A 71,142-nucleotide genomic window follows, 5' to 3' on the forward strand; every position below is an offset into this window, starting at 1 on the left:
GGGGTCCCCTTCTCCCCCGTCCGGGTCCCCGAGTCGGGAGTGTGTGGGGGTCCCCTTCTCCCCTGTCTGGGGTCCCCGAGTCGGGGCGTGGAGAGGCCCCTTGAGGAGACCCGATGGGGAGCGGCAGAGCCGTGGGACCCTGGGCTACTTCCTCTTCTCCATGTCCTGGCAGTCCTCCTGTATTGATTTGTGTGAAGAGCCGACTTTCCAGACCCTCTTCTTGCCTTCGCATTCTGTACTTTTCTGTACGTTTAGTTGCAGGTCCGACGCGAGATGCTAAAATGACCTGAAGAGCTGTGTGTTTGATGATGACTGTTCACATACAACCTTCCAAGAGTCACTTGAAAAATGAGCTTCTGTTCTTCTACAGCAGTGAGTTGAGCCTGTGTGTTGTTTTACTACGCAGAGGCGTATGTTAAAGAGCTTCCCTAGAGCTGGGCACTTCTTCTGATCTATACCTATAAGCCTAGTTACTTTGGAGGCTGAGATCTGAGGACTTGAGTTATGAAGCCAGGCAGGTAGAAAAGTTAGTAAAAACTTTTTATCTGCAATTAACCAGCCAAAAAAAAAAAAAGCCGGAAGTGGAGCTGTTGCAATAGAGAGCCAGCCTTGAGCAAAAAAGCTCCTGAACTGTGCCAGAACAGCACCCAGTCCCTGAGTTCAAGCCCCGGGGCTTTAGCTGTCACTACCTTCTGTTCCTTTTCAACTTCCCTGCTTAATAGATGAGGTTGATCCTTGCCTGGTGTAGCTTGTTGCCTGATGGAGGGCAGGGTGTCTACTTACCTTTCTTTGAAGGGGAGAGTCTTGCTATGTTGCCCAGATTGGCCTCCAACTGCTATCCTCCTGCCTTAACCTGAGATTACAGGTGTGCAGCCCTATACTTAACTACTTACCTAATCTTGAGGAGTCAGTTTTCCTTACACAAGCAATTACTTTATACTACTTAAAGTCAGCATACTTATTTGTGAGTAATCTGCCTGGTGACAAGGATTTAACTTTTTCTGTAGTCATTCCAGTATTCAATGAGTGTTTATAAAATGCTTTGCTCCAGACCCTGCTTTAGGTGCTAGAGTTTCCTTTAGTCCTCAGTGTGGGTCTGGTGGCTCACACTCAGTAATCCTAGAGGCCTAGGTTGAGAGTCAACCTGGGCAAAATATTAAAGAAGCCTGGTGTGGGCTGGGAAGGTGGCTCAGTGGTAGAGCGCATGCCTTGCATGCCAGAGGCCCTGGGTTCGATTCCTCAGCACCACATAAGCAAAAAGAAAAAAGCCGGAGGTGGCACTGTGGCTCAAGTGGTAGAGCACTAGCCTTGAGCTGAAGAGCTGAGGGACAGCGCCTAGGCCCAGAGTTCAGGTCCCATGACCGGACCCCCACCCCCCCCCCCCCAAAAAAAAAGAAGCCAGGTGTGGTTCACATGTGTAATCCCAGCTTCTCAAGAGGGAGGAGTAGGTAGGAGGATGGCAGTCCAAGGCATACCTTGGACAAAAAGCTCAAGACCCTCTCTGAAAAAAACAACAGAAATATCTGAACGGTGGCACAAGGGGTAGAGTAAGTACAGGGTCATGAATTTAAACCTCAGTACCACAAAACTATGAACAAACAACAACAAACTGTTGACACAGTTTTAACACTTATTACTGTTTTGTTTTGAGGCAAGTTGTGCTTTGTTGTCCAGGCTGGCCTTGAACTTGAGATTCTTCCTACCCATCCCCCACCCAAGTTCTGAGATTAGGGCATATTTGCCCTAATACAAAGGTAATCTGTGTTTTCCTCTCTAAGACTAAGGAAAGGTCTATGGTATCTTATCAGAGATCTTGGCAGGAAATATTTGTTGACTGGTGACTTGAAGATGTGTCTGGGCAGTTTTGAAGCAGTAGCTGAGATACAGATTGTGACTGATTCTAATGAGTGCCTCTTGGAATTTACTTTCTCAATGGGAGATCCTCCCTGAAAGTTTATGCAATCTACTTTGTGTGTGTGTGTTTCTTTACTAGATATTTTCAAGAACAAAGTGTCCAGAAATCAAATGAACATCCAAAGAAGGGTTTAGATTCTTCACATTCTTTTAAAGAGCACTTGCCAAGATGTCAGTCCAGACTACTGCTGGTAGAAATGCTAGTACCCTCCTGAAAGTGCCTCCTTCCCAGAAATGCTCTTCCTTGAGTGCTCTCAGCGCCAGCAGCCGCCCGAAGCTGCTTCCCAAGCCTGACACCTCACAGTGCGAAAACCATGACCCATTACAGACACCTGCGAGTAAAATCAGAGACATAAACAGCACTTATGTTATTTCTGCCTGTAACAGATCTGGAGATCTGCCCCTTTCCCCCAACCCTGTGGGGAGACTGACCCTTCAGAGAAGAGCTACGAGGAACAAAGAGTCAACTTTACTTGGGAGTGAGTTGGGGGACACAATTGGACCTGCAGCAGACACCAGTCTTACGTTGCAACGTCGGGGTGCTAGAACAGATTGTGTGGAGAGGTGGAGGGGAACGCAGAAGGTAGCTGGCGAGGCAGGCCTGTCGCAGGAAACTGGGACAAACGCAAAGGTTCTAAGTAGTAATAGAAACCCTTCTGTCACCTCCTCTGCAAGTTTCACCAAAGACTCCAATGCCGCTGATGAGAAACGCAAAGAAATGTTTTCTACCCCTGGGGGAACAAATGAAAACGCTGCACTGAAGTCCTCAAGCAGAAGTGTACCTACCCATTCCCAGGGTCAAACCAGGGGACACTCGGCTGGGAAACCTCTCCAGAGCAAAGCAGGAAGCGTGCAACATGGGAGTACTGGAAATGTCGTTGCCAACCATTCGAACACACTTGGAAGCCTGGAGAAAAGACCCCCAGTGCCATGTATACCAGAGCACAAATCCACACCGAAGCGCGGCCTGCCTCCGCCGGAAAGCCCAGGTGCATCCATGGTGAAAAGCAGGGGGCCCAGTCTTCAAAGGTTGCAAAGTTCTCTTCTTGCAAATAAAAGGGACATGTCCCAAGAAAATACACTCCTTCCTGAAGGCACAACTTCAGTTGTGAACAACAGCTCCACTAAAACAGACCCCTTCAAAGTCGAGAACAGTCAGGTGACCGTGGCTGTCCGAGTGAGGCCTCTCAGCAAAAGGTACCGTTTTGCATTTGATTAATTAGCTAATTATTTTGTGCCAGTACTGGAGCTTGAGCTCAGAGCGTGTTGCTCTGGCGCAGCTTTTCTGCTTAAAACTGGCTTTTTTCCCCCCTACTTGTGCCATGCCTCCATTTCCAGCTAGTTATTTGGAAATAGTCTCCGATTTGTCTAGTTATTTGGAGAAAAGAGTCTCTTAGATTTGTCTGTCCAGTCTGGTTTAAACCTTGATCATCACATCTCAGCCTCTTGAGTGGCTAGGATGACAAGTGTGAGTCACTAGTGCCTGGCTTTTAAAGAACTTTGAAAACTTAAAATACAAAAAATTAAAAGTGAATTTGACGTGAATTTTTTTTTTAAGGAAGAAAATTTAGTGGAGGAAGGTCTAATGGGTTAACGATGACAGCCAGTAGCCCAAAGAGACTTAGCATTTAAACTTACTACATTCAGCTTGTTGAAACTCATTTCTATTTTAGGCCAGCTTTATGTAGATTTGCAGCCCCCAAATTTCCTCATTACACAAAGAGGTTTGCAGATTTGTACTGAAGCATAGAGGTCAATTCTGGTCAGTGGCGTGGAACAAAGTGTAGTTAAGAAAATGGAAAAGGGGAAACGATTTGTAAAAGTAAGCTAAATTTCTCTACAAAAAAAATGTAAATTCCATTTTCTCAGGATATTAGCACTGAATCTTATAGAATTTGTATTTTGGAAACCAACTTGAGTTAAGTTCTCTAATTTTCCATATTAAAGTCCACAGTTCTCTCACCTTAGAGGAATGATGAATTTAACTCATTCTATGGGAATAGATCGCACACGGTAACTTGGCTTTTTCCTTTGCCCTTCTTTTCAAAGAGAGCAGACGGAGAAGGCGTTCCAGGTAGTCTTCATGAACGGAGAAGAAGTCACTGTGGAACACCCTGACTTGAGACGAGTCTACACGTTTACTTACGATGTTTCCTTCTGGTCTTTTGATGACCAGCACCCTCACTATGCCAGCCAGACAGCTGTCTATGAGAGGCTAGCAGCACCTCTCCTGGAGCGAGCCTTCGAAGGCTTCAATGCCTGCCTCTTTGCATATGGTCAGACTGGCTCTGGAAAATCCTATACGTAAGTTGTGTCGCACACACGGCCACCCAGCGTGCTGGATAGAAAGAACATAGGTATGAAACCACTCAGATCGGGATGCAGGGCTCACCCATTCTTCTCACAGCTCTGCAAACTTGGGTGCCACTGAACCTCTGCACTTCAGTTTATCCCAGAAATAACTTGTATCTTTGGCTCCACTTTACTACAATTGGTATTCTTTGTATAAATAAAGCCCAGAGAGGGTGTCTTATAAATACTATTGGGATGATTAACAGTAAGGCGTCTTAAATGTTGGGTAGATCTAGTAACTTACATCTTTCCTTTGTTAGAATCTGTGAGCAGTTTACTGGGTAAAACCTTACCAAAAAAGCTTTGGAACTTGTGAGTGGGGAAAAGGGTGGCATGTGGGGGGAAACTAAGGAGTGACAGGGTTACAGTGTTCAAAAAGAAATGTACTCTTTACCTGACTTAAGTAAATCCCTTGATATAAATCCCTCTGATACTACCTTTATAACAACAACAACAACCACCAAAACCAAACTTAGGGACACTTAGATATCTGTCACTTCCTTATATGTACTTTGCCTTATAAAAGTACTTGATTTCCTTTTTCAAAAATCCACTAAAATATTTTAAAGCAAATTTTTAAAAAGTAAGCCATCTGTGGCATCGTAAGAGAACTATGTTTGATGATGGTGAACTGTGAGTTTCAAAACAACCAACAGAGAGGCCCTGGACTGTTTCCAATTCAGAGGAATGATAATGTGTGCTAGAAATAGCTCGGGATGTAGGGGTGTTACATAAGAATAAGGACAACAACTCAAAAGGAAAGTCCACTTCCTGCAGAAGGGTGTGCCACCAGCCAACAATGTGGCAACCAAGCACACAGACTCTCAGGCTGCTCCTTTTTACCCTTAACCCAGCAGGCCCCGCCCCTCTGGTCACATTGGCTGAGCTCAGGTTCACAATTTGTAAAGGCATGTGGCATAATTAACAGGATGTAACTAAAATTCAAGGAGCTTGAAACAGGATGTCTTAAAGTACTCTGGAAAAGGCTGTAACTAAATGTAATTAACAAGGGCCAAACCACCTAGCCAAAGCAGGACCTCTTCAGAAAAAGGATTCTCTCCAGATTAACAAAAAGAAAGCAAATTACTTAGACAGAAAACGCTTTTCTCACCTGTGTGAGGTGCTGCTTGCCTTGTGTGGTGCCGTGGCACGTTATGTATAAGTACAGAAGGGTCCGACTGTACACCATAAATGTGCTCCATTACCAAGTGCCAATTACAAATACTACAAGCGACACCAAGGCGAGTGGAACTGTGGTAGAGGGAAGCAGGCTGAATGTGCACAGGAACTAGCCTTCCTTGAGGTCTTTGCATACTATGCTAGAGGCTTTGCTGTGTTCTGTCACAGCCCTCTGAATAGAGGCTTCTTGTCCCACACTGCAGATGAGGTAGTTGAGATTTAGTGAGGTCAGGTGTCTTGTTCGGGTCACTGAATTAATAATAGGTTAGAGTCACGTCTTACTTAGGTCTGGGCCAATCTGATGCTTAACTATTAAAGGTGAACTTTTAAGTAGTTAGCTTATCCCATGGTCCCTATCTAACCCATTTCCCCAAAAAAAGGTCCCAAACTGCCGGGTGACTCACTCAGGAGGCTGAGACATCGAGGTTCAAAACCAGCCTGGGCAGGAACATCTGTGACTCTTATCTCCAATAAACCACCAGAAAATGGGAAGTGATCCTGTGGTTCAAGTGGTAGAGCGCTAGCCTTGAGCTGAAGAGCTGAGGGACAGCACCCAGGCCACACGACTGGCAAAAAAAAAAAAGAAAAACAACAACAACAAAAACCCCTGAAACGAACTCATTTTCCCCAAAATAATTTTTTAAAAATCCCTAATCTGTGTTACTTTCTTCTTATTTATAATGTATTTTCAGGATGATGGGATTTAGTGAAGAACTAGGAATAATTCCAAGATTTTGTGAAGATCTTTTTGCTCAAGTAGCCAAAAAACAAACCCAAGAGGTATGCTCAAATCCAAATCAGAGTTGTAACTGCTAAATTATCACCTGTTATAAGATCTAGAAGAAGCCAGGTCCTGGTGGCTCGCACCTGTAATCCTATCTACTCAGGAGGCTGAGATCTGAGGATCACAGTTTGAAGACAGTCCAGCAGAAAAACCCATGAAACTCTTGGGCCCTAATAAACTACTCAGGAAAAGCTGGAAATGGCACTGTGGCTCAGCAACGAAGATGCTCAGTAACAACGCCCAGATCCTGAGTTTAAGCCCCAGGACTGGCAAAACAAAAAAGAAAAATTGTGCCAATACCTGGGTTTGAACTCAGAGCCTCACAGCTTGCTCAGTTTGCCTCTTTTTTGATGGTTATTTTGGAGACAGAGTCTCCTAAACTTTTTTATCAGGCTGGCCTTGAACCTCGATCTTCTGATCTCAGTCTCCTAAGTAGCTAGGATTATGGGTGTGAGCCACCGCTGCCCAACAAGAGTTTATATAATTTGGATACTAGACTCATGTCAGATATGTGACTTATAAGCCATTCCAAGAATTTGAAAGTAAATATAACGTCTTGTTTCAATTTCTGCTAGATCAGCTATCACCTTGAAATGAGCTTCTTTGAAGTATATAATGAAAAAATTCACGACCTTCTGGTTTGTAAAGGTGATAATGGGCAGAGAAAGCAACCAGTAAGTTTTAAATAATTCATATTTGCTTTTCTTTTTTGTTTTTATAAAGGTTTATAATTATGTGAGTTCTGGATACCTTGGCTTAAGTTTTTACTAAAATGCTTTTATTGATAGCAAGTGCTTAAGATTGCCAGTCTTAATTGGTATTGAAAATAAACTGAACATTATCGATGGTGGAAAACTAATCACTCAAGTATTGTGTAAAAGTTAGGGATTAAAATGTTGTTAAATGTTAAAGTGTTGTTTTGGCTCATATAAATTAAACAGACTCATAGTCTATCAGCCAAAAGGTAGTGAAATTTTTTCAAACTTTGTATTTTTATTGGCGAATAATGTATTTCAGTGGATTGTTTATTTGATATGCTGTAGATAGTCTGAGAAATAGATTTTCAGTGTTTTAAAACCTTTCAGCTTTTTATAAGGGAAAGGTTTTAATTTTGCAAAGGAAATTTGCAGCACAATACATGACTGTATAAAGTGACTTCCTTTGCCCAAGCTCATGCAGTTTACCGTGACAAAAATCAAGAAACTCAAATAACATTGTCTTTTATGACTTTGATAATGTTTAAAAATTTCTGCTCACAAAACTTAAAATGCCAGTGTAAAAAGGAAGAAAAAATAAATGTCTGAAAGTTAGTCAATGTATTTTAGAGAACTTTAAAAGCACATAAACAAATAGGTACAGTAGGACTTAAGTTAAAAGTAAAAATTAGTAACACAGTGATGTGACATAGGTTGTTGTATATTGTGCGTATATCAATAATTTGAGTCGTAAAGCAGTTTCTTTGTAACATACAGATTTGCTTTTGTGGTTCTTTGTATTTATTTCTGGGTCAAGACACATAGTTAACTCAAAATGTAGAAAAAGTGATCATTTAAGATTGCATCAGCTGAAGTATGTGTCAAACTCATATTTGCCTCTTCCAGCTGCGGGTGAGGGAGCATCCTGTGTCTGGACCATATGTTGAGGGATTGACCATGTAAGTGTCTGGCTTAGCAGGAGCCTGGGGGAAAGACCACTGTGGACAGGGAGAGAGCGAGGGGAGGAGACCACTGTGGACAGGCAGAGCGAGGGGAGGAGACCACTGTGTATTGGGAGAGACCGGAGTGATGACCGCTTTAGCTCTTTCCAACCAGGGTGCAGTTAGCTGTTCATTTTTATATTTGTATTTTTTTCATAGCATCTGGTTTAGCATATTGATTAAACTGAGTGTGAAATAAAATATTTGCTTTTTCTCCTATTTTTACCTTTTCTTTCCCCATTAAGTTGAAACCTTCCTTCAAACCTGATTTTTATACCTATTCCTTTAAGCTGAAAAGCGAAGAAGGGAAGGTGTTGAGATGCTTTTTTTTTTTTGCTGGTATTGAGCTTGAACTCAGGTCTTCACATTCTTGGCCTCGCCTTTTAATCAAGCTGATGCTCTACCACTTGAGCCATACCTCCATCTTCAGGCTTTTTTGCTGGTTAACTGGACATAAGAGTCTCTTAGATTTGTCTGCCTGGCTGGCTTTGAACCTTAATCCTCAGATGTCAGCCTCCTGAGTAGCTAGCTTTACAGGCATGAGCCACTGGAGGCTTTTGTTTTATTTTCTTGTTGTTTGCTTTGGCTTTTTTTTTTGTTTGTTTGTTTTTGTGTGTATGTGTGTATGTGCCAGTCCTGGGACTTGAACTTCGAGCCTGAGTTTTTGTGCTCAAGGCTAACACTCTACCACTTGAGCCACAGCTCCACTTCTGGCTTCTTTGGTGGTAATTGGAGATGCGAGTCTCATGAACTTTCCTGCCTGGGCTGGATTTGAATTGTGATTCTCAGATCTCAGCCAGGACCTCTACATACCTTCGCTACACATGCATATACCTGTGTATAAGTCTTAGAATCAAACCTTCGGTGGTATGATTTATATTTGAGTATTATAATGTTAAGATACTAAAGTGCTTGATTTTCTTTTTTTTTCTTTTTTTGTCTGTTGTGGGATTTGAACTCTAGGCCTGGGCGCTGTCCCTCAGCTCTTCAGCTCAAGGCTAGCAGCTCTACCACTTGAGCCACAGCACCACTTCCAGTTTTCTGGTGGCTCACAGACTTTTCTGCTCAGGCTGGTTTGAACCGTAATCCTCAGATCTCACCCTCCCGAGTAGCTAGGATTACAGGCGTGAGCCACCAGTGTCTGGCAGGTGCATGATTTTCAAAAGTAATATTTTTTGATAAAGTACAAGTATTATCTCATTTCCTGCCCTTTAAGAATAGCGAAAATGAAGCATGGGAGTATGACTCAAGGGGTAGAATGCCTAGCAAACACAAAGTTGAGAGCAAGCCTCAGTACCATCACCAAAAGAAAAAAAGTAAAGTATAGAAATGTCTATGAATCAGCCCATTGGTATCTCCAGAGTATTTATATGTTGAAAGATAAGTGGTTTGTGAGAATAATGAAATTGATTTTATCTTCTTACTTCTTAAACATTAGGAACGTTGTCAGTTCTTATTCTGATATCCAGGTAAGACTGATTGCATTTTGTCTTTTTTAACTAGATAGAGGATACTCATGAATATTTCTATGACTGTCTCTTTTTTGCTGTTCACATGCATAAGGGGTTAATCCAGTTAATGCTTTGTGAACTGCTTTTGTAACACTTTAATCAACATAATATATGAAGTCGTACAACTTATATATGCTAATATGAGAAAAATGGCTCCTGAGTTGAAAATAAACACCGAATATCATGTTACCTTAAGAGTTTTAGGAGTAGCTTTTTAAGGGTGTTATTTCCTGATTCAGGTGACCAAATAATAACACACAAAAAACAGTCAATGGGAATGTAAATTATTAAGCTAATTACATACTGTATATGTTACAAATGTGTATAAGAAACAAACCTGCTTCCTTAACTTCTTTGCTTCTTAAAAATTTCTTTTTCTTGGGTCTGGGAAGGTAGCTCAGTGGTAGAGCGCTTGCTTTGCATGCCTGAGCCCTGGGTTCGATTCCTCAGCACCACATAAACAAAAAGAAAAAAGCCAGAGGTGGCGCTGTGGCTCAAGTGGTAGAGCGCTAGCCTTGAGCTGAAGAGCTGAGGGACAGCACTCAGGCCCAGAGTTCAGGCCCCACAACCGGACCCAAAAAAAAAATAATAAAAATTTCTTTTTCTTTTGAATTACCATCTCTGAATGTTAGGGACCTTCTTTTTCTCTCCTTAGAGCTGGCTGGAGCTGGGAAATAAGCAAAGAGCCACTGCTGCTACTGGCATGAATGACAAAAGTTCCCGCTCCCACTCTGTTTTTACCCTGGTGATGACCCAGACCAAGGTACTGTGGTTGTCAAGTACTTTCCTAGGGAAGATAGTGAAGCCATGTCTTCTATAGTTTAACTCTTTTTTTTTTTTTGGTAAATCTAAAGGTTAAAACACAGTCATAAAACTATATAGACATACATGAATTTCAGGAAATTATAAATTACTTTGAATAACTATATTTAGCAATATGTTGTCATTTTTAAAAACTAGTACAAATACAAATTAATCACTTGTACTAATTAACATATAACTGATAAGATCATATCAATATGATAATAGCAGTAATATATGGTAATTATACAATATTTGGGAAAACATTACATAGTAGAAGACTTTAAGATTCATCCATAGTTTCCACTATTCAGTGCTCTGTCTCATCACAAGCAAATTCAGAAAATCTCTAACAATTTTATGCCATTAAAATTCTAGGCAGAGATAATTTTTTAAACTGTGTAATATCCCATTAATTTACAGTTTCTAAATTTTTCTCTACTGTTAGACATTTGTATTGATTTTAAGTGTTCTCCTGTTATGCTAGACAACAATACTCTGGTGCACTAAGCCTTTCTCCACTTATAGTTATTGGCTTACTAGAACTGAGTAGGGTGGAGTTTTAATCTCTATCATTTCATCTGTTTCATTCTGTCACGATCCAGCCCCTGGTTGTTACATTCCTAGTAGATCCTGTGGATATCTGGGTACTATAAATGACTGCAATTTAAAAATGGATGCTTTTAAATTAACGACATTGTTTGTAATCTTGTCTATGTCTCCCTCTTAAAGACATTGACAGCAAGTCATAGAGGACTAAATTCTCCTAATATTATTTTTTCTGTAGACTGAATTCGTGGAGGGGGAAGAACATGATCACAGGATAACAAGCCGCATAAACCTAATAGATCTGGCCGGTAGTGAGCGCTGCTCCACCGCCCAGACCAGCGGGGACCGACTCAAGGTACCTCACACGCTCTTCTCTGTCTTTTTCTTTTGAGCCTTGGTCTTACTGTGTTTCCAAGGCTGGCTTCAAATTCTAGGGCATTTATCCAAGGGATTGTAAGTCAGGTATGGTAAAGACACTGGCACACCTATGTTCATTGCTGTACTATTCACTATAACCAAGTTACAGAAACAGCACAGATGCCCTACAACAGATGATCAAGGAAAAGTGATGTATACCCACAATAGAATTTCATTCATCTATCAGGAAGAAATAATATTGTATCATTTGCAAGATAGACCTGGAAAAAATTATGTAATGAATTCATTCAGGCTCAGAGAGACAAATGGCATGTTTTCTCTCATATGTGAAAGTTAGATCTAACTTATAATGAATAGGATGAAAACACAAACAAGGGCAAACATACATATACATACACAGTGAAACTGACTAAAGTACAGTATAAGAAAGGGTAGGGTCCAGTGGCTTAACTCCTTTGAACAGTTCACCATAGTTCAGCAAAGTGAATACTAGGAAGCCAAAACATGTCTGTGTGAGGGGTGGGGTTTAAGGAAAGAGTCTGGACAAATGGAGAGAGGAAGGGTGGGTGAATGCAGACAGGAGACTCAATGTGCAAATGTGAAAATGTAGCAGGGCAACTTAAGGAGTCCCTATGGTAGAGAAGGGGGAGAATAAAGGAAGGAATGACAGTGATCAAGATGCATTGTACTCATAAATTGACATGTTGAATGGTAATCCCTTTGTGCAACTACTGAAAATAATAATAATAATAATAATAAATCTGGGTTATAAGCAGTCCCTCTGCCTTAGCCTCCCAAGTAACAGACTGCAGGTTTGCCCCAGTTCCTGTCTTTCTTTTCTCATTTTGATGAGATTTAGTTATGAAGACATTACTCACAAGCAGAATTACATATATGTATAATATATATTACATACATATACATGCACATATGCAATACATCTATACCTGTATAATATACATTATGCATATATAATTATGTATATAATATACATTATGTATATTTATTACAGATATTTACATAGTTGATAGCTTATGATTACATCATTGAAAACTTAGAGCTGCATACTTTTTTGGTTATGATTACTTTTCAAGGAAAGTTAATTTTGAGTCGTAAAAAGTTGGTACTTTAGGGAAGAACATATTTAGTAATTATATATGGGGAGATACCTGTTTTGCTGAATCACTTTGTTAATGAGAAGAAAAAATATTTTGATTTTCAATCTTGCATACAGGAGGGCGTGAGCATTAACAAGTCCTTGCTAACCTTGGGAAAGGTTATATCTGCACTCTCAGAACAAGCAAACCGAAGGAGAGTTTTTGTTCCCTACCGTGAATCTGTTCTTACATGGCAAGTATCTTTTGAAATATAAAGAACCATATCAAATATAGGCATAGTGCACGTGGTAGAGCACTTGCCTAGCAAGCATGAGGTCCTGGGTTCAGTCCCCAGTAAGACACACACAAATGCACACACATATTATATAAAATACAGTGAATGCTGTGAGGAAAAACCGGTTTCATGCAACTTTGAATCAGAAAAGAAGTGCTTTAGTAATGTGGATTCTAGATAGAAAATTAACCCAGCTTTTGTTTGGTTTTGTTTTGGTGTTAGTACTGGTGCTTGAACTCAGGGCTTAGGTGCTGTCCCTTAGCTTTTTTTGCTCAAGGTTAGCATTCTACCACTTGAGCATCCGCTCCGTTTCCAAAACTACCAGGATTTGAATCTAGGTAGTAAGCTCTGTGACTTGGGGCAATCACTTCCTGGCACAGCCTGTTTCTTCACTAATGGGAATGGTCTCAACCCCTACCTTCTGCGGTGAGCATCTTAGTACATAATGCAGAGTCTATGAGTGCAGATCAAGTTGTGTCCAACTGTTATTAGTGCCTAACATGATGGTGTTACCAAACATTGCTGTGCATAAAGTGAAATTCAGTTGTTGTGTGTACCTACCCCATAATGCCTAGTACCTAATGCTTAGTGTTTTCATCAGTGAATATAGGTTTTATTTCTAATCCATTACAGAGGCACATTTAATATTCACTGAGAAGTGTTAATGTCGGGAGATGTTCCCCAATTTATAATGGTTTGGTTTATGATTTTTCTACTTTACCATGCAGAGATTGTGCTTTAGAACTTGATTTCTTTTTTTCTTTCTTTCTGGGACTGGTGATGTGCTCTAAAAGATTCTGATGCTGGGCAGCAGCATGGCACCAAAGCCATGTGATCCCCAGCCAACCAGCCAGCCATGTGAGCCCCAGCCAGTCACGTGACCAGAGTCCAGAAAAAAACTGTTCTGTTCTCTAGCAGTGTCACTGTGCTGCTAAGCTGTGGTGTTTGCTGTACTAGTTGCATTCAATACTTTTTTGTTTGTTTTTTTGAGTCATGGGGCATGAATCAGGGCTTGGGTACCGTCCTTTAAGCTACAGCTCTACTTCCGATTGATTATCTGTGGTTAGTTGGAGATAAGAATCACAGGGATTTTTCTGCCAGGGATGGCTTCGAACCATGATCCTCAGATCTCAGCCTCTTGAGTAGCTAGGATTATAGCTATGAGCCACCAATGCCTGGCTTTCAATATATTTTTTAACTTATTATTATTTATTTATTTTTATTTTTTGCTGGTCCTGGTCCTTGAACTTGGCCTAGGTGGTCCCTAAGCTCCTTTTGCTCAAGGCTAGCACTCTACCACTTGAGCAGCAGCACCATTTTGGCTTTTTCTGTGATTAATTGGAGATAGGAGTCTTACAGACTTTCCTGCCTGGGCTGGCTTGAACAACGATTCTTAGATCTCAGCCTCCTGAGTAGCTGGGATTATAGGCAGGAGCCTCTGGCACCCAGCTGACTTACATTAATTTTAACTTACATTGGGCTTCTCAGGGTGAAACCTCAGCTTGAGTCTGGGAGCGTCAGTGTCATGGTGACCAGGACTACGTCCCTATGTGACAATGACACATCTTTAGAATTGGTTCATTAGACTGTGATTACCACCTGGAAACTTGGAAGGAAAGGCAGTTCTTTTTTTTTTTTTTTGGTCGGTCGTGGGGCCTGAACTCTGGGCCTGGGCGCTGTCCCTCAGCTCTTCAGCTCAAGGCGAGCGCTCTAGCACTTGAGCTACAGCACCACTTCCGGTTTTCTGGTAGTTTATTGGAGATAAGAGTTTCACAGATTTTCTTGCCCGGGCTGGCTTTGAACGGCGATCCTCAGATCTCAGCCTCGTGAGTAGCTAGGATTACAGGCATGAGCCACCGGCGCCTGGCTAAAAGGGCAGTTCTTCATACCTTTGGAAAGTTAGGACTACTGACATTCATTCTTCACTAATAAAAATGTATTTTTAAATCTGATACTTTTTCCCCCCTAAAATAAAACTCTGCACACAGTACAATATAGATTTTTTTTGTTTACACACCTGTTATTTGAGGCTGTGTTCAGCCACACTGGAAATATGAAGACCGAGGCATAATCCCTTCCCTTTGTAGCTTGCCATCTAAGAAGGAAGAGCTGTCCTCCCAGTGTTTGATGGTTGGCTATGACTTATGCCTTTGCACAGATCATCTGGCATTAAACAATGTGGAAGGCAGGAGAAAATAATGTGTTGTGAGACCTAAAAATACCTATAGTGCCAAAATGATTTAAAATGGTATTATTGAACCAATAGGGTATAAAATATCTTGCTATATTTATTCACATGTGTACATTGAGTATCATGACTGCATTTGCCCACCCTTCCATTTGTCCATGCTCTTTCCCTTAAACCCCAATAGATATTGTAATATCAAATATGATATCCTATTATATAACATCAAATATAATATCTTATTATATACCCTATTTTTTTAAATTATGTAATATCCCATTAATTTACAGTTCCTAAGTTTTTTTCTACCGTTGGACATTTATACTGATTTTAAGTGTTCCACTGTTCCACTAGATAACAATACTCTAGTGTACTAAGCCTATATATGTATATATATATATATATATATATATATATATATATATATACACACACACAGATATATACATATATAAATAAAACCCTATTATATACCCTATTAGAGTTCAATTTGTGCTTTCTAGACAATAATGTAATCAGCTTGTTGTAGAAATAAAGTCTAATTGTAACTTTTCTGCCCTCAAAGGCTCCTTAAAGAAAGTCTGGGTGGAAATTCAAAAACTGCTATGATTGCTACGGTCAGCCCTGCATCCAGCAACCTGGAAGAAACCTTAAGCACACTCAGATATGCTAGCCAGGCACGCTTGATAGTCAATGTTGCTAAAGTCAATGAAGATGTGAATGCCAGGCTCATCAGAGGTATGCTTTTTTCTCAAAACCTAAATATTTTGCCACAGTTTAAACTTACATATTAATTTAGCCTTAAAAGGAGCAATCTTAAGGAAAGCAAATATTTTCCCCCCATATCTAATTATGATAGATTCTAGTCCTAAATAGTGATGGCGGCAGATAGGGAGATGGACAGCAAGACAGAAAGACAAGTCAATGGTGAGAGAAGAGTGTAAGGCCATAGAGAACAGCAGCAGTAAAGAGGAAACAGCACGCATACAAAACCTTTACAGCCAGCACAAATGGCTTACACCTATAATCCTAGCTATCTAGGAGGCCTTCTTGATTCAAAGCCAGCCAGGCAGGAAAGTTTGTGAGACTCTTTATCTCCAATTAACCAGCAAACAAACAAACAACCCCCCCAAAACAAAACAAAACAAAAAATAGAGCTGTGGTTCCAATAATAGCCAACTTTGAGCAAAAAAGCCAAATGAGAGCCTGAGGTTCTGAGTTTGAGTCCTAGCACACACACACACACACCACACACACACACCACACACACACACACACAGACACACCAGGCCCCTGGCAAACATATGACCACCTTTCTGAAAAGTAACCTAAAGCAAATGGGGCTGGAGGAATGGCTTGTGTAGTAAAGGGTCTCCTCACAAACACAAGGTCCCAAGTTCAAACCCCAGCACCACAGCTAGCAAACAACACAAAATAAGCAAGAGTTCTGAAATCCAGCTTCACAAGTCTTTGATCTTTGTTCCACATGTCTTTATGGATGATGTTAACCCAAGACAATTCTGATTTGTCCCAGTGTGACTAACATACAGATACCTCTGCCTTTCAGAAGTGTGTCACTTGATTGTCCCGTTAACAAAGGGAGAATTTATTAATATGGGAGTGCTTTTTCAGGTTAAGGTGGGGTAGAGCTTTGTAGATCATGTTCAGTAAAATATAGCTGATTTCTCTAAATAGTCTAATTTTATTTAGACATATTTAAAATTCCATATGAAATGGTTAGAGTATTATGCCCAATGTCAAGAATCATCACACATCAGATATTCACTAAGCATGCATCTTTTTACAAATGCTTAGAATTGAAAGCAGAAATTGAAAAGCTAAAAGCTGCTCAAAGAAACAATCGGAATATTGACCCTGAACGGTACCGGCTCTGTCAGCAAGAGATAACATCTCTGAGGATAAAACTGCATCAGCAGGAGAGAGACATGGCAGAACTGCAGAGGTGAGATGCTGAGTGTGCTGTGGTGAGATGGGGGGGGGGCCCTTCGTGATTACTCTTTCATGCTGCTCCTAGGGCCTGAGCTCAGGGCCTGAGCACTGTCCCTTTGCTTTTTTGCTCAAGGCTGGAGCCACAGCTTCACTTCTGGCTTTTTGTGGTTAATTGGGGTAAGAATCTCACTGACTTTTCTGCCTGGGTAGGCCTTGAACTGCAATCCCCAGATCTCAGCCTCCTGAGTAGCTAGGATTACAGGCGTGAGCCACCAGCACCCAGGCTGGGAGGGATGTTGGTGAGAGCATACTGAATCTCTTTCTCCTTACCCTCCCCGTGAGCAGAGCAGTCTGCTTTCAGACTGCCTTGTGGAGCTTCCCAGGCTGCCCTGGTCCTCTCTAGAGTCTCAGTCTTATGTGTCTGGTTGCTGTAACTCTGTTGTTTTTGTTTTTGTTTTGCAAAGGGTTTGGAAAGAAAAGCTTGAACAGGCTGAGAAAAGAAAACTTCAAGAAACAAAAGAGTTACAGGTATCACTTGGACTTTCTAAACTGATGATGAATAAAAAAAGTAGACAAATAGGCAAGTCTAATTTCTCAAATATTTCTGGGGTGCTGACGGTACAAAGCAGTACCATAAGGAGAGGTAACATAGAGAGTTGTTAAGATCAACTCCGGCTACTTAGAGCAGCTAAATGTCTTGCTCTGGTCACTTTGGTTCCACATATTTGCTAAACATCTGTGTTCTAACTCTCAGAGCTGGCAGTCAGAAAGTTGAAATATAGTGTCACCTGATTGGATAGAACCTATGGAACTGCCAGTTCTGTAAAGTGTAGCTGAACACTGGCAGTGTCATAGGGTTTGTCCTGTTGCAGTGAAAAGTGTGTAAAAGGCAGAGAAGCAGGAGAGAGGAGGAATAATTGGCTTTGAGGAGGGTTGTTAGCAAGGAGGACTTCAAAGAGAGAACATTAAGCAGGATTTTGTACAATGAATGGGAATTTGCTAGACCAATGAAATCAAGCCTTGTTAAGTGAAGTAACACCTTGTTTAAAAGTGGGAAGGAGCTGGGCGCTGGTGGCTCACACCTGTAAGCCTAGCTACTCAGGAGGCTGAGATCTCAGGATCTAGGTTCAAAGCCAGTCCGGGCAGGAAAGTCCGTGAGATTCTTATCTCCAATTACCAACCAGAAAACCAGAAGTGGCGCTGTGGCTCAAGTGGTAGAGTGTTTGCCTTGAGCTGAAGAGCTGAGGGACAGCTCCCAGGCCCAGAGTACAAGCTCCACAACTGACAAAAAAAAAAAAAAAAAAAAGTGGGAAGGTACCGCAGGGCTTGGATCTTGAAAGGATTCAAGAGTTTCAGATAGTTGGAAATTAACTTGGAACAGTGTAGACTGGAGAAAGATGTAAAACTCAGGAAGAACCTTTGCATTTTACATGGAGGGGTATGGCGTGAGCAGGTGTGTGCAGTGGCTTCTCTGGTAATATGTGAAAGATGGATTTGAGCAGAGAAGACAGGAGTGCATAGCAAGTCCCTGTCTCAAAACCAAACACCCAGCCTTTGGCTGGTGGGAATGTGTGGGAAGCCCTCAGAGGAAGGGGGAACTGGGTGTGATTAGAGGTGGGCTTGGAAGCTCAGGTAAGATTTCAGTAAAGAGAAAGAAGGAAGCATTGTAGGAGGGGGAAAAGCACATGAGAACGGAGATAGGAGAGTTTGCTGAGTTCTCAGAAGAGGGTGTATGGATCAGTTTGGTTGGAATGAACAGGTTATATGAACTCATAAGGAGATACAAGTTGAAAGATACGATGACTTTAAGAACTTGATTTCCAAGCCAGAGAAATCATGTTTTATCGAGTAGGAGGTGGAAAGCCATTGCAAGTGCTTGACCAGGGAGCTGACGTTTTGAGTGCCCTTCTGAGAGAATTCATGTGGTATAGGATGTAAGGTGTGTTAGAAACATAAGAAAGGGCTAGCAAGGTGACCCAGGAGGCACTGCACATCTGACGTGAGTCAGTTCCTGCAGTAAGACGGTGAAATTGAACATGGAGCCTGAAGAAACTGCCATTCTAAAGACCAGGGAGAATTAAAATGGATGCAGCCAGGAGTGACGGGTTGATGTAAGAGTGGATGGCGGGTGATGAAGGACGAAGAAAGGTCGATATAAACGGCATAAGATGGTAAAGTCACAGAGAACTCACAAGGAGGGAGTCTAAGAAATCTTTAATTTTGTCTAAAAATCCTTTCATTTCTTTTTGGGGGGAGGGCCTTGAACATGCTAAACATACACTACGTGGGGCCCCAGGAAGCCTGAAATTTATTGAGATTCCATCATAATCATTCATTTAAGGTGAATTTAATAATTTCATGCTGGGATCAAGATTGATTTAATTTTCCTTTTCAAAATTTGGTCTGACTTCCACCAGAAAGCAGGAATTACATTTCAGATGGACAACCATTTGCCAAACCTCGTCAATCTCAACGAAGACCCACAGCTCTCAGAGATGCTGCTGTATATGATCAAAGAAGGAACAACTACGGTTGGGAAGTGCAGACCGCACGCCAACCACGACATTCAGCTGTCCGGCGTCCTGATTGCCGATGATCATTGGTGGGTTGAGGGTCCAAGGCATACCCACACATGCCAGAATGCGTCTGTGTCTTGTTAAGTGGGGCCTCCTCCATAGCCATCTGTGTATGCTGAGTCTTTGCTGTCCTTCTTCAAATCTATCTTCCAGCCAGGAGAAACAATTCTTTAAAAAAAAAATATTTATAGTATTTATTAGTTAGAAACTCTTAAAATTGTTATTGTAAAGGTGATGTACGGAGGGGGTTGGAGTTGCGTAAGTCAGGTAATGAGTACATTTCTTTTTGAACAGTGTCTCCTTTTCCCTCGTTTTCTCTTAGTCCCCCACTCCGCTCCCTCACAAGTTGTGGAGTTCATTTTCAGCTCAGTGTCTAGTGAGATCACTGCTGCGCTCCTTCACCCTTTGTCCCACCATCTCTGTGCTCCTTCCTGCTCTCCCTGGACAAGACTAACTTACGTACAAGACAAAAGGCACAGAAAGCAAAAACAGCAACAAAGGAGAAAAAAAATTAAAGCCAAATAACCTAAAAGCTCTTGCTTCCATTTCTTGGAGTTCTGAGAAACAATTCTTGAGTGTTTTATAAAGACAGCAGATGAGTTCCTTTCAGCATAAGCTATGGTGTAATGTTCTCTATGACATTCCTGATCTGACTGAAGGGTAATTTATTTTCTCGCAATTCTGACCCTTTAATATAGCAAAACTTAGGGTTGAAGTGACAGATTAATTTTTTTTATTTTATATGAATTTTGGTCACATGATTAGAATGATACTTGTTTCTCTGTGCTGTTGGAATGGTGATGTTTATAAATTGTTTTGGTTCTATGTTGTGGGTGTTAGTTCTTTGTTTGTTTACTGGCTGTGGGGCTTGAACTCAGAGCTTGGGTGCTGTTGCTTAGCTTTTATGCCCAAGGCAAGTGCTCTAACTGTGCTTGAGCCACAGATCTACTTCCAGCTTTTTGATGATTAATTGGAAATAAGAATCTCTCTCAGACTTCCCTGCCTGGGCTGGCTTCGAACTTTGGGCCTCAGAGCTTAGAGTCCTGAGTACCTAGGATTACAGGTATAAGCCACTGGTGCCTGGCTGCACTATTTTAAAATTTTCTCTGTGTTGATGGTTTTCACTACCGTGAAGCTCTTGTGTTAGTGCAGTCTGGGTGCTTTGTTGGTGGGCATTTGGGTTATTTGTAACTTTTTGCAATTACAACATTGGTGTGTGTATTCTTGTTCATAATTCTTGACAAAAATGCAACTTATTTCTGCAGAGCAGTTTCTCCAACTCCTGTTAAAGTTATTAAGACTCATCTATTAACCCAGAAAGTTAGACAAGTAAAATAGTTAAAACGGGTTCACTTATGGGAAACTATCCATTTTTAATACTCTTTCCTTGAATTTTTTTTCTCCTTTTTTATTTTCATTTTCAGAGGGGCTTTTTTTGGGAATTACTTTCAAAATATATGCAGTGAAAATTCTTCCTCACCACTAGTGGTTGGAATTGACTAAAGGCCAGGTTTTTTTTTTTCTGGAAACTCCTAAGTCTAGTTGAAGAAAAATATAATAATTTTAAGTCTTTGCTGCTATAAGTTGATCTAAACCTCGCCGCCAAAGGCAGGAATCACACGGGATTATTCCATTTTGTCCTTTTCTTACCTTTTAGAGTATGCTGTGCTTGTGACCAGTGCTTCTTATTTTTTTACAGTACAATCAAAAATTTGGAAGGGACGGTGAGTGTTATCCCCGTTGGGGAAGCAAAGACTTACGTAAATGGAAGACACATTCTCCAGCCCACAGTTCTGCATCATGTAAGTTCCAGGGTGCTACAATGGTGGGGCAGGGCGAGGGGGAGGGGGGGGGGCGGGGAGGGGAGGTTACCTGGTATTCATCAGCAAGTCCTGTACATGCATACACCCATGCATATACACAGAGAAAGTATTTACCAAAAGTGAGTTGCTATCATTTTTATGTTTATTATTAGTAGTACTAGATTATCTTGAGTTGTTGAGCTAATTGATTTTTTTCCCTTGTAGTTCGTTTTCATTCAGACCTGCCTCAAATAGCAAATATTTTTGTGCGCTTTAGGGTGATCGGGTAATTCTTGGTGGCGATCATTATTTTCGATTTAATCATCCAGTCGAAGTTCACAAAGGGAGAAGACCATCCAGTAGAGATACTCTTGCAAGTGAGGCTCCAAAAGACTTTGAATTTGCCAAAAATGAGTTACTTTTGGCACAGAGATCTCAGTGAGTATTACTGTTGATGTGGAGCAAGAAGGACTTTCCAGAAGAGAGGGCCCAGCAGCTACCACCACCTTCTGTGATGTAGCTTTCCCTGTCCCTACATTCATTTGTTTAAGAACCTCTTTCTTACTAGGCATCAATTTTGTGTCTGTCACTCTACAAAATGCTGGATATACAAAGAACAATTGTTTGTATACAAAGAAGCCTTGCCCTAGAGGAATTTATCATCTCATGAGCAGACAGCTCTAACTAGTGACATCCTTCCTGTGTGGTGTGGAGGTATACACGTGACCCCTCATCCTGACTGGGGGTTACTAAGGGTTTATTGGGGTCCCTAGAATAGAGCCTCAAGAAAAAATGAGCAGTTAGCCCAAGGCAGGCTGGGGGATGCCCATTTGCTTAAGCAGATCTTAGCGAGATAGTGAAGTATACATATTAAAATACTCAACAGCGTGGGCTGCTGCCTCTTAAAGAACAACTAAAGAATGGCAATTAGACATAAGACACTCACATTGTGAGAGAGGGTGCTGGCACCCTCGCTTGGGGAAGGCTTCGAGCTCGAACTAGATTACAGGCTGTGTCATCAGTTGAGACCAGTAAAGAAAGTGAGTGCGGTGTGGCTGGGTAGGAGAGAATGAAGGAGATAAAAATCAACAAGGCTTTCTGACTAAAGAAGACAAAAGGAAGAGGAATCAAGAATGACTTAACTGTGCTTTTTACCTTTTAAAAAGCCTAAATCTACTTTTTTCCCTCCTTAATTTTTTTTAAAAAGATACCATTATAGCCTCCCCCCCCCCCTTTGGGAGACAAGCTCTAACTTTATAAGCCAAGCTGACCTCAAACTCATGATCTTCCTTCCTCAGCCTCCCAAGTACTGGAAGTGCAAGCTATCATGCCTGGATCCACTTTAGACTATTATTATTATTATTTTATTTTTTTTGCCAGTCGTGGGGCTTGAACTTTGGGCTTGGGCGCTGTCCCTGAGCTCTTCAGCTCAGGGCTAGTGCTCTACCACTTAAGCCACAACACCACTTCCGGCTTTTCCTGCTTATGTGGTGTTGAGGAATCAAACCCAGGGCTTCATGCCTGCAAAGCAAGCACTCTCCCACTGAGCCACTTTCCCAGCCCTATTATTATTATTTTTTTTTTGTTGCTGGTCCTAGGGCTTGTACTCAGTGCCCGAGTGCTGTTCCTGAGCTTTTTTGCGCAAGATTTAGTCTCTACCACTTGGGTCATAGCTCTACTTCCACCTTTTTTTTTTTGGTGGTGGTGGTTAATTGGAGAGCAGAGTCTTACAGACCTTCTTGCCCAGGCTGGCTTTGAACCATAATCCTGAGATCTCAGCCTCCTGAGTAGCTAGAGTTACAGGCGTGGGCCCCTGGCACCTCGCATTGTAGTCATTTTAAAGCATGCAGTTCACGGCACTTTGTGACGTCACATCGTGGAGCCATTGTGGCCGTCCACTTGTCATTATCCACACAGACTATCTCAGCAGCCATGTCTCCTTCTCGCTCCTCTACCCCGATAGCTCCCCTTCTTTTGACGTTCTTTCTTTTCTTAGTAAGACAGAATGCCCATTTCTATTTTTTGCAGTGCTGAGAGATTAATGTTACTGGGAAGAAAGAAGCTATTTAGTTTTCTATTATTGACCTTTTTTCTTTTTTTCTTGAGAGGTGACAGTTAATACTTTGAGTTATCAAAACATAAAATTAGCTGTTTGCCAGTGACCCATGCCTATAATCCTTTCTACTCAGTGATGACCTCAGTTCAAAGCCAACCTGAGCAGAGAGATTCTTAATCTCTAACAAAGAAAAAGCCAGAAGTGGAGGTATGGCTCAATGGAGCAAGAGCCTGAAGCCCTGAGTTCAAGCTCCAGTTCTGGCATATAGAATTATCATGAATGATTGAAATATGGTTTCATTTCTACTGTATCAGCTCTTGTAGGACATGCTTTTAGGGTTATTTCAATATTTTCCTTATTATATAACACAAAAAAGTATTAATTTCTGAAGTATAGTTGTTGGTCTGGCCATTGTTAGCTTAAAATGAAAGTACCCTAGTCTTGGGTTTATTATGTCAACTACAAGTGCTTCAATGTCTACTAAGACATATTTTTTTTATGAAATTTGTTTGCTTTCAGCATTAGAAAAATATTTTCACTTAAATATCAGGCAGTAGTAACTAATGTAGAAGTAAGCAGATTTTTAACCTGTGTTTTGTTTACAAAAAATTCTGGTTGAGCACCAGTGGCTCACGCTTGTAATCCTAGCTTCTCAGGAGACTGACATCTGAGGACTGCAGAAAGCCAGAAGTAGACCTGTGGCTCAAGTAGTAGAGCCACAAAAGCACAAAATCTCAGGCCCTGAGTTCAAGCCCAAGTACCTGCCAAAAAGAAAGAGGGGAAAAAATAAAAGGAAGATTAAAGAACACATTTAACTTATCAGAAATTATCTTAAGATTTAATTTTTTTTCCAGTGGACAGTATTTTAGTATGATTAGGATGGACAGTATTTTAGTATGATTAGGATTCCTTTGGTATAGGAAGATTTCCTAACCATGCATCCTATTAACCTCTTGCTACTTTGTAGACTTGAGGCAGAAATGAAAGAAGCCCAGCTGAAGGCAAAGGAGGAGATGATGCAAGGAATCCAGATTGCCAAGGAGATGGCTCAGCAAGAGCTTTCCTCTCAAAGAGCTGCGTACGAGAGCAAGATCCAAGCCCTGGAAGCAGAACTGGTAGCGAGCGGAGCCCCCTGGGGCCCTGGGGTGGGTCATTGTGTCCTTACTGGGAACCGGAGGAGTACCAGCGATTAGAGCTAGAGCTGCAGGGAGTCTCAGCCCTCAATAATTCTCCTTGAGAAGCTAGTTGTGGTGGCCAGGCTATGGGAAAAGGAGCTGGGCAGCGAGGCTTCGGGCCCCACTGTGGTGCTACCGGCAGTCTTGTGTTTCCCGAAACCCAGGTTAGAGCATTCATGACTGGTGACTGGTGACATTTACTTTTGGTTAGATTGGCTAACCTGAACGAAGCAGAGGAGCTACAGGCTGACTTTTCTATTGGTCATTTCTCCTGCTTTGATGAAAGGAAAGGCCTTTGGTACTTTGTTGCCGTTCTATTTTTGAAAAACTGTTCTGGCCTAGAGTTAGTTTTTATTAATGTTCGTTACAGAGGGAAGAGTCTCAGAGGAAGAAAATGCAGGAAATAAATAACCAAAAGGCTAATCACAAAATCGAGGAGTTAGAAAAGACGAAGCAGCATCTTGAGCAGAAAATATTCGTCAACAAAAAACGACTAGAAATGGAGACCCTGGCTACAAAGCAGGTAACTTCCTTTTATGGCTCGCTTGCTGCATTCTGAGGAGGAACTGGATTTTGTTTTCGTTTTGAAGTGTAGAGTCTTGACAGGAAAGAGCCTCCTCTAGGTCCCTGGGTGCGAGTGGCTCTTCTGCGTGAAAGCTTGTGTCCTCTTACTGCCTGCAGCACAGAGATGCCTAGGAAACGGAGCTCCGCATCGAACTAGCTCCATCCCAGCTTCCCCCCCCCTCTTTCTCTCTCTCCTGGTGCACAGTGGTATAAGGGCTTGAACACAGGGCGTGGATGCTCTCCTACGTGGCTTTTTCTACTCAAGGCTGGTGTTTTACCACTTGAACCATACCTCCACTTCCAACCAACTTTTTGCTAGTTAATTGGAGATAGACGTCTTATGGCCTGTTCTGCCCTGGTTGGCTATTCTCAGATCTCAGCTTCCTGAGTAGCCTGAGCCACTGGGGTCCTGCTCTGGTTTCTCCTCTTGTGTCTTAAGAGGTCCTGATAAATAATGTAAGCAGGGAGTGTGGTGCTGAGGCAGCGGAGGTAGCTGGAGAAAGGCACAGCTCGTGTACAGGGGCACAGAGCAGTGAGCCTGAGTGGGCCCTGGAAGAGCAACAAGCATCTGTTCACAGGATCCTGTGATACCCCAGTCAGAGCTCGTTCAGCATCTCTCAGTACCAGATGCAGTGCAGAGAGCCTGGCTGCTCAGCTCCAGGACAGAGTTGCAGTGAGCTTCTTCAGGAGAAAAACAGAGCTGCTTAAAGCTCGGAAAACAGTTCCTGTTAGTGGGCTGCTATGAGTCATTTGTGCCAGCTGGAGTTTTTGTGTGTAATTTGCTTTTTTTTTTTTTTAAATAACAACAGTTGCCTTTTATTAAGATCTTACTCTATGCTAACTTTATTTAGCCAACAAATACTCTTGAGAATGTCCTTCTTTTGCTGATTGTTCCTCTCCTCCCTCCCCCATTTTCTAAAGGGTCTTTACTTCCTAGGACAGGGAAGAAAGATGAATCTATGCCATCAAAAGTTTCAAATGTTGGGATGGGGGCTGTGACATCATAGTAAGAAATTTTAGCGGGGTGCAGGTGGCTCATGTCTGTAATTCTAACTATTTAGGAGGCTGAGATCTGAGGATCATGATTCAAAGCCAACCCAGGCAAGAAAGTCTTTTTGTTGTTGTTGGTCATGCGGTCTGAACTCTGGGCCTGGGCGCTGTCCCTCAGCTCTTCAGCTCAAGGCTAGCGCTCTACCACTTGAGCCACAGTGCCACTTTCAGCTTTCTCTGCTTTTGTGGTGCTAAGGAATCGAACCCAGGGTCTCATGCATGCAAGGCAAGCACTCTACCACTGAGCCACCTTCCCAGCCCTTTCATGAGATTCTTTATCACCAATCAACTTGGGGGAAAAAAATGGAGATGTGGCTCTGTGGTAAAGTGCTAACCAAGAACAGCTCAGGGACAACAAACATCCAGACCCTGAGTTTAAGCCCTGTACTGGCATGAAAGAAAAGAAAGAACGAAAGAAAGAAAGAAAGAAGCCAATAGCCAATTTATGTTTAATAGGATATGTTTACCATGTCTAGCTAATGAAATGAGCACGTTAAAATGACGTTTAGTTGTAGTGAGACTGTTACTAATCAGTTTTTAAATTTTTCTTTATGTATACATGTAAGATACACAGCATGGTTTCATGGGAAATATGTAAATAGGAAAAGCAAATTAGCAAATCCATCATCTCAATCTGATTTTGTAACTTTTCTCTCTGCATATCCTCACGTGTGTGGATCTATACAAATGATTGAACATCAATTAGGCCCTAGCAGACCACAGCATCCGCCATGCAAAAATACTGGAAGCTTTAGAAGCTGAGAAGCAAAAAATTGCTAAAGAGCTACAAATTCTGCAGCAGAATCAGAGTAATAGGGATAAACTGTTGGCAGGTTAGTATGATTGCTTTAGCATACATTTTTAGAAGTCATTTGTCTTACTTATGATCACTAAAATGTCATTTGCCATTCTATACTAAATATACTTTATTCTAGGTGTGGCTGACTTTTCTGTATGTAAATAAATGTGTGTGGATGTTTACTTTTAGAATCTATAGATTGAATGTGTCTCTCAAAATGATAATATATTTCATTTAAGGAAACCAGTAAGTCACCCTTGTGAAAGTATAGAATGGAATAGTCATCACTGGAGACAGAAGGGATGGGGGAAGGGAGCAGAGAAATTCCTCAGGATATTTAAGGCCTGGAAAAGGTGATGGGGCTGGGAGAAAGAAGGACCAAGAATAAAGGATGTCTAGGATGTTTGCACATATGGAAAATCATGGCGCAGCTCACTGATTTGTACAACTAGTGCGTTACTAATTAGGAAAATGAAATTTTAGACAAAATTGTTTTCCTGTTTATTTTCTTTTGTTATTATTTTGTGCTGCTACTGGGGCTTGAACTCAGCGCTTCAGCTCTTGGTTTTTTCCTCCCAAGGCTGATGCTCATCATTTAAGTAACACCTCTACCTCCAGCCTTTTGCTGGTTAATTGGAGATAGTCTGCCCACACTGGCTTCAAACCACTGTCCTCAGATCTCACCCTCCTGAGTAGCAAGAAATATACCGTGCCTGACCCTATTTTATTTTTTGGTGCCACAGAATATTTTCTGGAAAAGTTAAAAAGGATTATGTTTCTATATGAGTAAGACTATCATATACTTAACCTTGATACTTTAAAAGAAATTAGAAAAATTAAATAGAAGTCAGAAGAAAAATCTTGGATACTATCTGAAAAAAACATTGTCTTTTGTGGTTCCTTGTTATACTAAAGCTTTTCTTTTAGGTATTTTTTGTTGTTTTTTTGTCCATTGTCCCCGAGCTTTTTTGCTCAAGGCTAGTGCTCTACCACTTTGAGCCACAGCTCTACCTCCAGCTTTTTTGGCGGTTAATTGGAGGTAAAAGTCTCACAGACTTTCTTACCTGGGCATGCTTTGAACTGTGATCCTCAGATCTCAGCCTCCTGAGTAGCTAGGATTACAGGTGTGAGCCACTGGTGCCCAACTTATATTAAAACTTTTTTTTTAGTCAAAGGTTTTCTTCCATCTCTTCACCGCATTGGTTTTTGTTTGGTTGCTTGCTTTTGAGACAGGTTCTCACAGTAAAGCCGAGCCTGGTATTGAACTCATGATCTCCTGTCTCTGCCTTCTGAGTGGGAGGATTGTATGCCACACTCACTGGCTGTGGGGTTTTCTTGTCCCAGTGAGCTCTGAAGGGAAACTGCTCAGCCTTCATCATTCTCAGCCTGCGTGTTGGTTAGAACCACTTGTTTGCAGCCAGTGTCTTCTGCGTGTCCACTCACAGTGTGCTTAAATCCTCTCTGTGCCTTTGTGTTAGTTCAGCCCAACTGGAGCTCCCTGAAACTCTCTGTGATGATTCAGGAGGCCAACACTATCAGCAGCAAATTAAAAAAACATTATGCTTTTGGCAGGTGAGTGCTTCATGATAATCTTGATTTTAAAGCAGTTGTTTTAAAATGAGTTGCCTGTATTGATTTGTTGTTGTGTGTCAGTTTTTGTTTTTTTAATTTCTTTGAAGTCTATCCACCGTGCCAGCTAGGAAAAAAATTGCTACGTGAATCACTACTGACACTTGGAAGTTTAGCCAGGGAATGGGGAGGCCGCAGCCTCCTAAGTGCATTTATAATATCCTAAGTGCATTTATAAAAAGAATTAGTGGAGATGTTTCAGGGATTTACTAATGAGTGTGTATGGGGCTGGGGAAGGAAGGGGGTATGTACCTAATATTCAGTCTCCTGAATATTGGGATTACAATCATGTGCTTCTTTAGTTAGTTTACTTTTTTGCTTTTGTATAGTGCAAGGGATTGTATCCAGGTCCTTGCACACATTAGGCAAGCACTCCAACGACTGAGTTCCATCTCCAGCCCTGCATACTCGCAGTCTCACAGACTTTCCTGCCCAGGCTGGCTTTGAACCATGATCCTCAGATCTCAGCCACCTGAATAGCTAGGATTAGGGCATGAGTCACTGGTGCCTGGCACTGCACTTTTTTAAAGGAATAATATCCTTTTTAAAAATTGAAAAAAATTACCTGTGAAATTATTTTTGACATGAAGGTGCTTTTGTATAGTATAACTGGACCTGCTTGTTACTACAGTATGAGTGCTTAGCAGTGGGGTGATGTAAGAAGCACACTGAGGTTTTATGGAAGTCACGCTTCTTCAGGCAGCTGTCGGTGCGAGCTGGTGGGTGCATCATAGGGAAAATGCTTCTGTTTGATTTTTCTCTCAGACACGATGCATCTGATAAGGGGCGTTCTGACACTTCTGTTCGGGTTCGTGACCTGCGGCTTGGGATCTCAACTGTATGGAGTGTGGAAAAGTTTGAATCTAAACTTGCAGCCATGAAAGAACTTTATGAGGTGTGCAGAATTACTGAAGTCTTTCTAGACTGCTGAAAAAATATAAGGCGTTGTATCTTAGTAAAGAAAACTTTCAAAAATAAAAGGCAATTAATTATTCAAGACAATTTTAACCATTTTATGTATATATATATATATATATATATATTTACTTATAAGAAAGTTTATTGATTATTTTGTGGTACTGGAGTTTGTGCCTTGTGCTTGCTAGTCAGGTGCACTTCCATTTGAGCCAGGCCTCCAGTCCTGTTTTTAGCTGTTTATTTTTTAGGCTGGCCTAGAATCAAGATACTTCATCTCTTGGCTTGCCAAGTAGCTAGGATTACAAACATGAGTCACCAGGGCCCAGTCCTATTGGTCTTAATAAGTTATATGTGAAGTTATTTTTGTGCCTTTTCTTTAGTTTCTGTGTGGCTGGGGGGTAGGTGGGAGGGGGGTAGGTCCTAGGATTTAAATTTAGTGCCTGGTCATTGTCCTTAAGCTTTTAAGTTCATGGCTAGCACTCTACCACTTGAGCCACAACTCTTCCTCCAGCTTTTTTGGTTGTTAATTAGAGATAAGAGTCATGGGTTTCCCTGTCTGTGTTAGCTTTGAACTGTGACCCTTGGGTCTCGGCCTAAGTAGCTAGGACTATGGCACTGGAGCTTAGCTTAGCTTTCTTTCTCTTTTAATTTTTATTTGTATGTTTTTGCCAGTCCTGGGGCTTGAACTCTGGGCCTCAGTTTTGTCTCTTCTTTGAGCTTTTGCTCAAGGTGAGCGCTCCACCACTTGAGCCACAGCACCCCTTCCAGCTTTTTTGAGTAGTTTATTGGAGATAAGAGTCTCATGGAGTTTCCTGTCCAGACTGGCTTCAAACCGTAATCCTCAAATCTCAGCCTTCTGAGGAGTTAGGATTACAGGCGCGAGCCACTGGTGCCCAGCACCTTTTCTTTTTCTGAGATCCCAGGGCTCAAACCCACAGTCTCACAGTTATGAGGCGCATGCTCTGCCACTGAGTCCCACCTTAGCCCACGTTTCCATCTTCACTTTGTCAGATTAGTCTTTTATTTTTATTTTCCCTGTCTCTTCTAAGTTATTATTCTTTTTTTTTTTTGTGGGGGGGGTCCATTCGTGAGCCTGAACTTTGGGCCTGGGCTCTGTCCCTCAGCTCTTCAGCTCAAGGCTAGCACTCTACTACTTGAGCCACAGCACCACTTCCGGCTTTTTTTTTTCTGCTTATGTGTTGCTGAGGAATCGAACCCAGGGCCTCCTGCATGCAAGGCAAGCACTCTACCACTGAGCCACCGTTCCAGCCCTAAGTTATTATTCTTATTAGCTTTAAACCAAGTTTATCCTTTTTGAAGTATGTAATCCTGAACACTGATTATTTTTTAAATTTTATCAGGATTGTGATTTTTTTAATTTGATGTTCTGTAATTTTGCTAATTTTATGTTTGAACGTAGCAACAGAGTTAAGCTTTTTCTTGTAATTGCTAAACTTTTTTTCTCACTGATAACAATGGAAACTGTTTCCTTTCTTTAGAGTAATGGTGCTAGCAGGGGTGATGATGTGTTTTGCGATCCTGAAGATGAATGGGAGCCTGACATTACGAATACATCAGTGTCTTCACTTTCTCGAAGGAGGTAAGGATGTGTGTGTTATTCTGGAGGGTGTGTGTGTGTGTAAAACTATCACATGCATGATGTGCGCACATATATTTATGTTCACATAATATATAGGTCATATTTTATCTAAATATGTAATTCACTGTCATGATGGCTGTATCTGTGACGGGAACCCAGAACTACAAATGAAATAATACATTAGTGATTAAACGATAGCATAGGACATTACAATGTCATGTGATACAGGACCAAAAATACTCAATAGTTCATCATCCAAGTTTGTTTTTGTTTTTGTTTTTTGTTGGTCATGGGGCTTGAACTCTGGGCCTGGGCGCTGTCCCTCAGCTCTTCAGCTCAAGGCTAGGACTCTACCACTTGAGCCACAGTGCCACTTCCGGTTTTCTGAGTGGTTTATTGGAGATAAGAGTCTCACGGATTTTCCTACCTGGGCTGGCTTTGAACCTCAATCCTCAGATCTCAGCCTCCTAGTAGCTAGGATTATAGGTGTGAGCCACCAGCACCCAGCTCATCATCCAAGTTTTAAGAGCAGCATAAATTTAATTTCCTACTAAGAAGAAAGAGTATTACTTTAAAATTCTTTCTTAAGAACTTGGCATACCCTGTAATGTTTTACTGTAAGCCATCAAATTTTATTTAATTTAATTTATTTATTTATTTTTGTCTGGTCGTGGGGCCTGAACTCTGGGCCTGGCACTGTCCCTCAGCTCTTCAGCTCAAGGCTAGCGCTCTACCACTTGAGCCACAGCGCCACTTCCAGCTTTTTTCTTTTTTTGCTTATGTGGTGCTGAGGAATTGAACCCAGGGCCTCATGCACACAAGGCAAGCACTCTACCACTGAGCCACCTTCCTAGCCCTTAAGCCATCGAATTTTAAATGTACTCAGGTTATTGTAAGCACCAGAAAAAATAAACCATGCTGCTAGAAAACTAATATATTTGCTATCCATTTCTTGTTAGCTGAAAGTGTAAGGATTTCTATAGTACAGAGGTGGTTTTTAAAGAAATCGTGGTTCTGCTTAGACTGCGGGCGCTCAGACTGTGGCGGTGAAGGGATGGAGAGGTATAGAAAGCCCAGTTATGCCCTTTAGTTAGACAAATATTTCTGTGCTAACTACTGTCTGCTGTATCTTGAAAAATAAATAACTAAATGCTCGCTGTGTTCGTAAGCAAGCTGTCTTCGTAAGCAGGCGTTGAGCAAAGTCAAGGCAGATGCCGTGGACTGAAGTGAGGTGGGCAGGGGACTGGAGGGAGAAGTGGGTCTGCACTTGGGAGCGACAGGTGCAGTAGGACTTGGACTGCTTGTGGGTGGAAGGCGAGGAAGGGCTGGCGGCCATCCCTGGCTTAGGTCAGGTGTCAGGCTAGAGGAAGAGGGTGTTTGTTGCCTGAGATGGGGCGAAGCTCACTTTTGAACAGGTTTGAGGTTCCAGGGCACAGCCAGCTGTGTTTCCAAGTCTGGCGCTTTGAAGCGGGGCCTAGGGCGTTTGCAGGATAGAGGGGTCAACACCATTGGCGCATTAGCGGTGGCATCCTCATGATCAGGAACATCTGTTAAGACAGATGTGGGGCAATACCCCTGCCGTCCCATCACGTGGGAGGCAGAGGTGGGAGTATTGAGAGTTCAGGGCCAGCCTGGGCCTGCACAGCAAGACACTGTCTTCAAAAAGAAAAATAGCCAGACACAGTGGCTCACACCTGTAATCCTAGCTACCCAGGAGGCTGAGATCTGAGGATCACAGTTCAAAGCCACCCCAGGCAGGAGCATCTGTGAGACCCTTATCTCCAATTAACCACCAGAAAATCGGAAGTGGCACTGTGGCTCAAGTGGTAGAGCCCTAGCTTTGAGCTAAAGAGCTTGGGGATAGCTCCCAGGCCCAGAGTTCAAGCCCTACAACGGACCAAAAAAATAAAAGAGAAAAAAAAATTATTGAGTGCTTGGTAAGCATGGTCTCATTTGGTACGCAACACAAACCCTTGAGCTGGTGCTTCCTTTGCCGTTTTGCTGGTGAAGGAACAGCATTTAAAGTCACAAGCTGCTGCTGATAAGGGAGAGTTGTCACTAAAAGATGAGCCCACAGCTCCCGGCTTTCTCGCTTGAGCCAATCAGCTATCATAGCACCTCCCAGCTACCTTGTTTTTCAATCCTTTAAAAAAAAAAATCCACTCGGCACTAGTGGCTCACACCTGTAATCCTAGCTATTCAGGAGGCTGAGATCTGAGGATCATGGTTCAAAGCCAGCCTGAGCAAGAAAGTCCGTGAGACTCTTATCTCCAATAAACCACCAGAAAACCGGAAGTGGCACTGAGGCTCAAGTGGTAGAGTGCTAGCTTTGAGCTGAAGAGCTGAGGGACAGCACCCCATGACTGGCAAAAAAAATAAAAATAAAAAATAAAAAAAGTCATCAGAAGGGGTAGCATTGATCAAGATGCATTGTACTCATAAACTGACACATTGAATTGAAACCCTTTTGTACAACGACTTAAAGATCATTAAAAAAAAAGTTAACAAGAACTATTTAAATCAGGAAAGCAAGTTGTATCATTTTGAGCTGCAGTTCAAGATCAATTTGAGTTATCAAACTTCATTAGGCCTCTTGTTTCCAACCATGCTTACTTAAATTCATCTTGTATTGTCAAAGAAGTAGAACTGTTAGAGCAAACATTTCTTAGTATTTCTGCTTTACTTACTATGTGCTAAATTGCTAAGCTGCAACCAGAAATCACTAGGACAAGCTGGGTGCTGGTGGCTCACACCTATAATCCTAGCTACTTAGGAGTCTGAGATCTGAGGATCGCAGTTCGAAGCCAGCCAGGCAGGAAAGTCCATGAGACGTATCTCCAGTTAATTGCCAGGAAACTAGCTTTAAGATACTTAAGGCAATCAATAAGGATATAAACTTCTCCAAAATTTAAAATAGACCAACAAACTCAATCAAGAATGTCTTACGAATTCCTTTGGATTTTAGGATTTCTAGTTTCTTTCTGTTTGCATAATTAAAAAGTATAAACTTAATGTCCTTAGAATTATTTATCACAGTATGAGCATTAATAACTAATTGTTCTAGTCAGGCGCTGGGGCTCTTACTGTAATTTTAGCTAATTAGGAGGCTGAAACCTGAGGATCTCAATTCAGAGTGAACCCATCCAGAAAAGTCCATAAGACTCATCTCCATAATTGGAGCAGCAAAAAAGCTGCAAGTGGAGGTAGGGCACAAGTAGTAGAGTACCAGCCTTGAGCAAGAAAGCCAAGCAAGAAACGGAGACCCTATGTTCAAGGCCCGTTATTGGCACACACACATACAAAAACATGAATGCATTCTAAAGTTGTAACTATTGAATGTTGATGATTTACAAGTCTTATTTCCTGTAGACTTTTAGTTGAATAGGAAACTAGGAGACTAGTAGAGAATTAGAAAATGTCACAGAATGTCTTTCAAAATAGTTTCTTAAGATTTTGAAAGGAAGGGTTTTCATTTGGCTGAGGTTTTCAATTTTTTTTTTTTTTTTTTTTTAATAAATGAATTGCTCTTAGTCTGAGACCTTACGTACAAAGTTTCCGCCTTTGAGGAGATTTATGACCGAATTGCAAACTCTGTGGAGCCTGCGGTGCTGGAAACACCCACAGCCCTTTGTCTGTGGAACGCTTCTGGGCTGTTGTGCAGCGTAGTCTGGGTTTGCTGCCGATAAATTCTGATATGTTGTGGCGAAAATTGAAAGTGAATTTCTGAGGTTATGTAAAAACACTTGGGAAGGACTGTGATAAGCATTTTGTTTATTTGGGTTTAAACTTTAACTAGGAGAGTGTTGGAAGAATCTCAGTCTTCCTTCTTTAACATTCCTTTGGTTTCATGCCTAATTAGAAACCCAGTATTTCAGTTGATGGTTCTCTCTTTCTCTTAACAGTCATAGATCATGTTTGATATCATATGATATCAAATGATAGCACATATCATTTTTTGAGGTGGGAATTTACAGGGGGGAATTTATATTTGAAACATTTCGGGCTTCTACTGATAGAATACTTTTACCAGTCTTTTAAGCAAATACTGTTTTGCTTTGGAGTGGTCAGCAGTAGAGAAAAGTAAGTATTAGAAAAGATAGCAAAAGATCCATTATATTCAGTTTGCTGTTCAAGTAACTTGGGGGGGTGGCGGGGAGGGACCTAATTAACGAGCAGAACTTAGTGTTAAGGAAGCTAGTGCATTAATGCCAGAGGGAAGTAGGCTGCCTTTTCCAGGAGAATGAAGAGCAGCCAGTCAATTGGGAAAAGTTATAACTAACCAGGTACCTGTGGCTCGTGCTTATAAGCTTAACTATTCAGGAGGCTGAGAACTAGAGGATAATGATTTGAGGCCAGCCTGGGCAGAGAAGTAGACTAGACTCCGTCTCCAAAATAACCAACAAAAATCATGTCTGGGGATATGGTAGAGTCCCTGAGTTCAATCTCTAGTACCAAAAGTAATGTTTTTTTTTTAAGAGTAACAGCTTGACAATCAATGTTCAGTGGAGAGACTTGTCTTTATAGTTCAAGGATAAAGCTTGTGCTAAAAGAACAATTGGAGTCAAGCACTGGTAGCTCAGATCTGTATTCCTAGCGACTCAGAAGGTTGAGATCTAAGGATGGAGGTTCAGAGGCTCTCATCCCCAACTGTCCAGAAAGGTGCCTGAATGGAGGCATGGCTCAAGTGGTAGAGGGCCTGCTGAGCCATCAAGCTGGGAGAGCAAAATGAATTGAGGGCCTCATGCTCTCTCACTGCTTTTTCATTCATTGCTGGTACTCTACTACTTGAGCCACAGGTCCACTTCTGGCTTTTTGCTGGAGAGAAGAGTCTCATGGACTTTAGTCCTTCGTATAAAGCACACACAGACATGTCATCTAGAGAATTTTAAAAATAAACTTTCCTTTCTCTCTCTGTGTCTCTGCCTGCCTGTCTCTCTCTCTCTCCCTCTCTCTCCTTTCCTTTCCTCTCTCCCTTTCCCGTCGTTCTGATAGGGTCTCGTTACATAGCCTAGGCTGGCTTCAAACTCAGACTCCTCCCACTCAACCCCCCAGATGCTTGGATTACAGGCTTGTACCACCAGACCCACCTTAAAAGCCAACATTTATGAAACATCATTCCCTGTGGCATATAACTACAATGTTTCAGTGTTTGTTCTTCTCAGGAGCAGATGTTTGCTGAAGAACAGGAGGATTTCTGGTTGTCTGCAGGACTTACAAGTCCACCCGACTCCGAGTCTGCGCCCTTCCCTGCCGGCAGGTGTGTTATCCCAGCCAGTGCTCTGCCGAGGGAGAGACGCACCGAGTCCCGCCTCCTCACCTTTCCTGCCTAGATGTTTCCATCATAAAATGAAGAGGTGGATTGGGTGGTTTCTTTCCTCCTAAAATTCTAGGCTCTGTGATTTATTCCAAACCCTTTTATTAGAGTGGCCACTCAAATGTGGAAGACATTTGTGTTCAGAATTATGGGGGATGTTATTTCTTTGTAAGTGAAAGAGGAAATTGTAGCACGTTTTGTATTGTATACCATGATTTGTATTACGTTGGTGCTTGTAAATGATCCCACTGCTAGGTGCAAGTAGCTCACTGCTGTAATCCTAGCTACTTAGGAGGCTGAGGTCTTAGGATTATGGTTCAAAGCCAGCGTGGGCAGGAAAGCTTAGCTTCACTAAGCTACCAAAAATCCTAAGAAAGCTGAGGCTTGGGCTGGGAAGGTGGCTCAGTGGTAGAGTGCTTGCCTTGCATGCATGAGGCCCTGCGTTCAATTCCTCAGCACCACATAGGCAGAAAAAGCCGGAAGTGTCGCTGTGGCTCAAGTGGTTGAGCACTAGCCTTGAGCTGAAGATCTGAGGGACAGTGCCCAGGCCCAGAGTTCAGGCCCTACAACCAGCAAAAAAAAAAAAAAAAAGCTGAGGCTCAAGTGGTAGAGCACTAGCCTTGAGCTGAAGAGCTGAGGGACAGTGCCCAGGCCCAGAGTTCAGGCCCCACAACCAGCAAAAAAAAAAAAAAAAAAGCTGAGGCTCAAGTGGTAGAGCACTAGCCTTGAGCAAAAAGCAGTTCAGGGACAACACCCAGGACAGACAGATACACACACACACACACACACACACACACTACTTTCAGGGGGACATAATGCCACACTCCTATAATCTGAGCTGCTTAGGAGGCTGAGACAGGGCATCATTGAGCACAGGAGTTAATGGCCAAACCAGACACTATTGCAAGACCCCATCCCAAAGAAAGAGCTTCCTATCAGCTAGCAGTGGATTACTCTGTAATGATTATGACTCACACAGCAACCTGATTAAAACATAATGTTGAATGAAAAGAAAAAGAGGAGGAGGAGGAGGGAGGGGCAAGTTCTTTAAGTCCATTTATACAGTTATGAATAAACAGTTAACTATTCTAGAAGACTAAAGTCAAACCACACCCCATCATAGTAATACTAAGTCACAGTCAGCCTATTTATCACTTTTGGTTTCTTAGCTTTTCTTTTTTTCTCCTTCTAAACTAAATTCTGATTTTGTTCTAGACCTATTAGGCCCCTCCATCTGCCTCCCTTTCAGTATGTAGTTAGTTAATGAGTTAGTCTTGGGGTTTGAACTCAGGGCCTGGGCACTGTCTCTGAGCTTCTTTTGCTCAAGTCTAGTACTCTACCACTTGGGCCACAGCACCACTTCTGTTTTTTTTTCCTGTATGTGGTACTGAGGAATCAAACCCAGGGCTTCAAGCATGCTAGGCAAACACTCTACCGCTAAGCAACATTCCCAGCCCCTGCCTCCCTTTTAGTTTGCTTCTTCTATCATCTGGGCTGGCCCAGAAGACAAATCCTGTGCATTTCTGGAGAGTTGTTATCTTTGTTTGTTGGTCCTCCCAGATAAAGTTCTCTCTTGAAGATCTCAATGAGTTCTTTCAAGCATTCACATTTCCTTCTGGGCTGGATAGTGCTCAGAAAATTCCCCTCTGTCTGGAAGGTGTCTCCCAGCACTGCATTCACTACGGATAGGCAGCTGGCTCTGGCCTGTCTTGATTGTGGGATGCCACTAGAAGAAATTTCTATATGGAGATATTTTGTTTTATATACTTTTAGATAATGCATTGTGTCCTGCTTTTTTCCCATTTCTGGTTTCATTTTATGTAATTGCCATTATTTTAGTAGTTTACAGTTTTTCTGTAAACTACTAGACGAAATTAATCCCTTCCAAAAGGAAATGAAGAAGAGAGTAAGTCAGGTCCTAGTGAGTCATGCCTATAAATCTTAGCTATCAAGAGGCTGAATTCTGAGGAGTGAGGTTCAAATCAACCTGGGCAGAACTATCTGGAAGACAGTTAATCAGGAACAAGCTCAAACTGGAGGTATGGCTCAAGGGTAGCTAATTTGAACAGAAAGCCTGCAGCTCAGAAAAGGAGCTTAAACTGCTGGGGTATTGGGGTTTTCTCATCACCTCTGTTATGGTGGAGAAGCTATTAAAGCTGTGGACTGCAGCTGCTAGGGGTGAATTCATTCCTGCATGGAATTGTTTCCTGGGTCCGGCGTGTAGAAGCTATTGAAGTAAGCATGAGCTCCTTTGAAGCTTTATGGCTGGAGATTCTAGAATGCTCCCGCATTCACAGGTTGGAAGGTATGGTGTGTGACAGGCATACACCGGCTGTTTTCTGTTTGTGCAGGTTTAATGGAGAGATCAAGCAGCATCTGCTCTCATTCAACAGAATCACTTCTTCCTGGAATTTGCAAAGAACTGATTGGCTCGTCGATAGATTTTCTTGGACAGAATTATGATGAAGAAAAATCTATAGCAGATAGCCTGATCAGTAATCTGCTGAAAATCTATACTGTGCTGCTCGCCATTTCTAAAGCCCATGAAGAGCAGGATGAGGAGAGTCAGGAGAACTGTAAGACACGGCCCCCGCCCCTCACCCCACCGCCCCCTCCACCTCAGGGCCATTGTTTTCTGGGCTGTGCTGTGCTGTGGTTGGAGTGATACTTGACACTGGTGGCAAACAGCTTTCGACTATGCTTAAATGTTTTCACGGTAATCATGTGTCCAGTCTTTTTGTGTGTGTGCTAGTCCTGAGGCTTGAACTCTGGGCCTGGGCATTGTCCCTGAGCTGCTTTTGCACAAGGCTAGCACTCTACCACTTGAGCCACAGTGCCACTTTGGGCTTTTTCTGTTTATATGGTACCGAGGAATCGAACCCAGGGCTTCATGCATGCTAAGCAAGCACTCTACCACTAAGACACATTTCCAGCCATGTGGAATCTTTCATCTGGAGATTATTTCTTTCACTAAATTTCTTTTTAAAAATTTTTTATCTTATTTATTTATTCCCTTTTTATTATCTTTAAGCAGTTGTACTAAGGGGTTCCTGTTGAACATGGCAATGTATGCATATAGTGCACCTAGATCACTGTTATTTCCTTGTTCTTTCAAAGTGTTCTCTCTGGATCGAGCAGCGCAGTCCCTGGCTGTACAGATCACGTGTGCTTTCGATCAGCTTGTGGTTTTACTCAAACACTGGTGGAATGAGTGTCTACCTTGTCCCAGCATAGCAAGGCTTGAAGATGAACTGAGACAAGAAATGAAAGCGCTGGGGGGCTACCTGCAGTTATTTCTTCAGGTAAAGTCATTTCTTTCCATCTTTTTTTCTTAGGGGGAGGGCGGAGGGGGCAGGAGTGGGATCTAAATTCAAGACCCTGCCCTTGCCGCTTGAACCATGCCTCCTAGCCTGAAAATCGAGTTCTTATTTGAAGACTCTAATCGTTGGGTATTTATTCACTTTCCATCACCTGTATCTTTACCTAAATTAGAACTGTGGGCTTTTCAGATGTGCTTTCTGTCTTGTCTTAAAACTAGATAAAATTCAGTGGCTCATGCCTGTAATCCTGGCTACTCAGGAGGCTGCGATCTGAGGATCATGGTTCAAAGCCAGCCTGGGCATGAAAGTCTGTGAGACTCTTATCTCCAGTAAAACACCAGAAAACTGGAAGTAGCGCTGTGGCTCAAGTGGTAGAGCGCTAGCCTTGAGCTGAAGAGCTGAGGGTCAGCTCCTGGGCCCAGAGGTCAAGCCCCAGGACTGCCTACTCCCCCCCAAAAAAAGAAGAGGGTCTACCTGTGCTCACCCGTGCTCCTCATAGTCTGTGGACTGAGACTGAAGAGGGGCTACGGGTCTCATCCTGTGACCGAGGACCATCGGTGTGGGATGAATTTTAAATTCACACTGGATGAAGGCTCGCTTGGATGTGGATCTTGAGGAAGCACAGGGTTGTAGGGCAGAATGGGCCATGCGCAGATATGGTCACAGATAAAGAAGACGTTCTCCCAGCTAGACCCACCAAACAAAAGGGAGGACTGGCTGGAGGGCTGGAAGCAGAGGGGCCTGGCCGGCTCAGGCCTGCAGAAGCACCGAGCTACAGCATGCTCTGTGGTAGAAAGGAGAGGAGGTATGTTTGGTTGGCTCTCAGGTTTTAGAGGCAGTGCGGGATTGGGGGGGGGGGGGGGGGGGAGAGGGCCGCGGTGGTGGTGATAGGGAAATACTCACCACGGGCTGTCGGTGTCCATGCTAACTTAGTCTGTGTCCTTGGGTGAACTGCTTCACGCTTCACTTCTTGATTCTTATTTTCTTACCTGGAAAATAAGACTAATGATACAAACAAGAGAAGGTTGCTGTGATTGCCAAATAAAATAATGTTTTCACAAAGGACTGGCTAGAGTTACTGGTGTGTAGCTGCTTTTCATTTTTTAGGACATACACTCTGTACCCATCTTCCAGGTTTTACCACATAGCCCTCTCCTCCTTTTCTTCTGAGAAAAGAAAGTATATTTGTTCATCATCATTAGATGGTTAGCAGGACAGGAAAAGATCAAAGGTCAAAGAGCCGGGGGTGGGCAGGGTCGTTTACTCAGTTCTGTCTATCTAGTTAAATTTCCCACTTGGCTTGTATCTCCTGTTCCTATGTGAGCTCCTGAAGGTAGACACTGTATTGCATGCTGCCATCTTTCATAGCTGTAGGGCTCCGTGTTTTCTGGCTTGAGCATGTGTATGAAGAGTGGTCACTGTATCAGTGAGTGTGTATTTATTTCCTTCACCGTGTTCATCTGTCTCTTTGATTCTTTTGTGGTGCTGGGGACCAGGCGTGCTGAGCACGTGTTCTGCCCTGAGCTTCCCCACCAGCCCGCACTGGCTTTGCTCTGTTCCCCTTTGTAAGCTCACGTATCGGATACGCTGGCCCGTTTTTATCTTTCAGGGATGCTGTTCAGATATTTCATCCATGGTGAAAGAGGCCCAAAGGAAAGTGAAGCAGGTTATTCAGCAAGCTGTGAAATATGTGGGGCAGTTAGCCGTTCTGAAAGGGAGCGAGCTGTGTTTCCTGGACAGCAGGGACAATCAGACTGCCGGTGTCCAGGTAACTGCATAGAGCTTAGTTCTGCAAGACCTCATGGGGGAACATTAGAGACTTCCGTAACATGTCACTAAACTCGGCTTCATTTCCCAAAGTAACTTGTACTTTCAATAATTGGACAATAAGGTTTAAAATAGTCTCAATGTAAGTGGGTTAAAATAATTGCAAACACATACATTTTGCAAACCATTAAAATCCTTTTGACGCTAGACATCCCAGCACTCAGGAGGCAGAGGCCAGAGGATCACAAGTTCAAGTCCAGCCTGGACTACCTGATGAGAATCTGCCTCCAAAAAAAGAGAACAATCCTTTGAGGTCCTTGATTTGATGATTTCTGTCCACTACAGGAGACTCTCACCCAGTCCAGTACATGAAAAACTAAGTTTAGAAATTTGTGATTCTAGAAAATGCCCTTAGCTTTACTTACACAGACCAAAAAAATGAGTTAATGCTTAAAATCACTCCTAGGGAGAATTCATGGATGCTGTTTGTGATGGTGTGGGCTCAGGAATGAAGATCCTGTTAGACTCTGGACTGGAAAAAGCAGAAGAACTTGAACAAGAACTCTCGAGGCAGTGGGCACAGCATGAGGTGCGTCCTGGGTAGTTCATTGCAGAGCACAGCTCAACACAGTGCATTCCGCTTTCACAAACTGATACATTTTAGTTTGCGTCTGTGTGTGTGTGTGTGTGTGTGTGTGTGTGTGTGTGTAGATTTGGGTCTCCCCCTCTCTCTCCCTCCTTTCCTTCCCTTACTTTCCCTCCTTCCCTTCCTCCTTCCCTCCCTCCTTCCCTGTCTCCCTCAGTCCCTCCCTTCCTTCCTAACAAATCTGAGTTAGTCTTGGGTAGAGCTCTGTGGGTACTTCAACAGAATCCCCTGGCAGAAATGAAGCTGATCCTTAGGGGGCAGCACTGAGCAATGCACGAGCAAAGGTTTAGGGTTCAGACTGGGCTTCCGCCGTCCTTCTGGGTCTCAGGGGTTAAGAACCAGCATGGGTTAAGGGGTTAAGACCCTTAATGGGCAATAGTACATGCATCAAATAGTGAAATGTCTGTGAAGTTCTCACAGCATCTAATGTTTGTTTGGTATGTCAGTTTCCTCACTTCCTTCCATGGAAAGTTTTGCTAATTTGATCCTGTTAATATTTAAGTAAAAGACAAATCTTGTTATCCCAGACATCTAAGAGTATGTTTATTGGAGAAATCAGTATACAAATTATTTTTGAAAGAGATTCCATTTATATGATTTAGATACCCTAAAGCTACTTATTTACACTCCCAGAGACAGAACTTCAATCTTCTGGCTTTGCAGACTAGAACTTTCTCTATTGGATTCCCATGCAATTCTAGGATTTTTATTTCTAAATAATGATTTGCATTATAAAATATTTATTCTCTGTAGGTCACTAAGCAGATGAAAGCTAGTGCCGTGGGACTGATCAGATCTCTTGGAGACACCTTCTCTGAATGGAAAACAGTAAGAGAAGATTTAAGTTGCTTTTTAAATTCCATTTAGTGTATTTTATCATTTCACTTCAATTAATAACATATTTATTTCACTTTTTTATGTTTAGTCAAAGAAAACTCTTCTGTACATGTTTAACTGAAGCACATTTGCTAGTCTGTAGCTACTTTGCAGATATCGTAACTTACTAGTTTTAGTAATAGACACAAGGTTGAGTAGGAATTTGTTAATACAGTGTCCTTACATTTGTTTCTCAGAGCTACTGGATTAGTATCTGTTAGCTTTTGTGCTTAATACTCAGCTCAAAGATTTAAAACCCAACTAAATAAGACAAATTACCTTATTCCCATGTCTCAGGTAAATAGAAAAATATAAACTAGTTATGTTATTAGTGTTTAAAAGGAGAGTAACTCGCTGGGAAGGTGGCTTAGTGGTAGAGTGTTCGCCTAGCATGCATGAAGCCCTGGATTCAATTCCTCAGTACCACATACACAGAAAAAGCCAGAAATAGAGCTGTGGCTCAAGTGGTAGAGTGCTAGTCTTGAGCCAAAGAAGCTCAGGGACAGTGCCCAGGCCCTGAGTTCAAGCCCCAGGACTGGCAAAATAAATAAAATTTAAAAATTTAAAAAGCCAGGGGTTGGTGGCTTACGCCTGTAATCCTAGCTACTCAGGAGGCTGAGATTTGAAGATTGCATTTGAAAGCCAGCCCAGGCAGGAAAGTCTGTGAGACTCTTATCTCTAGTAAACTATTTAGAAAACCGGAAGTGGCGCTGTGGTTCAAGCGGTAGAGTGCTCGCCTTGAGCTGCAGAGCTGAGGGTCAGCACCCAGGCTCAGAGTTCAAGTCCCAAGACTGACAAAAAATAAAAATAAAACAATAAAAGGAGAGTAATGACTGGAAGCGTGGCTGAGTGCCTGACTAGCAGGTGAAAGGCCTTGAGTTCAAACCCCAGGTCCCCCTACCCCGCCCCAGAAAGAAACTTCTTTCTTTTTCTAAAATATCATTAAACACTTGTACAAAGAGGTTACAGTGAATTTTTTTTTTTTTTTTTTTTTTGGCCAGTCCTGGGGCTTGAGCTCAGGGCCTGGGCACTCTCCCTGAGTTTCTTTGTGCTCAAAGCTAGTGTGCTACCACTTGAGCCACAGCACCACTTCTGGCATTTTCTGAGTAGATTATTGGAAATAAGAGACAGAAGCCTGTAATCCTAGCTATTCAGGAGGCTGAGATATGAGGATTATGGTTCAAAGCCAGCCCGAGCAGGAAAGTCCACGAGACTCTTATCTCCAATAAACCACTAGAAAACCGCAAGTGGCACTGTGGCTCACGTGGTAGAGTGCTCGCCTTGAGCTGAAGAGCTGAGGGACAGCGCCCAAGCCCGGAGTTCAAGCTCCAAGACCAAAAAAAAAAAAAGTCTTACAGACTTTCCTGACCTGGCTGGCTCTGAAACTTGATCCTCAGATCTCAACCTCCTCAGTAGCTAGGATTATAGGCAGGAGCTGGTACAACGTATCTTGATCATTATCATTCCTTCCATTGTTCTCCCCATTTCCCCCTTCCCATCCCTAACCCCAAGTTATATAGTTCAATTATTACTTAGTATACATTGAATATAAGGGGCAAAGAAACTTATTTCTGATGGAGCCTTTAGTGGAATTAGGGGAAAAAAAGCAATTTTTTTGTTAAATATGATAAATGGGAGGTACTATAAAATTGAATTTTTTTAATTAAATAAGTTTATCTTTTATGTTAATAGATAAGTTCATGCAAGTTGCTTTATTCCATTCTCATAGTAGGACAATAAGACTTCGTTTTAAAATTCGTTGCAAATTGTATCTTTTTAAAGATAATTATGTTAGTAATTAACTTTGGTCTTAACGGAAGTCGAGTTAAGCATTGGTTTGGAAATGACTGTTTATTAAAAATAAGTTCCTGACAATTAAATATCATCTTGATACAAGTTTATTGCCAAGTAGCCTATTTTGTGTACTTTTTAAATCTTAACTTGATTCACACAGAAAAGTTTCAGAGCTCCTGGACAAGAAGATTGTAGATTCCAAAACTGCAAGAAGATGGTTCATCTTGCCCCCGAATTATTGCAGTTAACATACTGCTTAGAGAAAACCATGCAAATGGTGATTTCTGCACTGAGAGGTATGCACAATAAATGGAGTGTGCACCAAGCAGTCTGTAGAGGAAGGGTTCTGAGCCAGCTCTCCTTTTCCCTCCTGGCTAACATCATAACTAAAACCCCCCTGATGCTTCCTCTTTGACAGTAGTTTCATCTACAGGAACTTGATTCTGCCTAATATGTCTGGATGTTTTTCTGTGAACATAGCTAGAAAAGCCAGGTGCATGCTGGGTATTGGCGGCATTCATGCCTATAATCCTAACTACTCACATCATGCTTCCTGGCCAGCCTGGGCAGGAAGAGTCCATACGACTCTTGTATCCCATTAACCACCAAAAAGCCAGAAGTGGATCTGTGGCTCAAATGGTAGGGTGTTAGGCTTAAGCAGAAAAAAGCTAAGGGACCCCTCCTAAGCCCTGAGTTCAACCCTCCTACCAGCTCTAGAAAAACAAAGCACTTGCCTAGTGGATAACCACTGCAGTTGAATAATTTTAAATAGTCTGGAATTGTATTTTGGGGGTTGTTTTGTTTTTGGTCCTCTTCCTGGGCTTTTACTCAGGGCCTTGAGCTTTTTTGGCTCTTTAACTCAAGGCTGGTATTCTACCAATGAAGCACAGCTTCCCCTCTGGCTTTTTCCTGGTTTATTGGAGGTAAGGGTCTCTCTCTCACTTTGCTAATTGGGCTGGCTTCCAACAGAGATCCTCAGATAATCAGTTTCCTGAGTAGCTAGGATCAGCTGTACCTGATTAGAGTTGTGTTGACGTAAAAGTTACCTGATTAGAACTGTCCCCCCTCCCCTCGTGCCCAGGAGGCCCAGGAGACGCCCATCCCCTGAGAAGCCTCGTGGAAGATTTCTGCAGCGTGGCCGGCCGCGTGCACTGCGTCCTGGGTGAGCTCTCGCCTCCTGTCCTCGCAGCCACGATGGAGACACCGGGAGCCGGCCTGGGGGACCTCGAGTCTCTCGCTAAGTCACTGCTCATATGTTTCGAATCTGAAGAGAGACTCGATTTGTCGAAAGCCTGGAAATCTCACAATCAGAGCAGCGGCGGCGGAGAAGCTGCTCCACCGAGCGGGCCGGGCCGCAGCAGAGGCGTCCCCAAGCATGTCTACCAGCTGCAGGCTGCGCCCCCAGAACTGAGCGCAGAGTGGGGCGCGCCCGGGGGGATCCAGTGGGTGTGAAGACCTGGTGGCCGGCCTGGAGGGGCAGGACACCAGCAGGAAAAGGAGGGGAAATCAGCGGAAGGGAAAGGATGGAGTGTAAATATCTCGGAGAAGCCCATGTCTCTGCGCCGCCCCACACTGCGTGTGCACAACGTCAGCATTATGGGAGCGGCTCTGGCAGCTTCCGTGTGCACACCCGCGGTTTCTCCGCACAGTGCAAATGAGGTGGTGGCTGCAGCTCTAGCTGCGTCTCCTCAGCTGCGTGCTCCAGCTGCTCCATCCGTCTGTCCCTGAAAAGGGAAATCAGAACATCAGTGACTTTAAGTTTCTGTTTCTCTTCCCTGCTAATAGCCTGGGGGAGCTGCCCAGGGAAATGGCCTGATTTGCATTAGCAAATCCAGAATTTGTTTTTTCCTGAAGGGTTAACTGAGTGGCCATTTTGAATAATATGCACGCTCGAGGTACGCCTCCCGTTCCTCCCGTGATGTAAGTAACTCCCTCAATTAGAGCCTGGTGCTCCAGTGGTGCTGTGCTCACTGGCTTAGTACTCCACTGCATTACCCATGGTCCTTAGAGGGGCTATGGGGTGAGACAGCCCCAAGCCCATGTCAGAGACAGGTGGCTGTTCCTTTCCTTGCTTTGCTAAAGGTCTAATGAAAGTGCTGGCACGTGAGTGGATGGAGAGGAAAGATGCTTATATGTCTCAGCTTTAAAAGCGCTTTACAATCTGGATCATATTCGGCTTGATGTTACCTAAAGAAAGCAGTTTGACATTTTTAACCCCTAGAATACGTGTAACTCCAAAACAGACGTAATAACTGCTTGGGCATGCCTGTGCAGCATCTGAGAGCAGTGGTTTTTAGTACCCTTGTCACTGGCGGGTGCTGTGTGGACATTGGGCATAAGTAAGGGGGTGGTCTGAGTAGCGTGAGTAAAACAGGATGACGCGTGGGCCCCTGGTCAGGCAGGGAGAGTAAGACAAGGCGGGCTGTGGTAGTCAGAGCAACATGCGCGAACCACGCCGTGTCTTCAGATGCTTGAAGGTGGTGTTGCGTGCAAATCGGTGTTCATATTCTTTCTGGTGTCTGAGCTTGTGTTCTCGAGGTCTCTCTTTGTATCAGGCAGTGCTCGGGCATCGGTAGCACTTCAAGTCTGATGAACTGGAGATGGGCGGTAAGGATTTTTCCTGGAGGCTGAACGTTCTCGAAGGATGCCTAACTTATCAGAATAGTAGTTTTTGTCTTGATACCTGGTGTTTCATCTTTAGTCCTGCTTTTTAAACACACCACCATCATTAGAAACTTGTTTAGCATCTTTGTACACTTTTGTATATTTATATTTATTCTAAATAAACTTGTTATACTGTATTTGAATGAATGGTAAAAAAAAATATTTGCTGTTAGAATCATGTGCATTGAAAAGAAGTGTTTCAGAGAGCATGTCTAATAAATTTTGTCAGCTGCACAATTGTCTCTTCGTTTTCATTTTTTTTCCCCTAGGGCTTGAACTCAGGGCCTCAGATTCTCAGCTTTCTTGGTCATGGCCAACATTCTACCGCTTGAGCTATGCCTTCAGCCCACCTTTTTGCTGTTTACTTTGAAGAAAAGAGACTCACCGACTTTTCTGCCTGAGCTGTGAGCCACGATCCTCCGGATCTCAGCTAGGATTACAGGCGTGAGCCACTGGGCCCAGCAAGTTTTTTGTTATTAATTTTTTTTCCATTTATTCCTGACTCAAAAATAGCTGTCATATCTGTGGCTTGATAATAGCTCTTCTGGTGCTGCAAATCAAATAATCAGAAAACACTAAACAAATACTAAAATTTCTACGTTAACTACTTTATTTTTCTTGCTTTTTCTTTTGTCTTTTTTTCTTTTGTGCTGGAGACCGAATCCAGGCTCGCTGCCCCTGCGCTATCCGCCTGCTCCTACTTAGTTTTCCATCTTGCTCTGACTCTCTTGAGTTGGTTTTGCCTGGAATGGAGTCTTTTCCAGGTACTACAGCAAAAAGAGAATGAACATGAGCTTTGGAGTAGGACAGAGGGGCTTACACATTCGGAGTGTGACTTTCAGGATTCTAAGCAGTCACACGACAAGTCACTTCCGGTCTTTGGTCCAGTTCCTCATCTGCAGGAAGAAGGAAGATGAGCAGCACCTTGTGGGCCAGACTTGGAGCGCTGAATGGCGGGGACACGGGAGCAGCAACGCCTGGTGAGTAGTGAGCTCTTAGCAAACGTTAGTCCCTGAGCTGGCTTCCTTGCTAGCTACGGAGCCTGCCAGGTAAACACTCAGTGCAAACATGCTGACATCAAGCTGTATGCAGTGTGTGTGTGTGTGTGTGTGTGCTGGTCCTGGGGCTTGACTTCAAGGCCTGGGCGCTATCCTTGAGCTTCTTTTGCTCATCCACTTGAGTCACAGCTCCGCTAAGATTTTTTGATGCTTAATGGAGATAAAAGTCTCATGGGCTTTCTTGCAGGGAATATGGATGGTGGGCTGAGGGGGCTGGTCAGTTTAGCTGATATAACAGGAGATATAATGCATTTAGTTGGGGACTTGAGGAAATCCCAGCAAGGTGCTAGGCACTGTAGGAATGAAGACTATGGATCTGAAGTGTGAGATGGCCTGGATTCTGGGCCTCTTCTTTGTCTACCCTGGGATGCCTCTCCCTTTGCCAAGAGGCCTTGTTACTCCAGTAAGTAGACATATTGGCTGAGGTTGCTTTCACAAATCATTTAACTTTCATAGTAGTTTTGTAATGTAAGGACAAGCACACTCTCCCTATTTTATAGAAGACAAAAAATTTTAGAGAATTTGAACTATTTGTCCAAGATCACTAAGGAAAAAAAGAATAAGAGAACTAAAATAGAGTATAAAACTCCAATTTCCTATGTCTTTTTAAGTCTTGGTGGGTGAATGGGTAGAAGGAGGAAGAAAGAGTTGAATAATGAATGGAAGAATGGGTGGGTGGGCAGGTGAATGATGATTGAATGGTTAGAAGGATTTGTGGATGTGTGAATGGATGGATGGGTAGGATGGAGCTATTTGTAGGTGGGTGAGTGGTAAAGATAGGTAGATGAATGAATGGATGGATGCAAGGGTGGATGGATGGATGGGTGGATGAGGGGATAGATGGGTGGATGGATAGATGGGTGAGTGGAGGGGTAGATGGGAGGATGGTTGATAGATCAGTGGGTAGATAACTAGATGACCACAAGCACTTAGACTTGCTGAGACTAACTTTGGGGCAATTATTAAGCAGTGCCTATGAAACAGCTTATTAACTTATCAAAATCCCTTTGAGGGTCATGGTCTTGTTATTTCTACAAGCCAAGTTAAAAAAAAAAGTGAGGCTTGCGCAATTCATAGTTCTAGATTGTAGGGTCAGGAAGCAGGTAGAGGCCAGATTGGAAATCAGGTTTGCTGGAGAATTCTTTGCTAAATGGGTGCAGGATCTGAAAGTGCCAATAACACGCCCGCACCTGAATCTTACATCAGAGTAGGTCATCAGTTGGCAAGCTTTTCTTTTAAAGTAGGGGTAAGCAGCATTGAACCCAGTCCCAGAGGGAAGCCCCTGCCCGGCTTTGTTCCCTCTTCCTGTCTTTGTCCCCCATCCCTCTGCCCCGTAGCTTGCCCGGGGTGACCGCATTATGTGTTGTGTGGATGTGTTTATCTTCTTGTTCTTGGCTGTCTCGTTTATATTCTACTCTAGGCATAACATATGACCTGCATGCCATTCTTTAAGTGAGCATTTTAACTGAAATGAAGCAAATACGTAAAATCACAAATTATAGGCATCCTGCAGGAATTTCTACTGTGTGAACTCCACCCCCAGCCTGCTAGTGCTGACCCAGCCCGATTCCTTCCATGGTCGGAACTCATGCCTCATTTCCAAATTTATATAAGTGAATCACAACTACAAATGCTTCAGCATGTAACCTCCGTTTCCCTAGCAGTGTTTTTGTGCGATTCAGGACGCCATGTATAGCAGTCGTTGATTGGGTTTCGCTGTTTGATGCGACTCCATTGCTGGAGTCTGTCTCCATTGATTCATCTAATCTGGGGCCCTGGCTTTGGCCACATGACTTGCATTAGCAAAAGTATGGTGCTTGCTAACTCAGGTGTCAGCCATCAGCCAGAGAAGGCCCTGGTGGGCTGGTCCTCTGAGCAGGATGGGAGACAGGTGAGCAGACACCTCCTCTGCTCCCTCCCCCCCACACCCCCCAGGCCTGGCCTTGATCATCTGGCCAAAGTTTTGTGCTGAGAAAGTACTGGTGCTGCATGACACAGACTGCTGCGTCCTCGGCCAAATGACATCAGCATCCTTACTGTTCTAAGCTGTTTCCTAACATCGGTGGGAAAATGGTTCTCCATGTCTTTTGGTGCCTATAGCTACAGTCATCCAAACTGCTCAATAACCCCAAAGAAAACAAAACCAAAAACCCAAAGAGGATCTCCTATGCAATTTGCTTTTAATAATTTCATTGGGAAGTATCCAGAGTTAAAGCAGCACCTGTGAACCTTAGTCTCCATCCAAGCCCTGGGAGAGATGGGCAGCGTTTGCAGAGACAAAGGTGGTGGGTGAAGGCCAGCGGGGTGGGGTGCTGGGGGAGGCGAAGGGGGATGGGTTGGTGGGATCGAGTTTGTGTTTCTCTGCCTGGCTGAACCCACTTTGCACTTGTTCCTTCCTGGCTGGTGCCCTTGTTGGTGTCGTTCATCAGTGGCCCGCCGTCCTCCGCACGATCCATGGCTGGAGGAAGCGGGCTTTCCTAACGAATTGCCCTTATCCATCACCGCAGAAAGCTGTGGCTGGGTAATGTATTAGCGTAATACACCATAAGGGAGAGGCATATCGATAGGGCGAAGCTGGTCGATGTGTGAATTGTGGATTTCTAGGCGTTCGGGTCAAGAGAGTAATGCAGATTTTGGATGGGCTGGATGCGGCTGTGAGTGGTATTTTATGATGTGAAGTTTACCTCTGACTTAGGAAGTAATTGAATGCGGGTGACAGCGGAGGTTCAAGCTAAGCGAGGTGGACAAGGCAGATAGCTGTAGTTCTCAGAAGATGGATTTCCAGAATAAATTACTGCTCTTGATACTTTTATTTCATTTTGCAATATGTCATTCGGGGGCATCGGAACATTGGCCCAGGAGAAAAGTTTTGCACATAAAGCAAAATGGACTCATTCTGCGGCCTGCCAGGTAAATAAATATGAGGGGAGTGTGGCCTCTGGAAGGTTCTGCAGCCGTGTGCCTCAGATGGCTGAGCCATCCCCGGGGCTGGCTCTTGACTTCATGTTTATACAACACGCAGCAGTTGGGATGTGTAAATTGTTAACTGTTTCTATGAGACTCGGGCAGTGACAGATGGTGGTGTTTGTGCAGAGGACTAAGGGGTACAGAAAGCACAAGGACAGGACCCCATTTCCCACTTTAAGGGGGACCCGATTCAGGGGACGCATGGTTATAGCTTCGTGGTATAGGACAGTACTGTTTCACTCTCACAACTGGCTTTGAACAGCAGTCCTCCGGATCTCAGGGGCCTGATGAGTAGACAGAATTACTGGCACCCAGCTAGAAGTCACTTCTAAGTTAGAAAAGGAAGAGCAGAGAATTTAGCAGCCCTTGGCCCAAGTGGTGCCCACAAGCCGTGGATCACTCATTGACTCATTGGCGACCCCTGCAGGTGGAGAACACACCTGCAAAGGCTCTTGTAGACACACCCAGCATTGCTGCACTGGGCTCCTTAAAATCTCAGAGCTCATCTGGGTGTTGGTAGCTCATGCCTGTAATCCTAGGTATTCAGGAGGCTGAAATCTGAGGATTGTGGAGGAAAGTTTGAGAGACTCTTATCTCCAAAGAACCACCAAAAAACTGAAAGAGATATGGCTCATGTGGTAGAGCACTAGTTTTGAATGAAAAAGCTAAGGGAAAGCACCCAGGATCTTAGTTCAAATCCCAGTACTGGTGTGCATGTGTGTGAGCACGCACACCCATACCCACACCCTCATGAGCTCTTTCAAAAGTATAACGTCAGCCAGGCACCCACCTGTCATCCTAGCTACTCAGGAGGCTGCGATCTGAGGATTATGGTTCAAAGGTAGTCTCGGCAGGCAGGTCTGTGAGACTCTTATCTCCAATTAACCACCAGAAAAATGGAAGTGGCACTGTGGCTCAAGTGGCAGAGTGCTAGCCTTGAGCTAAACAGCTCAGGCCCAGAGTTCAAGCCCCACAACCAACCAACCAAAAAAAAAAAGTATAATATCAATAATTCTTTTTTAAAATAAGGTCTCATTATTTAAACCTTGTATGGCCCAAAACTCTGGCTCCTCTTGCCTTGGTCTCCCTTGCGCCAGGATTACAGGAGTGTACCACCATACCCTGCCAGTGTTTAACCCTCATGTTAAGTTTTTTTAGAAGGATTTTTTTTTAATGCTCCTTATCTCAAAGGCAGGAATTTGGTTCCAAAGGAGGCATCTTTGCTGGTTTGTACCAGTCATGTCCAGCAGAGCTGGAGTCTGTCTTTTGTGTGCAGCTTCCTTCCCTTGCTGCTCCCAGCCACCCTCCTCAATACAGTCTTTGTTCTGGTTCTTGTTGGCCAAACGCTCAAATCCACACGGCAGGCCCAGTGGAAAATGGCACAAAACCAACTCATTCACACATCCATTTGGCACTTGCAACAAAGCTCAGGAAACAGTGTTTTCTTACAAAGGTATTCTGCTTAATGAGGGCAGAATGCAGATTAAAATTAATACCCTGCGATTGCCATTTCTTTTGCACGCTGAGCAGCGTTGTTATTCGCGCTTCTTCCTCAGTGTGCATGCGAAATCCATCCTCCCCGCCGACTTGGAGCCTCGATCTTTCTGAGCAACTCTCGATTGTAGCTCCACGCTTCTGGCCCTGCTAACCTGTAAGTGCTGAAGAAGACTCCGAAACCCATCTGTATAATTTTGGAAGTGACATGGATAAGTTATTAAAAAATAGGTTTGGGTAAACTATGCATGAATTTTAATTTTGAGATGTCTGCTTCAGGTGACATAAAGCAGATGTATCAGACGAGGAGAGGTGCGGGAGAAAATGGAGTAGATTAAAGGGGAGGGGAGGTTTTTTGGGGGGAGGGAAGACGAGGTTCTGTGTGTCTACAGGTTGGTCCTCAGCACTGTGAAAAACAGCTCAGGCTGTTGCAACAAAATACCACAAACTGGGCCATGCCCATAACAGGCATTTATTTACCCTCACAGTTCTGAGAAGCCCCGGGACAAGGCCGCTCATTCACGTGGCAGCGCGTGCACGAGGCAAGCACTCATAGGAAGATCCAGTCTAGGCTGGCCACAAAGCAAGACCCTATCTGAGAAATAACCAGTGTAAAGAAAAGGGCTGCCAGTGTGGCTCTAGAGGTAGAGTGCCTGCCGGGCAAGGGTAAGGTCCTCAGTTCAAGCCCCCTACTACCAAAACAAAGGGATTCACATTGGTAGTAGGATAATCAGAGAGAGAAAAATGCTCCTGCTCAGCGGAGACGGGACAGGCGAAGGCTCTGTTCTCTTGGGCTGGGAGGAGCTCAGAGGGGCAGGATGGGGATCGGAGGGCAGAAGGAAGTGGGCCTCATCCTGGCGCAGAGATGTGTGGAGAAGTGATCCAGTCCTGTGCCCAGGCGCAGTCAGCACCCAGTATGGGCTGGCAGTTGTGACTTGTACTTTCCTCCTCTCCTTCTGTGTCTCCTGCGCATGCTCAGAACCAGCTTTGCTGCGGACGCCTCACCTCGGCTCCAAGGCTCTTCCCCTTCCTCCTTGTGGTGGGGCCAGGCCTCTTTTCGGGGGCCCCACCATCCCCCCCCACAGTGCCTGTCCAGGGGACCCCAGGATTCCCCTCCCTGCCTCCCGCCAGGCCGGGAAGTCGGCCCTTGCCACTCCTAGACATGCAGGGCAGGATGGGCACTTTTTAAATTTGATTTTTGATGGTTCTTATGAACGGTGGTGTACACAGGGTTTAGTTACATGAGTCAGGTCAAGAGCACAGTTCTTTTTGGACGGCGGCTCCCCTTCCCTCGCTCTCTCCCCATTCTTCCCTCCCATCCCCACCCACAAGGCATATAGTTCACTTTCCACCTAGTGTCCATGCTGCATTTGTTCACCCCTCGTCCCTCCATTTCTGTGGCTCCCCTCCCCTTGTCCTCCCAAAGACACATAAACCAACAGACAAGAGAAAAAGAGAAAACAGCAAAGAAAATATCTCGCCGGGTGCCGTGGCTCACGCCTGTCATCCTAGCTACTCAGGAGGCTCAGATCGGAGCATCATGGTTCAAGGCCAGTGCACGCTGAAGAGCCAGTCCCTTTGAGACTTGTCTCCAATGAGCCGCCAGAGAAACGGAAGTGGCACTGTGGCTCAAAATGGTAGAGGCCTCGCCTCGAGCAAAAGCGCTCAGGGACAGCTTCCAGGCCCCGAGTTCAAGCCCCACATCCAACAACAAAAAGGAAAAGGAAAGCAAGCAAAGATGTCCTGTTTCCATTTCCTCGAGTTCACTTCAGTCAGGATTATTTTAGGTGATCAGAGGTGCACGGGCACTGTGCCTAGGAGGGTCCTCCTCGTCTCACAGTGTGTGAATGGCTGGGTCTGGTGGATGTTAGATCTAGCGTGCAGATGAGAGAGCGCATGCGCCCCTTGTCTCTGAGCTTGGCTTCCCTCACTTGACATGATTTGTTCTATATCCAGGGAAGGGCGCATCTTGACCTGTGGATTTCTAGATCTGCCGTGGGGCCCCTGGCAGTACCAGAGACAGGGGGTCTGGGGATTCTGCTATTTGGGGGGGGGCATGCATGAAGCAGGCCTTCCTCCCGCTCAGCACTGTGCACCCTCTGTCCCTGCACATGGATTGGAGTTTGGGTGGTCCAGGCAGCTGGGAGTGGGGGCAGGACTTGGTGTCCCCCACCTCTAGGTCCCCCTGTGGGGGGCTGTTCTGGTCTACATGGGAGCCTGCAGGCTTCTGGGGGACCTGGCTGGCGGTGTGGGGCTCTCCCTGGACAGGAGGGTGCAGCCCCACACCTGACAGTACTGAGTGTGGCGGCTTCCGGGGCAACGCTTGGCCACACTGTGACAGCACTGAGGCTGTGGCAGAGCTCAGAGGCGCCCGGCTGGCCAGCAAGGCCTGCGAAGGGCCCGGAGGACCTTTACCTGACGAAAGCAGCCTGCTGCCGGACGAGGAAACACCTCGCTCCTCACTGGAAGCCGCACTGAAGTGTGCTTCTCCAATGTCCCTCTCTCTCTCTCTCTCTCTCTCTCTCTCTCTCTCTCTTTCTTTCTCTCTCTGTCTCTCTGTCTCTCTCTCTCTGTCCTCTGTCTCTCTCTCTGTCTCTGTCTGTCTGTCTGTCTGTCTCTCTCTCTCTCTCACACACACACACACTTTTTGCATATGGGTACTGGGGCTTGAACTCAGGGCCTTACCTTCTCCACTTTGCTTTTTTATTTAAGTCTGGTTCTCTACCACTTGAGCCACAGAGCTACTTCCAGCTTTTTGGTGATAAATTGGAGCTACAAGTCTTTCCCATTTGTCTGCCTAGTTGGCTTGTGTGGAGCACATGGGCAGCAAAGATGGCGCTGGGAGGGGGTTGAGTGGGCAGAGCCTAATTTACTGTAGAGCACATGGCCAGCCAAGATGGCTCTGGGAGGGGGTTGAGTGGGCAGACCCCAATTGATCTTCTGATCAGTGCCTAACCAGCCCGTGAAGGCTCAGGTGAATGATAGGGTGTGACCTTGACAGTGATTGGTTCCTCTTCCTCCCTTGCCATGCCACCCACCCTTTTTGTCTTTAAAAGGGGCTGCTCTCAGTTAATAAACGAGTTTTCTACCTGCTGGATTTGGCTCCTTGCTGTGTCTGATTGTCTCCTGGGCTGAGGGAGGCTGGGGAACGGGAGCGCCGCACTTAGCTTTCCTCGGACCCGTCCGTCTTTCGTGGGACGGACAAAGACCCAACAGGCTTGGAACCAGGAGCCTCTGATCTCAGCCTTCTGAGTAGGCAGGATTACAGGTGTGAGGCTTTTGGGGTGGCCCTTCCGTAGTTGCTTCTTTCCCCACCCCATCAAGCCAAAAAGCCTGAGATTCCTGTGGCAAACACCAGCGCCCCCATTTCCTGGGTCTAGGAGGGACAGGTAGGCGACTCAGAGGGCAGCACCAGCTGATATGGCCCACCAGGATAACCGTGGTACGTTTAACCCTTTATGATGCAGGCTGGACATGTTTAAGGAGATGACCAATCTGGGCCGGGGGCGTGGCTTGCCTCGAGTGAGTGGTAGAGTGGCTGCCGGGCATACAGGAGGCTCTGGGTTCGATCCCCAGCACAAGATAAAGGGTGATCATGAGTACATACTTCCTAATGCTGCTCATCCTTCCCTGCCAGAGCCCCGGGAATCTCACCATTTTGTTTGTCATGAAGTTAAGTGATCTGCCTAAGGTCACATGGCCAGCTAGGTTGTGTTGTGTTGGCTCGCAGTTTGAACCCAGAGCACTCTGGTGAGGTGTTGCTGGGATCACCCTCAACCACGGTGCAAGTGTGCAGCTCACAGTTCTGTGCCGGAGGTTGGCTAGCCAGCAAGATTGACAAGAGACAGACAGACAGATAGATAGATAGTGATCGATCTAGGGCTTGAACCCAGGGCCTGGGAGCAGTCCCTGAGTAGTTGTGCTCAAGGCTAGTGCTCTACCCCTTGAACCATAGCTCCACTTCTGGCTTTTTGGTAGTCAACTGGAGACAAGAGTCTCATGGTCTTTCCTGCCTGGGCTGACTTTGAGCTGTAATCGTCAGATCTCAGCCTCTTGAGTAGCTAGGATAACAGGCGTGAGCCACCAGTCCCTGACCTATTCTATTTTGTTTTATTTTATTTTTGGTCTTGGGCTTTGCCCAGAGTTGCGGGAGGGGATTTAGCACAGACCTGACACCACTGGATTGACTGGTGGTCAGGAAGCCCACGCTTGGGAACTGTTTTTCCTCCTTATACCTTGTAGAAAAAGTTGAGGGATTCAAGGAGACACTTTTTTTTTTTTTTTAATTTAATTTTATTTGTGAACATACTGTACAGAGGAGTTACAGTTACATGGGCAGGATAATGCATACATTTCTTACCAAGCATTGCAGCCTCCTCCTTTGTTTACCCTTCACATCCCTTCCCAGCCTCCCCCCTCCCCCCCAATCCCAATCCTTCTCCTCCCCCCCCACCCCCCACCCCCCCCCCCCTCCCCGCACCAACGTTGTAAAGCTCGTTTTGGACATGACAACTTGTACTTCTCATTGTTGCAACAGGTCCACCTGTATCCTTAAACAACTGGTTTTCCCCATCTCCTCCACAAGTTATACTGACATCAAATATAGTGAAATCAGGGGTTATACTGTGGGGGAGTGACATACAAAGCAACAAAGAGATAATCTTATAAATGTGTTAGAAACACATGCATGAAAGAAAAAAGCATTAAAATACACATCTAAGGGTTCATTTTCCTGACATCACATTATCTGACCTTTTCTGCTTGACTCATACATATACTAGATATTACAAATAAGGGAAACCATGGGACCTACGTTTCTTTGGGCCTGGCTTACTTCACTTAATATAATTTTTTCCAAGTTTTTCCATTTCCTAACAAATGGGACAATGTCATTCTTTCTGATGGAGGCATAGAATTCCATTGTGTATATATACCACATTTTCTTGATCCATTCATCTACTGAGGGGCATCTGGGTTGGTTCCATATCTTAGCTATGGTAAATAATGCTGCAATAAACATAGTTGTGCTGGTAGCTTTAGTGTGGTCTTGTTTGTAAACATTAGGGTAAATGCCCAAAAGTGGGATTGCTGGGTCATAGGGGAGCTCTATGTGAAGTCTTTTGAGGAACCTCCATACTGCTTTCCAAAGTGGTTGAACAAGTTTACATTCCCACCAACAATGAAGTAAGGTTCCTTTCTGTCCACATCCCCTCCAGCATCTGTTGTTGTTAGAGTTCTTGATTTTTGCCGTTCTAACTGGAGTGAGGTGATATCTCAATGTTGTTTTGATTTGCATTTCTTTTATGGCTAGGGATGTTGAACATTTCTTCATGTGTCTATTGGCCATCCTTCTTTCTTCTTCAGAGAAGTTTCTCTTTAAGTCTTTCGCCCACTTATTTATTGGGCAGTTGTTTCTTTGAGGATTTGTTGTTGGGGGGTTTAATTTTTTGAGTTCCAAGTATATTTTAGATATGAGACCCTTGTCTGTTGTATGGCTAGTAAAGATCTTCTCCCAATCCGTGGGCTTTCTATTGATCTTGCTAGCTATGTCATTTGCCCTGCAGAAGCTCTGCAACTTTATGCAATCCCATTTGTCCAACCTTTCTTTGATTTGTTGTGTTTCCGGGTCTCTATTCAGAAAATTTCGGCCTGAGCCAAGGAGACCTAGGGTTTCTCCTATTCCATCCTGTAATGTTTTCAGAGTGTCTGCTTTGAGTTCAAGGTCTTTGATCCATTTGGAGTTGATTCTGGTGCAGGGTGATATATAAGGATCTAGCTTAAGTTTTCTACATGTAGTTAACCAATTTTGCCAGCACCATTTACTGAAGAGGTTGTCTTTCTTCCATTCTATTGTTTTAGCTCCCTTATCGAAGATTAGATGGCTATAGGTCTGTAGGTTCATTTCTGGGTTTTCAATTCTATTCCATTGGTCCTGAGGTCTGTTCTTATGCCAATACCAAGCTGTTTTGATTACTATGGCTTTATAGTAGAGTTTGAAGTTTGCTATTGATATTCCTCCAGCAGTGTTCTTTCCATTCAGGAGCGTTTTTGCTATTCGGGGTCTTTTATTGTTCCATATGAATTTTTGGATTGCCTCTTGTATTTCCTTGAAGAATGAGGATGGAATTTTGATAGGTATTGCGTTGAATTTGTAGATAGCCTTGGGAAGTATTGCCATTTTCACGATGTTAATCTTTCCAATCCAGGAGCATGGGAGGTTTTGCCATTTTTTAAGTTCTGTGTTGATTTCCTTTTTCAAGATTTTAAAGTTTTCATCATAGAGGTCCTTCACTTCTTTAGTTAATTCCTAGGTATTTTATTTTTTGTGGGGCTATTACAAATGGAGTTGCTTTCCTAATTTCAGCCACACTTTTCTCATTGTTGGCATACAGAAAAGCCATTGATTTTTGGGGGTTAATTTTATAACCTGCTACTTTGCCAAAGTTTTGAATCAGCTTGAGTAATTTGGGAGTGGAGTCTATGGGATTCTTTAAATACAAGATCATGTCATCTGCAAAGAGGGAGAGTTTTATTTCTTCTTTCCCTATTTGGATCCCCTTTATGTCTGCATCTTGTCTTATTGCTGTAGCTAGGCATTCTAATACTAGATTGAAGAGAAGTGGAGAGAGTGGGCATCCTTGTCTTGTTCCTGAGTTAAGAGGAAATGGCTTTAGTTTTTCACCATTGAGTATAATGCTGGCTGTAGGTTTGTCATATACAGCCTTTATTGTATTGAGGAATGTTCCATGGATTCCTAATTTTTCCAAAACCTTCATCATAAAGGGGTGTTGGATCTTGTCGAATGCTTTTTCTGCATCTATTGAGATAACCATGTGGTTCTTATTCCTGTTGATGTGATGAATAATATTAATTGATTTGCGTATATTGAACCAGCTTTGCATCCCTGAAATGAATCCTGTTTGATCGTGGTGTATGATTTTTTGGATGAATTGTTGAAGTCGATTGGCCAAAATTTTGTTGAGAAGTTTTGCATCAATGTTCATCAAAGAAATGGGTCTATAGTTCTCTTTCTTTGATGAGTCCCTGCCTGGTTTTGGGATGAGGGTTATGATGGCTTCATAGAATGTGTTCGGTAGTGAGCTTTCTCTTTCAATTTCATTGAAGAGTTGGAGGAGAATTGGTGTGAGCTCTGCTTTGAAGGCCTTGTAAAATTCCGCTGTAAAACCATCTGGTCCTGGACTTTTCTTAGCTGGGAGGTCTCTTATTGCTGTTTCTATTTCAATGCTTGATATGGGCCTGTTAAGCTGGTTTAACTCATCTTGGTTTAGTTTTGGCATGTCAATATTTGCTAGGAAAAGGTCCATTTCTGTCAAGTTCAAGGAGACACTTTTTAATCTAGCAGCCCCAACACATTATCCTGGTGGCGATCGGTGGGAAATACACGCCCTGGGACGTAAGAGGTGTCTCACTGGAGGGGAGTTTTCTAACTTCTCCGAGTAGGAACGCGTCTGCTTTCAGGTTGCTGGTGATTTGCACAGAGAGACATGGCACCCGTGTGTCCCTTGAGCACTAATCGCAGAGCATTAGAAAAGCATTTGGGTGGAAGTGGATGGGTGGACGGACGTCATCTTTGCAGAGATTTTTTTTTTTTGGCAAAGAGCAGAGCCTGGGGAAGAGCACCCCAAAGGGCTTCCTTCCTCTGTCTGTAAAGCTAACTTCAGAATCGATTTGGGAAGAGAAAAGACAGGGCCTGGTTAGCAAGCACGGTTTACAGGCGCTGCACGCTGCCCTGGCGAGGCCTGGGTCTCAGCTCAGTCATCTCACCCGTCAAAGGCCCGCCACTCTCGCCAGAGCCCTTTCCCTGCTCCTGAAGGTGTTCCTCAGAAACCCTCACCTCTGGCTGCCCAAGTTCAAAGCCGACAGCTTCTTGGCTGCTTCTCTCTGCAGCAGCTGGTGGCTGGCTTAGAAACGGGGGGGGGGGGGCAATGTTTCCCTCGCTGGGGGACCCTTATCCGTGTGCTAGGATTCTCTCCATGGGTCATAACTTGGGGTGGTTGGGAGGATGCACTGTAGGGGTGAATGGAAGATGGATGGGACCAGAGATCTTTCTCAACTGCTGTGTTTCCCACAGGAGTCAAAGGTGGAGCAATAGATGCCACAGTCAGCCGGGAACTGCTGTCACCCTCTCCCTTCTCATCTCCATTTAACTAGCAGTAAACCAGAATGGAAGTGTGGCCCAAGTGGTAGAGCACCAGCCTTGAGCATCCAAGCGAAGCGAAGATGGGCACCAGTGGCTCACGCCTGTCATCCTAGCTACTCAAGAGGCTGAGATCTGAGGATCATGGGTTAAAGCCAGCCCGAGAAAGGGAAAGCGTGTGACTCTCAGCTCCACTTCACCACCAGAAAACTGGAAGTGGCGCTGTGGCTTAAAGTGGTAGAGCGCTCGCCTTGAGTGAAGAGCTCGGGGACAGCGCCCTCAGGAGAACATGCTATGGTCACTTCTTTTTAAAATCTTTCGAATTGTTATTATAAAGGTGATGTTCAGAGGGGTTACAGTGCATGAGTCAGGTAAAGTGTGTATTTCTTTTGTTGTTGTTGGCCGTGGAGCTTGAACTTGAGGCCTGGATGCTGCCCTAGCAATTTTTACTTGAGCGCTCTCCCACTTTGAGTCACAGCATCACTTCTGTAGGTTTTTTTTGGTTTTCTGAGTGGTTTATTGGAGATAAGAGTCTCATGGACTTTCCTGCCTGGGCTGGCTTTGAACCGCGATCCTCAGATCTCAGCCTCCTGAGTAGCTAGGATGACAGGCATGAGCCACCAGCACCCAGAAAGAGTGCACTTTGGTTCTGGACAATGCCCCCCTTCCCTGGCTCTCTTCCAGTTCAGGGCCTTAAAATCTCGGGGCTGCTCTCTGAGATCTCACCCTGCTTCTCACCCCGTGGTGAGCGCCAGTCATCTGGGAAGGAGTTTGATTCTGGTTTTGATTCCCTGGCGTGAGCAGAGCCCAAGTCTGCTTTTCCCACAGGGCTGCTGGTGGGAGGATCACGGGGAGAGGCTGCCCTGGGGCTGCTTGCCTGAGGTGGAGGCTGGGCAGGCCCTGGCCAGGGCTCCCCAGGGGCTCCCAGCTTAGCATTTGTTACTTTAGTCTAGAGATCTGCTTTCAGATAAGCTTCTCTGTGTCCCTGCTTACCTGAATGGGGAAAGGTTTTGGGGCCCTGAAAAGAAATGATAACATGAGCCCCCTCTGGCTGGCCCCTCCGGAGTGAGGCCTTCCACGGTTATGTTTCTGTATCTCTTGCCGTCATTTCTGCCCTTGGAAGGGGTTCGGATGTATTATAACTCGTTTTCTGTTGGACCACAGCCTGGGATGAGGCCTGTACGAATCCTGTCAGGGAAGACAATATAGCAGCGCAGCACAGCAGTTATAAAACATGTCGCTGGGGTTCAGCCTGAAGAAGTTAACTCACATAACTGGGAGACTCTGTGTGTGTGTGTGTGTGTGTGTGCGCGTGTGCGCGTGTGCGCACGCGTGTCTGCATGTGTGTGTATGTGCTGGTGCTCTAGCTTGAACTCAGGACTTTACAGTTTTACTTGGCTTTTTCTCTCAAGGCTGGCACTCTACATTTGAACCACGCCTCTACGTCCAGCTTTTTGCTGGTTAATTGGAGATAAGTATCATTAACTTTTGTTGTTGTTGTTGGGTCATGGGGCCTGAACTCTGGTCCTGGGCGCTGTCCCTCAGCTCTTCCTCTCAAGGCTAGCTCCCTACCACTTGAGCCACAGCGCCACTTCCGGTTTTTGCTACTTATGTGGTGCTGAGGAAGTGAACCCAGGGCCTCATGCATGCAAGGCAAGCACTCTACCACTGAGCCACCTTCCCAGCCCGAGTATCACTCAGTTTTTTTCTGGCTAACTGTGAACTGTGAACAGCTTGAGCCTCCTTAGTGGCTTAAGATTACCCAGATTCTTATACCAATTTTTGATTGTTGTCCTAACCTGCTTCCAAAAAGAAAAGAAAAGAAAGGAAAGGAAAGGAAAAGATGATGTTTACACCAAACCTGAGACTCATGCAAGAGTCTGTCCTGGTAAAGGAGTGGCTGTCCTTTGGCCCTCCTCAGATCGGCGCGGCTCAGGTTTTGTGTATTTAATCCTTCTGGCGGGCTCCGTCCGGCCTGCGTGTAATTATGACAGAGGAGGAAACCGGGACCCTCGCAGTCCCGGCGGCATTCCTAGTAGCAGTCACAACTTGCCAGTTGATCAAAGAAGACCCCACACACTTCCAGGCTGGGGCTGGAAGCCAAGCCCTGGTGCATGCCGGGCAAGCACTCCACCAAGCCATGCCCCAGCCTTGACTACCCGCAGGCTCTGCAGAGATGGCAGAGCAGTGGGGTGGGATTCTGGCTCCTTCTAGAAGAACATGGCTTTCCTTTTGTCACTCATGGGTGGCTCAGGGCTGAGGCCTCTGCCTTTCTCCATCTGGCCTAGTGATTAGTTGGTTTTCTTCCGTGATTCTCTCTTGGATTAACTTAAAAAGAAGCCTTGGGCTCCTCGTGAACTGTTTAACCAACACCACTTCCCCCAGGAGAGGCTGCATTTTGGTGAGAAAGGATGAGTCCTCAATCTGTGATTTATCTGATAGCTTAGAGCCCACTTCAAGCTCCTGGGAGGAGGGAAACAGATAGAAGAGGCTGTGTGTAGATGATTTATTATTCATCAGCTTGGGCCTCTTGATGCCCCACCCCCCCACAAACAGGTCTGAACCAATAGAGAGGCATCAGGTTGCAAGAAATGCTACCAGCCTTCTTCCCTGGTGAGAGATCTGCCCAGCTCCCTCCACCCCTGGCCAGGCTGCAGGGTTTGCACCTGGCACCTGTCCTGTTCAAGTGAGAGGCTGGAGTGCTGGCGAGGTCTTTGCCCATCACAAAGCCCCGGGGCCCTCCATTCCTGAGGGAGCAGAGCTGTGCAAATTTTGTTAAAATTTATTGCTCCTATGTCATGCTCTACTGACTGCAAAGCATCTATCTAAATTTAGACTTTGTGTCTGAGTTTAAAAAACATTAGGAAGCTTATTTGTTGTTGTTGTTTTTTAAAAGAAGAAGCTGGGCACCAGTGGCTCATGCCTGTTACCCTAGCTACTCAGAGGCTGAGATCTGAGAATCGCGGTTCAAAGCCAACCCAGGCAGAAAAGTCTGTGAGACTCTTTTCTCCAATAAACCACTCAAAAAACCAGAAGTGGAGCTGTGGCTCAGATGATAGAGCACTTACCTTGAGCTGAAGAGCTGTGGGACAGCGCCCAGGCCCAGAGTTCAAGCCCCACAACCTTCAAAAATAGAAAAGAAAAGCAAGTAAGCAAGCCAGGGACCACTGGCTCACACCTGTAATCCTAACTACTCAAGAAGCTGAGATCTGAGGATCACAGTTCAAAGCCAGCCCAGGCAGGAAAGTCCGTGAGACTCTTATCTCCAATTAACCACCAGAAAACCGGAAGTGGCGCTGTGGCTCAAGCGGTAGAATGCATGCCTTGAGCTGAAGAGCACAGGGACAGTGCCCAGGCCCAGAGTTCAAGCCCCACGACAGACAAAAAAAAAGAAAAGCATAGAACAATGACAGACAATGTCACCAATAGTCCTTACTGTCCAGAAAATAGTAATTGCTTTCCAATTTCAGCTTCTTTCTAGTCTTTTTTTCATACATACACATGTATACTTATAAATATGTTTGGCCATTCAACAACTTGCTTGTCTCATTTAGCATTCTATATTTCAGAAGCGGTCTCCTATGCCATGAAGTATTTTTTTCTGATTAAATGCCTTTGTTGGAACTACACAGCCATTCTTTTGCTGGTAGTGCAGGCCTTACAATGTCAGAGAGTGAGCATCGCGAATATTAATTCTCATTGGTTATGTAAAAGGGGTAGGTGGCCTGGCTAAAATACAAGTGTCAGCAGAACTCAAACTTCAGCTTGAGTATGTGTTAATACGTCATTTAACAAACCATTTCTCATACTAATGGAGGGCTTGACCCCTGTAATGAGAAGAGAATTTAAAATAAATCTTGATTCAGATTTTCTTGCGATTGAAGACAGGACAATGGTTTGAGCGTGCACTGGGTAAGAATCATGACATGAAGACGGCAATAGCTGGGCATGGAGGTACACCCCTCTAATCCCAGCTACATTGGAAGCAGAGGTAGGAGGATGCCTATTGGAGGCCCGTCCAGGCAAAAAGTTAACTTGAGATCTAATCTGAAAAACAAACTCAAGCTAAAGGTCTAGAGATATGGCTTAAGTGGTAGAACACCTGCCTAGCAAATACAAGGCCCTGAGTTCAATTCCCAGTTCTGGGGGGAAAAAGCCATTTTCCCACCCTAGTTACACAGCTTTGTCAGACTGTTATGTGTTCTTCCATAGATATTAAAGCTTTGATAAACAAATATGTGTGTGTATATACATGTATACATGTACATATATAGCTGTGCACACAATAGATAGATGCATATTTATATAGATATGCATATATGTGTCTATATATTGTTTTTCTCATTAAAAACACCTCAGGACCTTGTACTTGCTTCATTGATGGCTCAGTAGTGTTTTATCCCTTGAGCTATGCCTCCAGACCAGGTTTTTGCTGGTTGTTATAAAGTCTTGCAGACTTTTTTTTCTGCCTAGGCTGGCTTCAAACTGTGATCTCCCAGATCTCAGCCTCTGAGAAGCGCAAATCTTTTTCACATTTTAAATTGAGCAGTGCACTTGGTATACACTTCTCTCTGCGACACCTGTTCATCTAGTGATGTCTTAGAAAGCAACTAGTGATGTCTTAGAAGTCATTTCAAAGCAGCTCAGCCTCCATCTCTCAGAGGTGCTGAGTGGTTTTGTTAACTGACACGTAAGATTTCGTTCTTTTATGGTTCCAAACCATGCTTCTGTGCATCCGGATGTAATATTTTATATGTAGGAAGGGTAATGCGTGCTTTTGCATCTCCTGAGATGGATCTGAGGTCTGGGTAGGCATGAAGTAGGGTTCCATGAGGGAGTGAGTCCAAGGGCAGTGTGCCGGGCGCTCTTTTCTCTGGAAAACAGCCTGCCCGAGAGAGCGCCTACTAATGCAAATTACAAATGTGCTTGGCTGCTGTAGAGAGGAGAAAGAGAACGGCCAATTCTGGCTTTCTGATCCTCCAAGGTGTGATTTTTTTCTCTCTCTTCACATCATCCTGAAGTCTTGTATTGCTTTACTCCCCCCCTCTCTTGGTGCTGGTCCTGGGCTTGAACTCAGGACTGGGCTCTGCCCTTGAGCTGCTGCTTTTATTTTTTTTTTTTTTTGTCAGTGGTGGGGCTTGAACTCTGGGCCTGGGCACTGACCCTCAGCTCTTCAGCTCAAGGCGAGCGCTCTACCACTTGAGCTACAGCACCACTTGCAGTTTTCTGGTGGTTAATTGGAGATAAGAGTCTCACGGACTTTCCTGCCCCAGCTGGCTTTGAACCACTGTCCTCAGACCTTAGCCTCTTGAGTAGCTAGGATTATAGGTGTGAGCCACCAGTGTCTAGCTCCTGTGTGTGTATGTGCGTGTGTGTGTGTGTGTGTGTGTGAGTGTGCGTGTGTGTGTGCGTGTGCGTGTGTGTGCGTGTGTGTGCGCGTGTGTGTGCGTGTGAGTGTGTGTGTGTGTGTGCGTGTGAGTGTGTGTGTGCATGCGTGTGAGTGTGCGTGTGTGTGTGTGTGCGCGTGTGTGTGTGTGCGTGCATGTGTGTGTGTGTGTGTGTGAGTGTGTGTGTGTGCGCGTGTGTGTGTGCGTGTGTGTGTGCGTGTGTGTGTGCGTGAGTGTGTGTGCATGTGAGTGTGTGTGTGTGTGTGTGTGTTGGCATTGGACATGAACTCATGTTCTCCCTTGGAATTTTTCCCCTCAAGGCCGATGCTCTGCTGCTTGAGCTACACCTCTACTTCTGACTCTGCTTCTTTATTGGAGATTAAGAGTCTCAGATTTGTCAGGTGGGGCTGGCTTCACACCTCTGTCCTCAGATCTCAGCCTCCTGAGGAGCTAGGATTACAGCTACGCACCACCGGCACCCAGGTGGATTTTTCAAATGTCCTATAGTTGAATTCTAGAAGCCTATAGACTCCTGAAAATAAAGTATTCTTCCGTGAATCGTCCTGCTCCTTTGCTCAGCTGTGTTGCTGAATTCTAATCCGACACGGGAAGGGCCCTCAAAGCCCTGTCAGACGACAGAGTGGGACATTAGAAGCAGATAATCGCTCTCCAGTGGCTCACTGTGGCTTCGGTCAGAACGGTTAGACAAGGGGAAGAATCAGGAGATGGCTTAGAACCACTGGAGAGTCAGGAAGTTACACACACACACACACACACACACACACACGTGTGTAAAAAGAGCAAAAGCATCTTTAATTGCACACATACAAGGGAACCGATAGGTTGTCCTTTGGGCCTGGGTCTGCTCCCGTGGGTTGGTGGAGAGCTGCCCGCAGCCTGCGCTCGGCTGCCCGGTGTTCTGTGGGTTGGTGTGTCACTGTCCCCAGTGGAGCCAAGCGTGAGTCAGGAGCAGGCGCTGGGAACCTAACAAGGGATGAGAGGCTGTTTCTGATTTTGTAGACCAATTACAAAATCTAAGCCAGGCACCAGGGGCTCACACCTGTCATCCAGCTACATCCTACCTGTCATTCTCAGGCTGAGAGCTGAGGATCGTGGTTCAAAGCCAGACTGGGCAGGAAAGTCCATGAGACTCTGATCTCCCATAAGCCCAGAAAAAAACAGAAGTGATAGAGCACTAGCCTTGAGAAAAAGAAGCTCGGGGACAGCGCCCAGGCTCTGAGTTCAAGCCCCAATGACCAGCAAAAATGAATTAAGGTAAAATTTCTCTAGGCACGGGTGGCTCACACATGTAGTTCTAGCTACTCAGGAGGCTGAGATGTGAGGATCACAGTTTAAAGCCAGTCCAGGCAGAAAGCTCTGCCAGGCGCCTCGTTGTAAAAGGAGCGTGTGAAAGTTTTAGGCACGTCAAGAGCGCTGCTCCCACTGAGCTGTTTGACAGGACGAATCGACTTCCCGCTTGTAGCACAGCTGGGCGTGGGTCAGCAGGGGCAGGACAATGCTACATGGTCACTCAGGAATCTAAACTCCATCCACCTGCCGCTCCAGGGCAGATAGGAGAAGGAAGAGAGGCTGCACTAGGACTTTGAAGAGGACCCACCTGGATGAATTGCTTCTGATTTCCAGCACCCAAGCCGCAGCTGCCCCTCATCACCGAGGAGCCTGGAAAATGCGAAGACAGAACAGGCAGTCCTGGTGAGTTCTAGCAGCTTCTGCTCCATGACCCATCCACTGATTCAAGTGTTTATTCATTCACAGCTATTTCCTGACCAGCTCCTAAGCACCAGGCAGGCCCTGGCTGCAGTGCTGGGCCGTCTGCAGGATGCCGGGTCCGTCTCCAGGGACTGCTGTCTTGTTTGGGATCTTCATGGGCTGCTCTGTGGGGCTGGGCAGTGTGAGGGCTTGGGGGGCTGTGGCTGTGGTGAAGAATGCAGGGGTAGCGTGAAGAGATCCCCGATGTACTTCTGTACAGGTGTCCACCACAGGCCAGGTCTTCATTATTGAGTACAGCTGCTGTTCTGGTTTTCCATTACTGGGGGCTGAACTCAGGGACTTAAACCCTCACTCTGTGTCCATCCTCCCTCCCTTCCTCCCCTCCCTCCCTCCCTCCCTCCCTCCCTTCCTCCCTCCCCACCTTCTTTCCTTCCTTCCTTCCTTCCTTCCTTCCTTCCTTCCTTCCTTCCTTCCTTCCTTCCTTCCTTCCTTCCTTCCTTCCTTCCTTCCTGCTTGCTTGCCATACTTCCAGGTCTACTAGTACAGGATTGTTGCTGCTTAATTGGAGACAGAGTCTCCGACTTTTCTGCCCGGGCGGGCTTCAAACTCAGATCTGAGGATCTAGAACTGAGTCACTAGAATTACAGGCCTCATACCCAGCTTGCTATCATTAGTACGATATAAATATTAAGCCAGATGTTGATGGCTTAACATTGAACATTAGCATGAAGCCATCAGTTCAAGCCCAGTGCCAGTGTGTGTGTGCATATGCACACACACACACACAGAAGACAGATATCCATACGGTGTACATTCCTCTCAAACTTCAAAATAATGATCTCTGCTCTTAATTCCCTCATTTACGAATTAAATGGCTGGATTTTCTTGTAACCGACATATCATTTATCAAAATGTTGAACTACTGAGCCCCACACTGGTCCTTCTGCCTGAAATCCTAGCTATTCAGGAGGATGAGAGCAGACGCTCATTGGTCAAAGCCAGCCCAGAGAAGAGATTACCTCCCATTAACACCAACAAGCTGAAGCAGCACCATGGCTCAAGTGGTAGAGTGCAAGCCTTGAGCAAAAACGCTAAGGGACAGTGCCCAGGCCTGGGTTCAAGCTCTAGTACACACACACACACACTCCATAGGCTTCATTATGGACTTTTTGTACCTTTAGTATTAAAATAAAATGTGTGGATGGGTCTGAGAATGTTGTTAGTAAAATCAGCAAGAATGTCGGTGGAAGGAGCCCTTGCAGTTTTGCCACATGAATTTGAAGGACAAAAGGAAATCTAGCCACCCATGTAATGCTGGTTTTAGGCACTAGATGGCAGTGTCTCACAGTGGTTTGATGACAGTCTGCGGCTGGAAAGGGACTTCAAGTCCTAACTGCACAACTTAAAGATGAAGAGGAACAGACCTTTTAAAAATCATGTTTTATTCTTAATATTAGGAAAACAACTATCTCTCAATACTCAACTTGTTCTCTTGTGACATTTTATATGCATTTTTTTCCCTAGAAGCCAACAGAAATAATGCCACTATTATGTTTTGTGAACATTGAATGGTCACACCAGAGACCTGTAAAGTTTCTGAGTCATTTTCTAAACATCCTCTGGGGCCGGATTCAATTCTCAGCTTCTCCTGCCTGTTTGAGGACTAGACTTGATAGAAACTGCTGATATAAATTCTCATTTTTTCCTTGTGGGGAAAATAGTTGGATGAGACAGACATTTCTTCAGAGATGCAGAGAGACACTGAAAGCTTTGGCAACTTTTCTAGCAGTTTTCATCTGGAGGTGATCGTGACACTGCCCAACCTAAACCGGAAGCCAGGCAGTGTGTGTGTGTGTGTGTGTGTGTGTGTGTGTGTGTGTGTGTGTGTGTGTGTGTGGTGTGTGTGTGTGTGTGTGTGTGTGTGTGTGTGTGTAGGTACTGGGGGGGGGTTGAATTCGGGGCCTTGTGTTCTTGCTTCGCTTTTTCACTCAATGCTTAGCACTCTACCACATGAACCACAGCTCCACTTCTGGCTTTTTGGTAGTTAATTGGAGATAAGAGTCTCAGGGGCTTTCCTGCCCTGGACTGGCTTCAAACTGCAGTCCTCGGATCTCAGCCTCCTCAGTAGCTAGGATTACTGGTGTGAGCTGTACTGACTGACGTCCGGCTGAGAGATGCTGTTCTTGTTGTCTGATTATGTCTCTGCCTTCAATTTAGCCTGCTTCAGTTACCTTGACCTCCACGATTCTCAAGTGCACTGTGTGTCTAGCCCTCGTAGGCTGTAGCTGTGTCTGCAATGACATATGTGCATGGGAGCAGACAGCACACCAGCCATCATTAACTCCATCAGCTCCACCCCGGTGACAGTGATGGCATGGATTCTGTTCACCCTTCCTTCCAGAGAGCGTCGGTGGCTCACCCTGTCATCCTAGCTACTCAGGAGGCTGAGATCTGAGGATCCCAGTTCAAAGCCAGCCCGGGCAGGAAAGTCCATGAGACTCTTATCTCCAATAAATCACTCAGAAAACCGGAAGTGGCACTGTGGCTTAAGTGGTAGAGTGCTAGCCTTGAGCTGAAGAGCTGAGGGGCAACGCCCAGGCCCAGAGTTCAAGCCCCACTACCGTCCCCTGCCAAAAAAAAAAAAAAAAAAAGAAGAGTATCTACCATCCCGTGGGGGCTCAGGGATGATTTGGCAAGTGGAGAACCTTGTTGACTGACCAGAAGAAAAGTGAGGTGGCCCAGCACTGGTGGCTCACACCTGTCATCCTAGCTACAGGAGAGGCTGAGGTCTGAGGATTGTGATTCAAAGCCAGACCAGGCAGGGACGCCAGCAGGACTCTTATCTCCAGTTAAGTGGCAGAGTGCTTGCCTGGCATGCATGAAGCCCTCAGTTCGATTCCTCAGTGCCCCATACACAGAAAAAGCCTGAAGTAGCACTGTGGTACAAGTGGTAGGGCCTTAAGCAAAAGCAGCTCAGGGACAGTGCCCAGGCTCTGAGTTCAAGCCCCAGGACCAGCGCAAAAATAAATAATAAATAAAAGTTATATAGCCTAGAAAGAGATCCCGCCCCTCCTCATTTTTTCAAGTATTCATTCATATGAAATCT

General features: G+C 44.4%; 1 protein-coding gene across 1 annotated transcript; it reads left to right on the forward strand.

The window, feature by feature from the left end:
* Positions 1–274: 274 nt before the first annotated feature.
* On the forward strand, positions 275–47,475 carry Kif14 (kinesin family member 14). The gene is made up of 30 exons (XM_042701288.1): positions 275–372; positions 1,994–3,111; positions 3,964–4,218; positions 6,138–6,225; positions 6,805–6,903; positions 7,831–7,883; positions 9,364–9,394; positions 10,092–10,199; positions 11,025–11,141; positions 12,399–12,514; positions 15,307–15,479; positions 16,557–16,704; positions 17,156–17,219; positions 19,109–19,293; positions 20,967–21,069; positions 21,347–21,507; positions 24,093–24,240; positions 24,671–24,823; positions 26,621–26,747; positions 28,192–28,285; positions 29,108–29,237; positions 30,760–30,860; positions 36,023–36,117; positions 38,526–38,750; positions 39,292–39,476; positions 41,104–41,262; positions 41,728–41,850; positions 42,661–42,735; positions 44,738–44,873; positions 45,659–47,475. Exons 2-30 carry the CDS (start codon positions 2,084–2,086, stop codon positions 46,027–46,029), a joined length of 4,851 nt encoding a protein of 1,616 aa, XP_042557222.1. The 5' UTR covers positions 275–372; positions 1,994–2,083; the 3' UTR covers positions 46,030–47,475.
* Positions 47,476–71,142: the final 23,667 nt, after the last annotated feature.

This window comes from Dipodomys spectabilis, unplaced genomic scaffold (assembly GCF_019054845.1).
Source record: "Dipodomys spectabilis isolate Male_0828 unplaced genomic scaffold, ASM1905484v1 ptg000288l, whole genome shotgun sequence".
NCBI lineage: Eukaryota > Metazoa > Chordata > Mammalia > Rodentia > Heteromyidae > Dipodomys > Dipodomys spectabilis.

Excerpts from the sequence above, each read along its gene's own strand:
- Kif14 (XM_042701288.1), top strand. The coding sequence starts at position 2,084 with ATGTCAGTCCAGACTACTGCTGGTAGAAATGCTAGTACCCTCCTGAAA. Across the intron at positions 19,294-20,966 it reads CTGATTGCCGATGATCATTG|TACAATCAAAAATTTGGAAG; the intron begins GTGGGTTGAGGG and ends ATTTTTTTACAG. Across the intron at positions 44,874-45,658 it reads GGTGATTTCTGCACTGAGAG|GAGGCCCAGGAGACGCCCAT; the intron begins GTATGCACAATA and ends CCTCGTGCCCAG.